General features: G+C 40.6%; 3 protein-coding genes across 5 annotated transcripts; 2 read left to right on the forward strand and 1 right to left on the reverse strand.

Annotated features, from left to right (window-relative positions):
• Positions 1-4563: 4563 nt before the first annotated feature.
• On the reverse strand, positions 4564-24021 carry CDNF (cerebral dopamine neurotrophic factor). Of its 2 annotated transcripts, none has more exons than XM_054503176.2 (4): positions 23816-24021; positions 13986-14113; positions 11695-11836; positions 4564-6352 (listed from the first exon to the last, which is right to left on the reverse strand). In XM_054503176.2, exons 3-4 carry the CDS (start codon positions 11771-11773, stop codon positions 6174-6176), a joined length of 258 nt encoding a protein of 85 aa, XP_054359151.1. In that variant the 5' UTR covers positions 11774-11836; positions 13986-14113; positions 23816-24021; the 3' UTR covers positions 4564-6173. The 2 variants fall into 2 exon arrangements, with proteins under 2 accessions (XP_054359151.1, XP_054359150.1); XM_054503175.2 differs by having other exon boundaries at positions 23652-23846.
• A 48-nt stretch (positions 24022-24069) lies between these two features.
• HSPA14 (heat shock protein family A (Hsp70) member 14) lies at positions 24070-57526 on the forward strand. Its single transcript, XM_054503172.1, has 14 exons — positions 24070-24280; positions 25731-25811; positions 25892-25974; positions 34428-34476; positions 34609-34714; positions 35535-35625; positions 37031-37135; positions 38200-38361; positions 39952-40107; positions 41679-41781; positions 52880-53092; positions 53537-53710; positions 56397-56467; positions 57313-57526. Exons 1-14 carry the CDS (start codon positions 24224-24226, stop codon positions 57389-57391), a joined length of 1530 nt encoding a protein of 509 aa, XP_054359147.1. The 5' UTR covers positions 24070-24223; the 3' UTR covers positions 57392-57526.
• Positions 25771-32812, forward strand: MSANTD7 (Myb/SANT DNA binding domain containing 7). 2 transcript variants are annotated; one of them, XM_063669598.1, is made up of 3 exons: positions 25771-25811; positions 25892-25974; positions 29187-32812. In XM_063669598.1, exon 3 carries the CDS (start codon positions 29267-29269, stop codon positions 29708-29710), a length of 444 nt encoding a protein of 147 aa, XP_063525668.1. In that variant the 5' UTR covers positions 25771-25811; positions 25892-25974; positions 29187-29266; the 3' UTR covers positions 29711-32812. The 2 variants fall into 2 exon arrangements, with proteins under 2 accessions (XP_063525668.1, XP_054359149.1); XM_054503174.1 differs by lacking the exons at positions 25771-25811; positions 25892-25974 and adding an exon at positions 27950-28662.
• Positions 57527-60948: the final 3422 nt, after the last annotated feature.

The raw sequence follows: 60948 nt of genomic DNA on the forward strand, positions 1-60948 counted from the left end.
AGGCAGGCGAATCACTTGCAGTCAGGAGTTCAAGACCCAGTCTGGCCAACTTGGTGAAACCCCGTCTCTACTAAAAATACAAAAGTTAGCCAGGCTTGATGGTGTGTGCCTGTAATCCCAGCTACTCGGGAGGCTAAGGCACAAGAATCGCTTGAACCTAGGAGACGGAGATTGCAGTGAGCTGAGAGCATGCCACTTCACTCCACCCTGGGCAACAGAGTGAGACTGTCTCAAAAAAAAAAAAAAAAAAGCATGCATGTATTTGTTCATTATAGCACTTTTCACAATAGCAAAGACATGGAATCAACCTAAATGCCCAGCAATGGTAGACTGGATAAAGAAAATATGGTACATATACATCATGGAATACTACACAGCCATAAAAAGAACAAGATCATGTCTTTTGCAGGAACATGAATGGAGCTAGCTGGAGGCCATTATCCTTAGCAAACTAATGCAAGAACAGAAAACCAAATACTGCATGTTCTTACTAATAAGTGAGAGCTAAATAATGAGAACACATGGACACAAAGAAGGGAACAACAAACATGAGGGCCTATTGGAGGGTGGAGGCTGGGAGGAGGGAGAGAATCAGGAAAAAATAACTAGGTACTAGGCTTAATACCTGAGTGACAAAAGAATCTGTACAACAAACCCTTATGGCACAAGTTTACCCATGTAACAAACCTGCACATGTACTCCCAAACCTAAAAGTTAAAAATAAATTTTTTTAAAAAAAACCTTTTTAATAAAAAAGCTCTGGTCAATGGTATATAAGCAGAGTGTTAAGTGGGATGTGAGGGTGGGAGTGGAGGTAGGTAGAGGGAGGGAGGCTCCCTTAAAGAAGTAGGCTCAGGGCCAGGTGCGGTGGCTCATGCCTGTAATCCTAGCACTTTGGGAGGCCAAGGTGGGTGGATCAACTGAGGTCAGGAGTTCAAGATCAGCCTGGCCAACATGGTGAAACCCCATCTCTACTAAAAATAAAAAAAATTAGCCCTGGATGGTGGCAGGTGCCTGTAATCCCAGCTACTCGGGAGGCTGAGGCACAAGAACTGCTTGAACTGGGAAAGCGTAGGTTGTAGTGAGCCAAGATCATGCCACTGCACTCCAGCCTGGGCAATGGAGCGAGACTCTGTCTCAAAAAAAAAAAAAAAAGAAGAAGAAGAAGAACAAGAACAAGTAGTAGCCTGGCGCAGTGGCTCCTGCTTGTAATCCCAGCACTTTGGGAGGCCAAGGCAGGCAGATCACGAGGTGAGGAGATCGAGACCATCCTGGCCAACATGGTGAAACCCCGTCTCTACTGAAAATACAAAAATTAACTGGGTGTGGTGACGTGCGCTTCTAATCCCAGCTACTCAGGAGGCTGAGGCAGGAGGAGCGCTTGAACCTGGGAGGTGGAGGTTGCAGTGAGCTGAGATCGTGCCATTGCACTCCAGCCTGTGCCACAGAGCCAGACTCCATCTCGAAAAAAAAAAAAAAAAAAGGAAGTGGGCTTAGGTTAGAGGCAAGTTCTTTCATGCCTTCTCCCTTCTGAAATAGTAAATTGCAGCATTCAACTAGGCCAATGGACTAGAAGTGAAACCCACCACTAGGACAGGAAGCAGAAAGTTCAAGTTGAGTCCCTAATAACTGTGGAGCTGCCATATTTACCCTGGACTGGCTACTTCTGGACTTCTTTTACATGGGAGAATAAATTCTTGTACTTTTCTGTTTCGTTTTGTTGTTGCTGCTGTTATTGTTACATTCAACTCTATCAAAAACATAACTGATCAAGACTGGTGTGAAAGTCATGAGAATCAGAATGGGGTCACAAATGGTAAGAAAACCCTGAAAACAGAGCTGTGGGAGGCCATGAAAAGAGGGTTCTCAGGCTTGTATGCCTGATAACATAAACAATCACAAAAGACTGCAAAAATCATAATCCTCCACAAAAGCCATCACAACTTCACACAAGAAAATTCTGCAAGGGCATCAACCCAGAGACTATCTGTCCAAACTCAGACTAGCATCACTCTTGTGATTGATCTTTGTGATCAAGGATAATTATTTCAAAACAATTATGCAATCCTCCTCTTTTTTTTTTTGTGAGACAGAGTCTTGCTCCGTCACCCAGGCTGGAGTGGAGTGGCATGATCTCAGCTCACTGCAACCTCCATCTCAAGGGTTCAAGCGATTCTCTTGCCTCAGTCTCCCCCAATAGCTGAGATTACAGGCATGCACCACCATGCCCAGCTAATTTTTTTGTATTTTTAGTAGAGACGGGGTTTCACCATGGTAGCCAGGCTGGTCTGGAACACCCTGACTTCAGGTGATCCACCCGCCTTGGCCTCCCAAAGTGCTGGGATTACAGGTGTGAACCATCACACCCAGCCCCTCATTTTTATCTTTAAAAACCTTTGTCTTCCTTTACCTCCCTTGAATACGCATAGTTTACTAAGGCTTGCATATTCCCATTGCAATGCTCTATTCCCAAACAAACATCTTTTTTTAGAGAGCCTTTCTCTGTTTACTATTTAGGTTGATACTGGCAAACAGAAAACAGTATGTATCAATTGCAGGATCCTTGACCTAGGCCTTTGCTACTCAAAGCATGGTCCTGGAAAGGTAGTGTGGACATCACCTGGTAGCTCATTAGCAATGCAGAATCTCAGGCCCCACCCCAGACCCACTGAATCAGAACCCCTACTTTAACAAGACTGCCTCTATGCCCAGTTTTTGTTTGTTTTTACTTTTCAGCTATTTATTTTTTATTTCAATAGCTTTTGGGGTACAAGTGGTTTTTGGTTACGGGGATGAATTGTATAGTGGTGAAGTTTGAGATTTTGGCTCACCTGTCACCCAGGTAGCATACATTGTACCCAATATGTAGTTTTTTATCCCTCACCTTCCTCCCACTCCCCCTGCTTCTGAATCGCCAATGGCCATTATACCTCTCTTTATGTCTCTGCTTACCCTATAGCTTAGCTCCCACTTATAAGTGAGAACATAGAGGTTTGTACATACAAGTTTAGTCTTCCATTCCTGAGTTACTTCACTTAGAATAATAGCCTCCAGTTCCATCCAAGTTGCTGCAAAAGAATGATTTTGTTCTTTTTGATGGCTGAGTAGTATTCCATACTGTATTATGTTTGTTATGCCTGATAACACATTTTCTTTTTTTTTCTTTTTTTTCTTTTTTTTTGAGACAGAGTCTTGCGCTGTTGCCCAGGCTGCAGTGCAGTGGCGCCATCTCAGCTCACTGCAAGCTCCACCTCCCAGGTTAACGCCATTCTCTTGCCTCAGCCTCCCGAGTAGCTGGGACTACAGGCGCCCGCCACCACGCCCAGCTAATTTTTTGTATTTTTAGTAGAGACGGGGTTTCACCATCTTAGCCAGGATGGTCTCGATCTCCTGACCTCGTGATCTGCCCGCCTCGGCCTCCCAAAGTGCTGGGATTACAGGCGTGAGCCACTGCGCCCGGCCAAACACATTTTCTTTATCCACTTACCAGTTGATGGGCACTTAGGTTGGTTCCATATCTTTGCAATTGTGAATTGTGCTGTGATAAACACCATATGTGCAGTTTGAGAAGCACTGATGTAAATTCTCTTTAAAAACAACAACAACAACAACAACAACAAAAACAGACTAGACCGGACACAGTGGCTCATGCCTGTAATCCCAGCACTTTGGGAGGACGAGGCAGGTGGATCGCTTGAGGTCAGGAGTTTGAGACCACCCTGGCCAACATAGTGAAACCCCATCTCTACCAAAAATACAAAAATTAGCCAGGTGTGGTGGTGCGTGCCTGTAATCCCAGCTACTGGGGAGGCTAAGGCAGGAGAGTCACTTGCACCTGGGAGTCGAAGGTTGCAGTGAACTGAGATAGCGCCACTGCATACCAGCCTGGGTGACAGAGTGAGACTCTGTCCAAAAAAAAAAGAAAAAAAAAAAAAAACAGACTAAACACCATGGATATAAATGACTGGCTGAGCACCGTTTCTATTACCTCAATTTGTATCCTGAAGAAAAGACATAGAAATGCGACCCGATTTTGAGGTCAGACACCAAACATAATGTTTTCATACAACACATTTCTTGATAGGTTCAAAATGCAAAAATAAAAACAAATATAAAGGTTATAAGAAGTTTAAAAAAGAAAACTCTGGAGAGGCCAGGCATGGTGGCTCATGCCTGTAATCCCAGCACTTTGGGAGGCTGAGGCAGGTGGATCGCTTGAGGCCAGGAGTTCAAGACCAGCCTGGCCAACATGGCAAAACCCCGTCTCTACTAAAAATACAAAAAAATTAGCCGGGCATAGTGGTGGGCGCCTGTAATCCCAGCTACTTGGAAGGGTGAGGCAGAAGAATCACTTGAACCCGAGAGGCTGAGTTTGCAGTAAGCTAAGATTGTGCCACTGCATTCCAGCCTGGGCAACAGAGCAAGACTGTCTCAAAGAAACAAAAACAACCAAAAACTAACTTTGGTTTTTTTGAAGATATAATTCAAAATAAAGTAGATGCTTTACAAATGATAATCGAGCTGCCAAAATTCAGAAACAATAATTACTTTGACTATTCATTATACCACAGCTTTTTTATTCTCACCTTTCAGTTACATCATATATATATTTCCTTAGGAACCACTAACTCTCTGACGTATCAGCTTCCCAGCTGAAAATTCATTTACCTCTGCAGCATTTAGAATTAAAAATTATGTTTTTGATGTATATTTTCAGTCTGAAAATGTCTCTTCCACTCCCTGAAAACAACCCCAGCCAGTAAATGCAATTCTTTGAACGAACAAGGTGAGCTTTTTTGTTTGTTTTTTCACATATTTCTGGCAGGGTCTTTCTCTGTTGCCCAGGCTGGAGTGCAGTGGCAGGATCACAGCTCACTACAGACTCCACCTCCTGGGCTCAAGTAGTCCTCCCACCTCAGCCTCCCGAGTAGCTGGGACTACAGGTACACACTATCATGCGCAGCTAATTTTAAAATTTTTGGTGGAGACGGAACCTCACTCTGTTGCTCAGGCTGATCTCTAACTCCTAGGCTTAGGCAATCCTCCCGCCTCAGCCTCCTAAAGTGCTGGGATTACAGGTGTGAGCCACTGTGCCTGGCAAACAAGGTGTGTTGAATTAATTAATTTTAGTTAATTTCCAAATAATTTTTCTACAGCGGTTTTTAAGGATATTATGTACATACAATAAAATGCCCAGATCTTAATTTTTCTACCAGATGACAATCTTATTAACCCATGTAATCCCCATGCGAATCAAGATATAGGACATTCCCATCACTCCAGAAAGTTCCAAGGAAATGTTTTTTCAGTATTCCCCAGCTGTACCTGCCACACAGAGGCGGCCACTTCTACTGTGGGTTTCTTATTCTTATGTGGCCAGAAAATGGAACCAAAGATGATTTTACAACTGAAAGCTGATAAAGTAGCATTAAGAATGGTAAAGTTCCCAGTTGCCTATGAGTGTTTTTAATATGCTTTAATCTTCTATCAAAAACTTGTCTGATATGTGACTGTAAGGAATGAAAAAGACCTTGAGCTTGGTTCAATTAACAATGTAAATGTTGATATAATTGCCAAACATTGGCTATACTTATATGGTTTCTTGATCTCTCTATTTTCTTTAAGTAGGTTTAAGTGGGTTTTCTTCCAATGGGAAAAACGAGTACTCCTGCCTGACCATTTCTGATACCAAAGAGAGCTATAATGTAGAGTGAAAACAGAAAATTTACTTTAAGAAAACTTTTGATTCTGTATTTGGGATTGAAGTTGTGCATTAGATAAGCTGACTGTTCTGTCTTTTGTTGTAGTCCAATATATTTTAAAATTGCATCCAGAGAGGAGTCTCTGAATGCCTTCTTCTTTCTTGGAATCAATTTACTCCATCAATTTGTCAGTAGGTCACTTTTAGGAGACAGGCAATGAAAACTGGCATAGTCATTCCAAGAAACTTATGAGAAAGGAACTTTTAGCTTTTGGTACATCGCAAATGTAAGTTATCAGTAGTATTAGTTTTACTCATAAACCCACGTAACAAAATTCTGAGGAATAATACCAACACAAAAAGCGTGAGACCAAATATGATGCATTCCCAGTTATCCTTAATCAACATGTCCATATCCTAGAGAGTCATTTTTCTCTCTAATTACAAGTCACAAATGTGCTGGCGTTGGAGATCAGAGCTCTGTTTTGGGGTCTGTCGCTGCATACTTGGGGGCCAGCTCTTGGATGAGATTCACATAATCAGTTTTTTCTGCACAGGCCCTGCACTCCTCCCCCCAGCTATGCAGGATCTGCTTCAGCTCTGCCACTCTCATCTTCCGCAGGTCAACTGATGCCAAGTCCAGTGTTTTTTCTAAATGGCAAAAAGGAAAAAAGCCAATTACAGAACAAATGGAAAAAAAATCCCTATGAATCACTTCAAAAGGCATAGAGTTTGCTTATCTTGGTGCTGACTACCCTATGATCCAAGGCAGGGAACAATTCCAGTTTCCATGGAAACCAAGACACACCCAAGGAAAATGTGGTACAGCGGCCCTCTCTATCAGTGGGTTCTGCATCTGCAGATTCAACCAACAGCAGATCAAAAACATTCTAAACAAATTAAAGATAACACTACAACAATTAAAAAATACAAACAGGGCTGGGCATGGTGGCTCACGCCTGTAATCTCAGCACTTTGGGAGGCTGAGGCGGGCAGATTGCCTGAGGTCAGGAATTCGAGACCAGCCTGCCCAACATGGTGAAACCCCATCTCTACTAAAAAAACAAACAAAAAATTAGCCGGGCATGGTGGTGGCATGCCTGTAATCCCAGCTACTTGGGAGGCTGAGGCGGAAGAATTTCTGGAACTTGGGAGATGGAGGTTGCAGTGAGCCGAGATCACGCCACTGCACTCCAGCCTGGGAAACAGATTGAGACTCTGTCTCAAAAAAAAAAAAAAAAAAAAAAAAACTACAAACAATACAGTATAAGAACTATTTACAATGATATGGTTTGGATTTGTGCCTCCACCCAAATCTCACGTGGAATTGTAATCCCGCTGTTGGAGAAGGAGCCTATTGGGAGGTGATTGGATCATGGGGGTGGACTTCACCCTAGCTTTTCTCACGATAGTGAGTGAGTTCGTGAGGGATCTGGTTGTTTCAAAGTGTAGCACCTCCCCCTTTGCGCTCTTCCTCCTGCTGCAGTCATGTAAGACATGCCTCTTCCTCTTTGCCTTCTGCCATGATTGTAAGTTTCCTGAGGCCTCCCCAGCCATGCTTCCTGTACAGCCTGTGGAGCCGTGAGCCAATTAAACCTCTTTTCTTTATAAATTACCCAGTCTTAGATAGTTCTTTTTCTTTTTTTATTTTTTTTTGAGACGGAGTCTCGCTTAGCCGCCCAGGCTGGAGTGCAGTGGCATGATCTCTGCTCACTGCAACCACCATCTCCCTGGTTCAAGCGATTCTCCTGTCTCAGCCCCCCAAGTAGCTGGGATTACAGGCACCCACCATCATGCCTGGCTAATTTTTGTATTTTAGTAGAGACTGGTTTCACCATGTTGGCCAAGCTGGTCTTGAACTTCTCACCTCAGCTGATCCACCCGCCACGGCCTCCCAAAGTGCTGGGATTACAGGCGTGAGCCACCGCGCCTGGCCAATAGTTCCTCACAGCAATGCGGGAACAGACTAATACAAATAGCATTTTCATTGTATTAAGTATTGTAAGTAATCTAGAGATGATTTAGAGTATATAGGAGGGAAGATGCGCATGGGTTATATGCAAACACTTAAGCATCAGGATTTTAGTGTCCAAGTATGGTCCCAGAACCCCTCCTGCACAGGTACTGAAGGACAACGGTGTATACAAAGTTATTGGGATAATTTATGTTTTTAATTTGACTTTCTTTCCAAAAGATTATACTTGCTTCAAAACTAAGGGCCTATGTAGTTCCACAATGTTTACTACCATTTGTAGCATTCTCAAGATCAGTATTCCTAAAACAAATAGCACTGTATCCAAATTGCTGCTGTTAAGGTAACAAGAAGGAAACTCTTGTATAAAAGGCAATCAGTTCCTTTGGGATGGCCTTGATTCGTGACCAACTTGAAAGCCATAGATTGTAATTAACCAGTAAAAAGTTATGGTTCACTTTTTCTAGGAAGATGTATCTTCGGCAAAGCAAATGAGCATATACACATGACAAAGCACTATTGGGTTTTAAATAAAAATGTAAAGAAATGCAAACACGTGAATAAAATTAGGAATATTCTCGCTGAACCTTAATTGTTTGGGATCTCTGTTTTGAAACTCACCTGATGCCCAGCCCCTACTGGGATCAGGTTGCTAAATTATCACAGCATGTACAGCCCTTTGTGTTATTCCCACGTCTCCAATGCTAGGGCTTTGGTGCCAGCCAACCTGGCTTCTAAAATTCTTGCCAATGATACTTGTCACCAACATCTAACCTCCTCTAGCAAGACTACTATTTCCCTGTTTATAGATTATGTGCAGAAAATATCAAGAACTCAGCTACTTCTCAATTGCTGAAAAGATTGAAAAAAAGCCCAAAATAGAAAAAATTATAAGCTCATCTGTAATATACCAATAATTATAATTTTCCTATCAGAAAGAGGTACTTTTCCTCTTTCAAAAGAAAGTCTAGACGGGCATGGGGGCACACACTTGTAATCCCAGCAACTCAGGAGGCTGAGGCAGGAGAATCTCTTGAATCCAGGAGGCTGAGGTTGCAGTAAGCAGAGATCATGCCACTGCACTCCAGCATGGGCAACAGAGCGAGACTGTCAAAAAAAAAGTGTCTTTTGCCCCTCCCCGCTTGTCTGGTGTTCACTTTGATAATGAATACAACACTTAAGTTTATTTATTAAACAACTAGTGGCAGCCTAGAATTTTTTCAGCTTGACTTCTCTTGAAAGTTCTTTCTCTTTTTTACCTCTGAGTAGTAGAACACAACATTTAAAAACATTAAAAACCTAATATTTGTCAAATTATTTGTCAAAACCTTCCGGTAACTCTGTTCTAATTTAAAAGCTGGATGTTAAAAGACTTTTGTATTTGGAGGGTCAGCTATACACTGTGCTCCAGAGAACCCTTAAATTTTTATAATGATTCCCTATCCTTTTTAAACACAAAGCAAGCAAATGAAAACATTTCTTTCAGGTCAAAAACCAAATGGCACCTTCCTAATTGAAAACATACTCCAACTCCACATTATCTTGCTTGTTAATTTCATGGCTGATTTGACAGAATACTTTTTAAAGTAGAAACTTGTATAGCCCAAATTATTAATCTCCCACAGCACAAAGGTCCCTATTTAATCTTATCTTTCCTGCTAACAATAGCTGGGGAGGATAATTAAGAACTATTAGTCTATTCAAGATAAGAGGCTGAAGGAGAAAAATACTTTTTTTTTTTGTAAATGTCAGTAGTTTCTTTGAGTTTTTCTAGGGAACTTGGTATCTGGCATTAATTTTAAAAAGAGGAAAACCTCTGTGACGCCCCAAAACTCCAAAGTAAAGTTCCACACAAAGATTAAAACTAGTTTATAGCTCCCCAAGGGCCTCTAGTGGCCAGCATCGCCAAAACATTAGGTAGTCATTTCATCTCAATAATATCTGATTTGTTTTTCTATTGTTTAAGGAGCCCTGTAAGATCCCTTGGATATAGGAGAAGGTATTCACAACAAAATTGTTGAATTAAAAAAATCAAAAGAGGTTTGTGATATCAGCTTTTATTTATTTTTATTTTATCTATTTATTTTTCAGACGGGGTTTCACTCTGTCACTCAGGCTGGAGTACAGTGAAAAAAATCACAGCTCACCAGAGCCTTGACCTCCCAGGCTCAGGTGATCCTCCCACCTCAGTCTCCTGAGTAGTTAGGACTACAGGCGCTCAACACCACACCTGGCTAATTTTTGTACTTTTGTAGAGACAGAGTTTCACCATGTTGCCCAGGTTGGTCTTGAACTCCTGGGCTCAAAAGATCCTCCTTTCTTCGCCTCCCAAAGTGCTGAGGTTACAAGTGTGAGCTGCCGCGCCCGGCCAAGTTTGTGAATATTGTTTATATGGACTCAGTGATTTCTGCACCTATTTCATGGCTTGGAAGCCAATAAAAAAGGGATGCCTACTCTAATAACTACCCTGGAAGTTAGGGCTTGTGCTTTGCAAGTTGAGAAATAGGTTGTCTTTGGTAACTTTCAACCTTAAACCTACTTAAAGCTAGCCATGTGGCTATGGTACATAGGACTATTACACGGCTGTGTTGAAAAATAAGACTAAAATAACTTAGAGGTGGATGCTAATTACTTAGGTAGTTAACAGTACTACACTGGGTATGTAATGTATGCAAAACAATGACTTAAGCAAAAGGAATGAGTGGGATTTCAGGTGTCAAGGATAGGCTGAGGAAGGAATTCCCCATCCTTTTATGATACCCACTCAATCTACCCAAATGTCTAGCCCAGATACAAATCATGATAAAAGATCTATCCATGTGAAATGTATGTGGCCAAGGATAACGTTTTAAAATAGGACATCTCCTGGCCGGGCATGGTGGCTTATGCCTGTAATCCCATCACTTTGAGAGGCCAAGGCAGGTGGATCACCTGAGGTCAGGAGTTCAAGACCAGCCTGGCCAGCATGGTGAAACCTCGTCTCTAATAAAAATACAAAAATTATCCAGGCATGGTGGTGCGTGCCTGTAATCCCAGCTACTCAGGAGGCTGAGGCAGGAGAATCGCTTGAACCCACGAGGCAGAGGTTGCAGTGAGCCAAGATCGCACCACTGTATTCCAGCCTGGGCGACAGAGTGAGACTTCATCTCAAAAAAAAAAAGGACGTCTCCTTTCTTTTCTTGCTGTCTGTTTTGGGCACCCTCTGATAAGCTATTTTACCAGGAAAAACCTGATTTGATGTGAATAACTAATTTCCTAAAATTTAAAGCTGGCAGAACAGTAGCTCTGCCTAGGAAGGAAGTCATAGTCATCTTTACATCTTCAAAGTCCTTGTATCATCTTTGAATAGGTACCAATTTTATTTTAATAGATTACCAAGATCTAAATCACCAGGAGTAGCTGCTCTCTTTATATGTTGAGATTTTCCTTGACATACATATCTGGCATCGCCTTGGTGTGTTAGGAGTCTAAACTCTGTGATTTCAGTGGCAATTTTTTTTTTTTTTTTTTTTAAAGACAGAGTCTCGCTGTATCACCCAGGCTGGAGTGCAGTGGCGGGATCTCGGCTCATTGCAACCTCTGCCTCCCGGGTTCAAGCGATTCTCCTGCTTCAGCCTCCCGAGTAGGTGGGACTACAGCCACCCGCCACCACGCCCAGCTAATTTTTTTTGTATTTTTTTAGTAGAGACAGGGTTTCACCATATTGGCCAGGCTGGTCTTGAACTCCTGACCTTGCGATCCGCCCGTCTCGGCCTCCCAAAGTGCTGGGATGAAAGGCCTGAGCCACTGCGCCAGGTCTCATTGGCAATTTTAACCTAATGCTGATTATGCCTGTACTATTTATTTGTCTTCCCTCAACGAAACTCAAATGCCCATAGGTACCATTCATCAGCCCAGCAACTTATTGATGAGTGGTGAATTTCTTTCCTTTTAACAATGAATTTTTAGAAGACATGGCCCCAACGTTAGAAGTTTGGGAATCCATTGGACCTACTGGGAAAAACATGGGGCTGTGTTATACCATATTTCAGCTCACAGATCTGGCTATCCAACTTCTTCAGCTTCTCACAAATCTTCATTGCAGGCATATGCACACTCATTGGGCGCGTGACTTCACTTAGGATCTTTGTGGCTGCGTCTTTTGTGGCTCCTAGATAATAGCACTGAAGGAAAATGAAGAGAATTGAGTGTTCCAAACAATGAAAACAGCAAGGAATACAGTATCAAGAAGTAAGAAAGAGGTAGGGTGGACATGGTGGCTCACGCCTGTAATCCCAGCACTTTGGGAAGTTGAGGAGGGCAGATCATTTGAGGTCAGGAGTTCAAGACCAGCCTGGCCAACATGGTGAAATGCCATCTCTACTAAAACTACAAAAAGTAGCCAGGTGTGCTTGCTTGAACCAAGGACGCGGAGGTTGCAGTGAGCCGAGATCGTGCCAGGCACTCCAGCCTGGGGGACAGAGTAAGACTCCATCTCAAAAAAAAGAAGGAGGAGGAGAAGGAGAAGGAGAAGAAGCAGAAGAAGCAGCAGCAGGAGGAGGAGAAGCAGGAGGAGATGAGGAAGAGGAAGAAGAAAGAAGAAAGAAGAAGAGGAAGAAGAAGAAGAAAGAAGAAGACGACGACGACGACGATGAAGACGAAGAAGAAGAAGAAGAAGAAAGAAGAAGACGACGACGATGACGACGATGAAGACGAAGAAGAAGAAGAAGAAGAAAGAGGTTAACCTGCTGACTAAGCCACCAGGAAACAAGTGACTCCATTCTCGTGATCATCCTAACCAGATGTGCCCTACAAGTCACATGGCGTTAAAAGACTAATGAGAAGAGCTGACACTAAGTGTTTTCTCTGTGCCAGGTGCTGCTGTCAGTGCTTTAAAGGTATTAACTTATTTATGCTTCACAACAATCCTGTGAAATAAGTACTATTATTATCTGTATTTTATACCCAAGCCAACTGAAGTTCCCCCCATCTAGCAATAGAAGAGACAGAATTATAAAACCCAGCACTTTGGCTCTAGAGCCCATGTCTTTTCCCATCAGGCAATTCTGACATTCAAGTTCCCTGACTTCAGAATTTTACATTTAAAAATATAAACGTTGGCTGGGCACAGTGGCTCACACCTGTAATCCCAGCACTTTGGGAAGCCAAGGTGGGTGAATCACTTGAGCTCAGGAGTTTGAGATCAGCCTGGGCTACAAGGCCAAACCCCGTCTCTACAAAAAAAAAAAAAAAAAAAAAAAAAAAATTCCAAAAATTAACTGGGCATGGTGGCGTGTGCCTTAGTCCCAGATACTTGGGAGGCTGAGGTGGAAGGATCACTTGAACCTGGGAGGTTGAAGTTCCAGTGAGCAAAGATCACTGGGACTCCAGCCTGGGCGACAGAGGGAGACGCTGTCTCAAAAAAATATAGATAGACCTTAATGATACGGATAAATGGCATGAGCTTTACAACATGGCCATAGTGAACAGCCAACATGCAGATGTAACTGACAATCTGACAATCTTAGGTAAAAAGGAATTGGCCCCAAATTGTCTTAAGTGATATAAAACAGTATATTGAAACAAGCCATATGTGTATACCCAGGAAACACCATATTAATGCGATTAGAAGAAAATATAAATACTTCATTAATTATGTATAAATAATAATGTAAAATATTTTGATAAGTTTGATTAATTGTCTTGGTAAGAAACAGAAAGCCCACCCACTCTTAGGATGCTAAATTCTTATTGGGAATTCAGTTTCATAATTTCATTTAAGAAAACATAGAATTGGGCTGGGCATGGTAGCTCATTTTTGTAATCCCAGCACTTTGGGAGGCTGAGGGGGGGGGTGGATCACCTGAGGTCAGGAGTTCGAGACCACCCTGGCCAACATGGTGAATCCCTGTCTCTACTAAAAATACATAATTAGCAGGGTGTGGTGGTGCACACCTGTAATCCTAGCTACTCGGGAGGCTGAGGCACAAGAATGCTTTGAACCCAGGAGGCAGAGGTTGCAGTGAGCTGAGATGGTGATACTGCACTCTAGCCTGGGCAACAGAGCAAGACTCTGTCTCAAAAAAAGAAAAAAGAAAACATAAAATTGGTTGTCTGTGGTGTACTCAGAAAGTAAAGTAACACTGGAAACATTCTGGATGAAAACATGCAGAACTACATGTCACTGGAAGATGGATTTCTGCTTGCTGCGTGCTCTACAATGGACATACTTAAGGCAAAACATATAAGTAGAGGACATCACGTCTAAGAAATGAAACTATTAGCAGTATTCTTCAAGAACATGGGGAAAATGAAAGGTGAAATTTACCATACCAGGCGGTTTTCTTTTCCTTTGGTGTCCAAGCAAAAGCTGATCAATTCTTTCTCTATCGTGTCCAGCGAAAAGTTAACTCCTCTGTCTATCAATGTCTTGTAGAATCGGTTCAAGAATTCTTTACATACTGGAAGGAACAAATAAATATGTCTGCATGCACAACTTAACCACTACCACACCTATGCGTATGAGCCACTAACCACATTTAAAAGTCTATATGGGGCCGGGCATGGTGGCTCACGCCTGTAATCCTAGCACTTTGGGAGGCAGAAGTGCTACGCTGAGGTGGGCAGATCACAAGGTCAGGAGATCGAGACCATCCCGGCCAACATGGTGAAATCCCATCTCTACTAAAATACAAAAAATTACCCAGGCATGGTGGCGCGTGCCTGTAGTTCCAGCTACTCAGGAGACTGAGGCAGGAGAATCACTTGAACCCAGCAGGTGGAGGTTCCAGTGAGCCGAGATCTTACCACTGCACTCCAGCCTGGTGACAGAGCAAGACTCCGTCTCACACACACATACACACACACAAAAAAGTCCATATGATTCAATGCTTCATGACAGTGGATTCCAATGCTAAGTAAGAATGATTTGGGGGCCAGGCATGGTGGCTCACACCTATAATCCCAGCACTTTGGGAGGCAGAAGCAGAAAGATCACTTGAGCCCAGGAGTTTGAAGCCAGTCTGGACAACACAGTGAGACCCTGTCTCTACTAAAAAAAAAACAAAAAACAAAAACAAAAACACAGGCATGGTGGTGCATGCCTGTCATCTCAGCTACTCGAGAGGCTGAGGTGGGAGGGTCACTTAAGCCCAGCAGATGGAGGCTGCAGTGAGCTATGATCAAGCCACTGCACTCCAGCCTGGGTGACAGAGTGAGACACTGTCTCAAGAAAATAAAAAATATAAATAAAAAGAATGATTTCAGGCCTGTTGCTATTAGCTTAGTATTGGGCCTAAATGCAGTGGACACGTTGTATCAGCTTATTGAATCAATCAATCATTGGAACGAAGTTCTACCTAAAATGATAACTTTTCCACAAAATTTGGCTAACCCTAAAATAAAATATACCCATCTATAGGCTATCATCTTGGGACAGCATAATTGTAAGCACAGAGAAAAACCTGAATAAGAATCCTGAATGAAGCCCCTTGGTGATCTGCATAAGTCTTTATTTCCATCGTTATGAGCCTAAAGTGAAACCAGGCTGGGCACGGTGGATCACACCTGTAATCCCAACACTTTGCGAGGCCAAGGTGAGAGGATCTCTTGAGGCCAGGAGTTTGAGACCAGCCTGGGCAACACAGTGAGACTGTCTCTGCACACACCTGTGGTCCCAGCTACTGAGGAGGCTAAAATGGGAGGCTTGTTAAGTCATTTCTTTTAGTTCCTTATATCTTGAAGATATTTTCAAGCTTGTTTTTTTTATATCTTTAAACACACTAAACTTAATTATGATCTGTGTCTGAAAATTTCAATATCTGAAGTCTTCAGAGTTTTTTTGTGTGTTTGTTTTGGTTTTTTTAAGACGAAGTCTCACTCTGTCGCCCAGGCTTAAGTGCAATGGTGCAATCTCAACTCTCTGCAACCTCTGCCTCCCTGGCTCAAGTGATTCTCCTGCCTCAGCCCCCCAAGTAGCTGGGATTACAGGTGCCCGCCACCACACCCGGCTAATTTTTATATTTTCAGTAGATACAAGGTTTCACCATGTTGGCCAGGCTGGTCTCAAACTCCTGACCTCAAGTGATCCGCCCATCTCGGCCTCCCAAAGTGCTGGGATTACAGGCGTGAGCCACTGCATCAGGCCCAGAGTACGTTTCTATTTGTTGTTGTTTCTATAGGTTCTTGTTCCTGATGCCTTGTTTCTTTGTGTGCTTGTTTATTTTGCACGACATGATACTCATAAGCCTCAAAACTTATTTGTGAAGATTGTTTGAAGCCTGAGATGAAGGAGCATTATTTCCAGTAAAGATTTGTATTTGTATTTCTCAGGGCCTAAGGGCAACTAGCCAGGCACTGCTTTAAACTAAATATATAGCTTGAAGTTTTTGGGCCCCTGATGTGAATTTTGGCTGCAAACACAAGTGAGGGACGTTTTGTTGTTATCATTTCTCAGAGATATTTATTTTTTCTTTTTTCTACTTTGCTCAGTGTCAAGGTAAATTTCCTTATAGTCCCCTATGGGTAGCGATGGGTTAGGTTTAATGTTCTATGTTTCTTCAAACATAAAAAAACATAACTTCTATGCCTGATTATTCCAATACCTGAAGCCACTGCGGGGTGTGCCTCTTCTGTTTTTTGTTCCAGCTGGCTATCACTTACGTGCCCTTCTTCCCTAGGGGTTCATGACTTTTCTAAGTGGGAGCTCTATTTCTTAGAACTTTAACTGTATGAATTCTTTGAGGACTAGGTTGAATGTGGGTTCCTGTAAGTAAGACTTACATGTGCTGGCTGGGCGTGGTGGCTTATGCCTGTAATCCCAGCACTTTGGGAGGCCGAGGTGAGTGGATCACCTGAGGTCAGGAGTTCGAGACCAGCCTGGCCAACATGATGAAACCCCGTCTCTACTAAAAATACAAAAATTAGCCAGGAATGGTGGCGGGTGACTGTAATCCCAGCTACTTGGGAGGCTGAGGCAGGAGAAATGCTTGAACCCGGGAGGTGGAAGTTGCAGTGAGCCGAGATCGTACCATTATACTCCAGTCTGGGCGACAAGAGTGAAACTCCGTCTCAAAAAACATTTGCTGATTCCTGAGGGTATGATCTACTTAAAATCACTTTCAACTAGATTATCAGTTCAAGATGTTTCAGATCATCCTAGTAGTGTGAACGGGGCCTTCAACCCCTACCTATGTGCACGAGCTTGTAATTATGAGTTATCAAGGACCAGTTTTGTTTTTCCTTTTACTCAGTAAAAAAGTTAAAGTTAAACCATTTCTTTTAGTCTCTAAAGATGGAAATAGGTTGTAGTTATTTTCAGTTCACCCTTTAAAATGAAGGCCTAGGTCTTTGGGGCCCTGAATTAGTTGGGAGAGGATCTGCTCTCACTCTCCTAACTTGGAAATGCCTGGGACTTGTGTTCATTTAGCCAAAACCATGAAAACTTTAGTTCAGATCACCTGGCTAACAAATTCTCCAAGGTAAAGCCAGCTTCAGTGCCCCCTTCAACCCCCTGGACTCCCACTTCCACTCTGTGGTTGGCTTCTGGGTATGCCTTCCCAACTCATACTTTACAATATTTTCACATTTTTATTTTATCCAGTATTTTCAGTCGCTTTTAGATGACCAGCCAATCATGTCATCTTTTAGAGCTTAAAGTCATATATATATATACACATACACATATATATACTATACATACATATATATAAAATACATATATACACATATATAATACATATATATATACACACACACATATATATATATTTTTTTTTTTTTCAAGATGGAGTCTCGCTCTGTTGCCTAGGCTAGAGTGCAGTGGTGAGATCTCGGCTCACTGCAACCTCCACCTTCTGGGGTTCAAGCAATTCTCCTGCCTCAGCCTCCTGAGTAGCTGGGACTACTGGCGTGTGCCACCACGCCCAGCTACGTTTTTGTATTTTTAGTAGAGATGGGGTTTCACCATGTTGGCCAGGATGGTCTCGATCTCCTCACCTGGTGATCTGCCCACCTCAGCCTCCCAAAGTGCTGGGATTACAGGTGTGAGCCACCGTGCCTAGCCCATATATTTTTATTTCTAATGCTATCAACACGAACAGAATACTAAACATAATAGCCAGTTATTCACGTTTTTAACAAATATTTATTAAGCGACTAGTAAGTGCAAAACAGTATTCTAGGTTCCTAAGATTCAGTAATGAAGAAAACAAAGAACTTGCCCTTGAGAGTTACATCCGATAGAAGAAGTAAAGGTATAGGTAGCAAAGAAGAAAAATAAAAATGGTAAGGAGGATGGAGGGTGACAAGGTAATAGTATGATTCTTAATGGATTGGTTAGGAAAGATCTCTTAGATAAAGTGATATTCAAGCAGACACCTGAAGGAAGTGGAAGAACAATTTAAGTGGATGACTCGAGGAAGAACTCCGCAGGCAGAATGAACAGCAAGTACCAAGGCTCAAATGTAGGAGTGTCCTTGGTGGCTTCAAGGAACAGCCAGAAGGCCAGTGTGGCTGAAGTAGAGGGAGCAAGAGGGAGGTGTGTAGCAAATGAGATCAAATAGGCAGCAGCATGCTGGGGCATCCAGGGCCTTTCAAGCTTGGTAAGGTCTCTGGATGTCACTCTGAGAAGGGAAGCCATTTAAAGTTTTGAGTAGAGAAGAGTTATGGTCCGACATGATTCATAAAGGATGTCTCTGAAGGCTGTCTGAAGAATGGATTACAAGGAAGCAGAAAAGAAAGCAGGGAGACCAGCTGACCAGTTTAGAGGTTCTCAAAATAGTTGCATCTCTTAGACCAGGGCAGTAGCTACAGCAGTCATGAGAAGTGGTTACACTCTGGACCTATCTTGAAGGAAGAGCCAAAAGAATTTGCTAATGAGCCAGATGTAATGTGTCAGAGTTGGGGAGAGAGAGAGGAATCAAAGATAATCCCAATACTTTTGGCCAAGAAATTGGAACCGTGGAGTTGCCATCTGCTGAAATGAGGAAGACTGCAGGAGAAGCAAGTTTATGGTGACAAGCAGGAATCCAATCTTTCTTTTTTTTTATTGAGACAGAATCTTGGTTTGTTGCCCAGGCTGGACTGCAGTGGCGCCATTTCGGCTCACTGCAACCTCCAACTCCCGGATTCAAGTGATTCTTGTGCCTCAGCCTCCTGAGTAGCTGGGATTACAGGCGCATGTCACCACACCTAGCTAATTTTTGTATTTTTAGTAGAGATGGGGTTTCGTTATGTTTGCCAGGCTGGTCTCTAACTCCTGGCCTTAGGTGATCTGCCTGCCTCAGCCTCCCAAAGTGCTGGATTACAGGCATGAGCCACCATGCCTGGCCAGAATCCAGTCTTGACATATGAAGTTCAAGATGCTTCTAGACATCTGTGATGGTTAATTTTCTGTAGCAATGATGAAATTAACACTTAAATTGATGAACTCTGGGTAAGGCAGACTGGCCTTCATAATGTGGGTGGGCCTTACTTAACTAGTTGAGGGCCTGAACAGAATGAAATAGACCAGCCTTCCTGACCAAGAGGGAATTCTCCAGCAGACTCCCTTTAGACTTCATTCGTACCACAGGCTCTCCTGGGTCTCCAGCCTGCTTGCCCACACTGCAGAATTTGGACTTCTCAGCCTTCAGAATCTTGTGAGCCAATTCCTTACAATAAATCTCTTTTTATATAGATAAATATTATAGATATTAAGAAGATATATAGATAGAGATTATATGTTCTGTTTGGTCCTATTGGTTTTATTTCTCCGGAGAACCTCGACTAATATAACATCCAACTGGAAACAGTGAGAAGGCAGCTAGATATAGAAATGTGAAGATCAGGTATAAGATCTAGGATGACTATATAAATCTGGAAGCCATCAACATTCAAAAGGTGTTTTTGAGATGAGAACACAAAGTAAGGAGAGACGGAAAAGAGACACAGTCCTGGGTCTCAGCCTTGTGAAATCCCAATGTTTAGCAATTGGGAAGATGGAAAACAACCAGAAAAAGACTGAAAGGAGCAGCCAGTGAAGTAGGATAAGAACAAAGACTGAGTATTATTCCACAAGGCAAGTGAACACAGTGTTAAAAGGAATGTGTAATGGATCTGCTGTGTTAAATGTGAAAAATGAGATCCCTCTCAATTTTTGCTGTATTTTGCTGAGTTTAATTAGCAAATATATCCAGTATGCAAAGCAGAAAACTGCTGTAATGATTAATGCTACAAGTCAGCAGAAACTATCATCAGGCCAGGCACGGGGGTTCACACTTGTAATCCCAGCACTTTAGGAGGCCAAGGCTGGTGGATCACTTGAGCTCAGGGGTTCAAGACCAGCCTGGGCAACATAGTGAAACTTCATCTCTACTAAAAATACAAAAAATTCGCTGGGTGTAGTGACAAGCACGTGTAGTCCAGCTACTCAGGAGGCTGAGGAGGGAGGATCACTTGAGCCCAGAAGACAGAGGTTGCAGTGAGCTGAGACTGTTCCACTGTACTCCAACCTGGGTGACAAAAAAAAAAAAGAAAAAAGAAAAAGAAACTATCATCAAAGTCTCCTAGTAACCTCTAATTCTTGTCTCCTACAAAAGAAACTCCCAGTATTTCAGTGCCTCATCGCTCTTGTGGTATTTCCCACAGTATACCTTCATATGATTTCTATACCTCAACTATCACTCTGCCAATGTATCATCTAGGTGATGAAAGTTAGGAATACTAACTTGTCCTTTTCAAGATCTACATTTGACTCACTACAAGATACCCAAAATTTTATCACAGCACATTTGCATACATTTCTTCAACAAACTGAGCGCCTACCATATGCCATGCACTATGGTAGCTGCTGGAAATGAGGTGGTGAGAAACACTGCCTTGACTTTCAGAGGAGACCAAAACAATATGAGAAGTGTATTAGATACTGTGGGAAAACAAAGGAGCGGCACCTGGAGGAAACTGGGAAACCGCTGAAAGATACTAAATAAGGAAGTAATATGATAGCCCTGCCAGGGGACTAGACAGGAGGGAGACAGGTAGCAGGAAGAATGCTGTTTTGACAATGTGGAGAGGAAAACTGGTGAAGGTCTGTAAGGAAGTCCTAGACTTGAGTAAGGAGAAAGGAGCAGGACCAGTCAGGAGGTAGACTCAAAGATGCAGTGATTGGTTTGCTGTAAGGGATAAGGGGGAAAGAGAAGTCTAGAATCTAGGCTAGTTGACCAGGTAGTCGTCCCATGCTGTCACCGAAAGCATGACAGTAACAGGTTTAGGGGAGTGAGAAGGGAAGGAGATAATGACTTTGGTTTTTTGACTGTGTTGATGTTGATGTACATCATATCTAAGAGGGCATGTTCACTAGTCAAATGGATGCAAGGTCTGACACTCTAGAAAGGTCAGTGGATATAAGGTTAGAGATTTATTAGACTGGAGGTAGGTTGGTTTGGGTTGCCAAGAAGAGTGTGTAGACTTGAGAAGAGAGAAGAACAGAGGGCAGAACCCTGGAAAATTCTAAGCCATGGCTAGAGGATCAGAAGCCCACAAAGACACACTGGACAAGTGGGCATACAGCCAGGAAGGAAAAAAGCAGGATCATGACCATGAAGAGAAGGCAGTTTCTGAAAGGGAAAGATGTCAGTGGTGTCACACACCACAAAGAAGTAAAGGTAAGAAAGGAAACTCATTTTCTGGACTTACATGAAGAGAATAACCTCACCATAAATGCCCTAACAAATTAGTAACTTCTTAAGTTTTCTGGGATGTCTTTATTGCTAAAATAACCTCAGATAGCCATACTTCTTTTATTTACGTTGTGCTTTTATGTTTATTAAAGATAGTTTTATAAGTGAATCTACAATTATTTTAAAATAAAAAGTCGTTTAAAATAGTCCCATAATATAATCCTTTAAAAGAGATTTGGAAATATTTATGTTTTTCCAGTAAACCTCACATTACCTAATGTAGGACTCACAAACTTGAATACCTACTTCCAGGCAAGGAAAAAGAAGAGTTAAGCAATTTGAATCGGGGGCGGAGTAGGGGCGGCAAACAACTCAAAACCCAAGTCCTTTCTAAAAAGAGCAGCCAATAGCCAATTCTACTATATGGCCATAAGCCCAATCTTGCCAGGTCATCTGGTTTTTTGAGAAAAGCCAGAAATATGAATTTTTACATAAAATTTCCCAATTTTAAAATGTACCCAGTGAATTTAATTTTTTTCAAAATAGTTTGTAAATGTAACAAAACATATCAATAGGTCTGAGACAGCTCAGGAAACATTCAGTTTTTTTACCTTCGCTCTAGAGTGTATATAATATGGCATTTTAATCTTATACACTGAGAAGAAATTAAGTTGTAAATAAGAAAGGAGGCTGAGGAGGGAGGATCACTCATAAGCAGTAATAGAGCTGGATGCAGAATCTAGTTCTTTTAGTTACCAAACTGTTACATCCTTCCTCTGCGATTACACAGTTTCTTTACCTAACGAATGAAATATATACACAGGTTAGTCAGACATACAAGTTAATAATCACAGCATGCTGTAATAAATTTAGGACAGACAGCATAAGCTTCCCATTTAATTAATCCAGATGCTGTCTGTCTTGAAATGTTTATAAGCGGGAGCCCCAGATGAGTCATCAAATCAATTGTCTTTGCCTCACAAAGTCTGCTTTAAAATACAGGACACAATTATAGCACGGTTTGGAGCAAAATTATAACTTAGCTAAACAAATATCTTTATATCGAGTAATAACATCATGTAGGTATTTTAAATTTCTGGAGAAAAGTTTAATTATTGCAGAGCTGATAGAAAGCTAGGCTCCAATTATTAAGACTTTAAGGACTGGGTGCTGTGGCTCAGGCCTGTAATCCCAGCACTTTGGGAGGCTGAGGCGGGCCGATCACCTGAGGCCAGGAGTTCAAGACCAGTCTGGCCAACATGGTGAAACTGCATCTCTACTAAAAATATAAAAATCAGTCAGGCGTGGTGGTGGTGCCTTTAGTACCAGCTACTTGGGAGGCTGAGGCAGGAGAATCGCTGGAACCCGATGGTGGAGGCTGCAGTGAGCCAAGATTGTGCCACTGTACTCCAGCCTGGGCAACACAGTGAGACTCTGTCTCAAAAAAACAAAAACAAAAACAAAAACAAAACAAAAAAACAAAAACACAACTTTAGTACGACTATACCCATCCATTCACTCAACATATATGATGAACCTACAATTTCCTGTTCACTAGGGATATATTTTCCAGCTCAGGGCATATACATTTAAACTAATTATTTTCAGTAAAACATGGAGTGAGCGCTACAGGAGTCCAGAAGGAAGGGGCTAGCGTAGCCACTTACCTTCTTTGCCTTTGCTAACAGATCTCTAAAGTGAAGTACGCTGATTTTGCAAAAACCAAAGTCTCAGAGCTAGGGGACTTGGCGGGATACAGACTCACATATTCTGACTGCGAGTTCACAGCTGAGATACCGTGAACAAAAAGGAATCACTCTTTTGTATTCCTCTCTTTCCCAAGGAGTCAGTGTACTCCTTTGCAAAGCAACTTTCACCTACAGAGTCCTAACAAATATTAGCTATGTCCTCTGATTTAAGCCACTCAACTCAATGCCATGTTTTGTTTTCCTTTTGGGAGTCACCAACTAGCTTGGACTTGAAAGACGTCTTCTGTGCAAGGGGAGGCAAATCTTGCGGTTGGAAGCAGCAGAATCAATCTGGCGCCCGTATCACCTGAATCTAGCATTCTTTGCACAAACTCTAATCCAAATACAAACCCACCAGCTTTTACTGCTGAAGTTTAATATTCACAGCAAAACCACAACGTGGCCTCACGTTGCCACCAGGCCCGGCTTGAGCTTTTACTCGAGCTGGGCTTGGACGATCTAAAACGACGGACAGGGCCTGCATTTTCTGGACGAAATGTTATTTATAGCCAGGGCCAGGAGAAGCCAAAGCCGACAGCTGCTGCGCCGCAGCGCGGGGCCGCCGCCATGCAAGCAGGTGTCACACCGCTCACCTTCACAGTCGGCCCCCGGCCGCCCCCCGGCCTCCTGGCCCTGCGTCAGCACCGGGTGAGAGACCCAAAGCCCGGCGCAAAACGCCACCACAGCAACTGGGCTCGCGCACCACATGCTGGACCAGCAGCTTCAATCGCCTCTGCCACCCGCGCCCACCGCCTACCAAGCTGCCGAAGCGAGCTGAGTAGAATTCCAGGTTGGAAAGAATCTGCCAGTAGTTGCCAGGACAAATGACGCAACTGAACTGAGAGTTTCCATTGGCTCTCAAGGAAGGGACAGGAAGGGGGCGGAGTGTAGGAGCCTTTTCCCGTCCCTCCCCGGTTGCGCGTGCGCACTGTGCAGTTCCGCGGGGCGCGGAGAGACGCGCTGAAACTACTCGCGGACTGCGCGTGAAGTAAGGCGGCACCTTCACGCTGATTGGCGGCGACGCGGGAGGCTGTCGCGGCCGACCGGACGCAGGGGGCGGGCGGGAACGTGAAGCTCCGCGGTGCCTGATGGGGCCGTTGGGCGGCCGGTAGCTGTTGCTGTAGGGGGACACCCTCATTCCTGCCGCTGCCGTCCCTGCTGCCTCATGGCGGCCATCGGAGTTCATCTGGGCTGCACCTCAGCCTGTGTGGCAGTCTATAAGGTGAGGGGCTGCGGAGCTGGGCTAGGGCTTCATGACGGCCACCCGGTTCTCTGGCGCTGGGTCATCCACAGGCTTGAGAGCGGCGTGTCGCCGGCCTAGGGATGTCGTGGAGTGGCGTTGCCGCGAGGACACTCCGGGACGAAGGGGCGGGTGGGCCCGGCCTCGCGCCTGGCGATTCCTCCGGAAAGTCCTCTACTCCGCGGCGGAGGCTCGCGGCGATGTAGACGCGCGGGGTCCCAGGGGCGTCATGGCGGCGGGATGCCCGGAGGGGTCCCAGGGACGACGTAGCTGCAGGGTGCCCGGGGGGTCCCGGAGACGGCGGGGCCGCTGGGTGTCCCGGGGGGTCCCGGGGACGGCGGGGCTGCGAGCATTTTGGGGGACGTCACGGGGACATCCTGGCCTCTGGATGCCGAAAGGGGTCTCGCTGACGTCAGGGCCTCAGGATTCCCGCGGGTGGGAGGTCCTGGGAAAGTTGTGGCCGCGAGGTACTTGGAGGCGGTGGTCTCTGGGACAGCAGGGCCGCAGGACGCGCTGAGCTGGGCCCGAACGTCTAGGTCCCGGAGGGGCAGGGAAGCTGCAGTCCAGCTAGAGCTGATGGTCCCGCAAAGCTGCCTGGCTGTGAAGCCAGTTGATTGTGCGTGCTCTACAGAGGTGGCCTTTCTGGAAGTGAGAGGTTGACAGGACTTGCGGCCTTTCTCTAATCAGTGGGGAGGCAGAAGGAACGATAATCATGAACTCCGTTGCCACTTGTCCCGCGTTTAAATGTCAAGTGAATTGTTAGGAAATGCCAAAGGGAATAATACTACTTCATTTGTAGAAATGGGAAGAATGGGGCCCAGCGCGGTGGCTTACGCCTGCAATCCCAGCACTTTGGGAAGCCGAGGCAGGCGGATCACGTGAGGTCAGGAGTTCGAGACCAGCTTGGCCAACATGGTGAAACCCCGCCTCTACTAAAAATACTAAAAATTAGCCGGGCACGCCTGTAATCCCAGCTGCTTAGGAGGCTGAGGCCTGAGAATGGCTTAAACCCGGGAGGCGGAAGTTGCAGTGAGCCGAGATCTGCCACTGCAGTCTGCACTCCAGCCTGGGCCACAGAGCAAGACTCCGTGTCCAAAAAAAAAAAAAAAAAAAAGAAATGGTAATGGTAAGAAAGAAGAGAGGTAGGAAAGGTAACGTAATAATAGCCTTCGTTTTGTGTGTAGAAAGGTTGTTATTACTTTTGATTCAATTGTTGACTTTGCAGAGCAGACTGAAAACATGAGGCAGTTCCTCATGGAATTACAGGCTTTCTATGAAAACGAGGAAATTAAATGGTAATTAAATTTTTAAGTTTAAAATATTGAGAGAGCAGTTTTTCTTTCCACACAGATGGCAAAGTAACACTGGTGCACAAATGCACACGTCTGAATACGTCTAATGAGACTATGTATTTCGTGTTTTTTTTCTCTAGGATGGCCGGGCTGGTGTGGTTGCAAATGATGCCGGTGACCGAGTTACTCCAGCTGTTGTTGCTTACTCAGAAAATGAAGAGGTACTAGTCCCCCCATTTTTGCCCTTCTGAAATATTTTAAAATTACGTACATTGTAATATATATATATATATTTTTTCAGATTGTTGGATTGGCAGCAAAACAAAGCAGAATAAGAAATATTTCAAATACAGTAATGAAAGTAAAGCAGATCCTGGGCAGAAGGTATGGAATCAAATGATACTTTTAAATGTGGTAATAGAAACATGTTCATACATTCTAAGCATAATGTGAAATGAAACTAGAAACAGCATAGTTTGTTTCTTCATTGCTTTTTATGACTGAGTCATTACAGAGAGTACCCCCAGTAGGCTGTGTCTTTTGATGATTAGTGTTGGGTCTTCTCTGGTATGGGATTCACTCAGATGTTAGTTTCTTGCTGACAGGTCAATTTGGTAATTTGTGTCAGAGGTGGTAATTTGGATTGTTCACATTTTCAGATTTTTTTTAACTGAGAGGATTTCAAAGATTTTGTGGGAATTTGAAGACTTATTGACAGTGTGGTTGAATTTTGCTGAATCTATTATAATGGTTCATAATTTATGTAGACACTATTGATTTTCTTCCTCAGGATCTTTTGTGACACTTTCTGTGAACTAACTTTTCCACTTGACCTATAAATTTAATCATTAGAGTAACAGCTAAATTAACGTCTTATGTAAGAATCAGATTAATCATCTGTTGTAACTTTAATTAGAAGATTAAAAGAGGCTTGCTTCCCCAGACAACTGTCTCCTCAAATTATAGATTGCTATAATAATTAGGGGTTTTCATTTTCACTACTGTAGTAATACTTGATAGAGTGTTTTTAAATTTTCAAAGTGCTTTCACATCTATTATTTTATTTAATCCTCTCAACATCCTTGTAAAATTGGCAAGGCAAATACTATCATTCCCCATTTATAGATGAGAAAATCAAGGTGCAAAGAAATTGTGGCATTGTCTTAGGGGGTAAACTGGATAAGACTGCAGATCAGGTCTCCTCACCCTCTGCCCCAGGTTCTTTTCTTTCAACTTTGTTTAGTTAGAATTTAAGTAAAAATGTCCTTGTGTTGATTTAGAATTGGATATTATAGATTAAATTTATGTAGGTATCTCTTACCTGTTTATCTTATTTTCTGTCTCTTAGCTGTGTTCAATTAAATTGAACTTGATATTAATCTTTTTCCTTAGGATACTTATGCACTAAGCCAAAAACTATAGTTGTTTGGAGAGAATTCAATATTTGGTGACAATAAATATATCCCCATATCCTTTTACTTATTGACAAAACTTAGTACTGAGCATATTAAATGTAAGTTGGTGTCAAATATTTTCAGATCATAAAGTCTAGAAAAAAGAATCGTAGATGGGTCTTGAAGCCCGAATCACTGAGCAGCCAACAATATGATTTTTTTAATTAAACTTTTTATTTAGAGAGAATTGTGGTTTCCCATGCTGCTGTGTAAGAAATAATACAGAGACATCAAACACATTACCGGATTCACCACCTCTCCCTGTGGTTACATCTTGCAAAATTATAGTACAGTGTCACAACCAAGATGCTCACATCGATATAGTCCAGATACAGAACATTTCCATAGATCTCTCCCCTGGTAGCCAACAATATGATACTGTTTGTTTTATGCTGCTGTTTGGGGGCAGATGGTTAGAGTAATTATGTGGCTTTCTTCTGCCATATTGTGCAAAAAAAAATTTGTATTAGCAGAGCAACTTAAACTCACTTTTCTGGCCCACAGTGACAGTCAGATGGGTAACACAGAGCCACAGCGTGCTGTGATTAGTGAAGACTGAGCATCTTTCAGATTGCTATACCATGGTCATGCTTGGACTCCTTTAGAGTTAGCTGCCTCGTGGTCCAGGTGATTTTCCCTCCCAGCCCATCTACTCACCAGACAAGGGTGATTTTTACAGATCCATTGTTGTACCAACTCTCGGCCATGAAAGCATTTGGCCTTTTTGTTACCAAGCCATTAGGTTCTTGGTGCAGTGTCTACCCTGGGTGAACTCCCAAAGTTGAGCTGTCTCAGTCTTGGCCTCATGCCTGTTTATGACCTACTCACAGGTAGCACCACTTAACTTGCTGCCAAAATTATCCTTACACCCTTCCTGTAACTCTCATTCCCCTGTGGCCTTCTAGCCAGAAATGCGGTCCTTGGACCTGGCTTCTCAGCAATTATCCCTGAGAGGGAAGATCCTGGAGATATCCTGAGAGCACACAGAGCTTCCCCACACCTTCAGACTTGCACCTTGCTCTCCAGAAGCTGCCTAGCCCTCCTTTCCAACCCACAATGGCCAGTGCCAATAGCAGTGCGGGCATCCGGTGGTCCAGACAGGAGACACGAACTCTTCTCTCCATACTAGGCGAGGCAGAGTATATTCAGCGCCTCCAGACTGTGCATCACAATGCAGATGTCTATCAGGCTGTGTCTAAGCGAATGCAGCAGGAGGGCTTCCGCCGCACCGAACGTCAGTGCCGCTCCAAGTTTAAAGTTCTGAAGGCATTATATTTAAAGGCCTATGTTGCCCATGCCACAAGTATGGGTGAGCCACCACACTGTCCATTTTATGATACGTTGGATCAGCTTCTCCGAAATCAGATAGTGACTGACCCAGACAACTTAATGGAGGATGCTGCTTGGGCCAAGCACTGTGATCAGAACTTAGTGGCCTCTGACGCCCCAGGGGAAGAGGGAACCGGCATTCTAAAATCAAAAAGGACTCAGGCAGCTGATCATCAGCCTATCTTGAAAACAGTTAAGGAATCAGATGAGGATTGTCAGCTAAGAATCAGTGACCGGATACGAGAAACCAGTGACCTCGAGGACTCCTGGGATGAATCCTCGGGTGCAGGTAACTCCCAAGCATGTGAAGGATTTGGGTCCCAGAGTCACGTGGCTCTAAACGTTTAGCTGTGTCTGTTTGGATAGTGTCCTCTTCAGCATAGTTCCTGTTTCTGCCTCATTCTGCCTCACGCACCTTTTTAAAAACCTGATAGTAAGCTAAAGGGTTCCAGGTTTTCAAAAGCTATGCCCCTGGCAACATAAGATATTAGAACTCTTTAAACCTAGAAGTGCTCTCTAGAACCAAACTAGTTCTGGCATTATTAATAATGGGTAGTCAGGAAATTGTAGGTCTAGAGTAGGTTGGTTGGCTATGTACAAAGGGGTTCAGGAAGGCAAGGGAGAAGTTTTAGAGGTGAAATTAAACAGGTCACAATTGTCCAGATTAAGGAAATGGATTCTTCCCAGTCCCTGGGGGAAAGAGGCTTTCCAGGAACAACCATAGTTTTATAATTTGTCTCAGCTCTGCTGCTGGCTCCAAGCATTCCCTTAGCAGGAATGTTCTCTTTGCAACATTGTTGCTTTGTTTTTCAGGGTGCTCTCAAGGGACCCCCAGCTACAGCAGCTCCCACAGCCTTTACAGAGGTGCAGTTGCTCCCTGTCAGAGCAGCCCCATGGCCAGACTGGGTGTGTCCGGGGAGCCCAGCCCCTGCACCAGCACCAGCCGCAGCACTCCTGGAGTAGCCTCCACACCGCAGACTCCAGTCTCCTCTTCGAGAGCTGGTTTTCTTTCTGGTGGGGATAGGCCCTTGACCAGTGAGCCCCCTCCAAGGTGGGCAAGGCGAAGAAGGCGGTCAGTGGCCAGGACTATCGCAGCCGAGTTGGCAGAAAACAGGCGATTGGCACGAGAACTCTCAAAGCGGGAGGAAGAAAAACTGGACAGGCTGATTGCTATTGGTGAGGAGGCCAGTGCTCAGCAAGACACTGCGAATGAGCTCCGCAGGGATGCTGTCATCGCAGTCAGACGTTTGGCAACAGCAGTGGAAGAGGCAACTGGTGCTTTTCAGCTAGGCCTTGAAAAATTGCTTCAGAGGTTGATTTCGAATACCAAAAGCTAGGAACCAATTACAAAAGGCTCTGTTTCCTAAACTGGTAGAAGTCTAGTTCCCAAACCTGCGTTCTGAATCCCTGGCTCCTTTTCTGTGTCCTCAGAAAAAAACATGAATGAACCATAAATATCCAGATAGTAAGAATATTATTGCTAGTTCATTTTCCCAAGATTCTCCACCAAATGGAAGACCTTTCAGAAATGCCAGGGGTGGCCTAATAGAAAACGATGGAGCCACTTTCTAGACAGCTGGTTCATCCTAGCTTTGTCACATATGTGAAGCAGTTTACCTCCCTCCAGTGGTTTCCTCATCCGTAAAATGGGGATCAGTAATAACTCCTGCCCTGCCTACCTCACAGGGTTGTTGTGAGGATCACATGGTTCATAGATGTGAAACGGTTTAAAAGTTTAAAAGCACTATACACATTTAAGTTATTAATTCATATGGCCTTGGCTGAGGTAAGGCACATTAGTTTACAAGATACGGAAGTATGGATATATACTGTGACTTCATTGCTTGAATCTTTCCTTTGCTTGTCTAACTTGACTGCTTCAATGGAGTTTGAAATCTTAATTTTTAAAATCCCTGTGTGGCTCATTAAACTAGTATAAGCACAACCTGTATTTGTACCTTAATCTCTTACATTTCCACTGCTGTGTCTGACATATCTACTAGTAAGCACTGTTTTGTCAAACCGTCTTTCTCTCCTTCATTTTACTGGTTCTTAGTCTCCTATCAATATAAGGAAATAAGAAGTGCCAGGGAGCCACCATTGTGTGTTATGGTTTATATTGATAATCTTCAATATAAAATACTGGCCATTTTATAAAATATTAGATGTATGTAAATTCTTTGCATTTCATATTATTTGGGCCCCTTTATGTTCCTAAATTACATCTTTAAGTTTCGGTTGCCATTGGAACATTGTGGAAACAATTCAGATTATATCAGTTTCCAATCTGCCTTTTAGCTGATTTCATTCTTTTCTGTTATTTTTTTGTCTAGTATGTTATACAGGGCAAGCCCTAGAAAAGTTTCCTTTTGAGGAGCTTTCCAGGATTCCTTTTCCTCAGATGGTGTAGACAGAAGTTTATGTAGTTAATGGCATCTGGTGGAAGAGATGCCTCTTTAACTTTGGGAACAGTAGAGGATGGTGTGGATAAAGATTGCCTGCAATAGATGACTCCTTTTAAGCACTAGCCGTGAACAGATGAGCCTCCTCCACAGCCCAGACACACGCTGTGGTAGAGATGAAGGTGATAAGCCACACTTCTGATTTACTCTAGAAGGGAAGACATTACTCTCTGTCATTAAACTAACTTAAAGCTTTTAGTGATTTACTTAGTACTTTTAGGAATACAAATAGGAATCTTTGGGATTTAAAAAGTTTTCTGATAATCTAGAAGTTGGAAAAAAGGCAAAGAGTGGGCATGTTGGGGGAGGTTTTATTTTCTATCTTGCAGGCTCGAGTGCTTAGCTAAATGCTGGAAATGCACATAGGTGGAGAAATGGTCAGAGCAGCAGTGGGAACCATGAGTAGACGGCAAGCGAGCTGCTCTGCCAAGCCAGGGGTGGAGGTGTGAGGTGGCTGGTGTGGTAGAATATGCTGGAATCTAGTTAGAATTCCTGGATTCGAATCCTGTCACAGTTTGTTTCATCAGACAAATCACTTGCCCTTTTCTATTATTATTATTTTTATTTTTTTGAGAAAAAGTCTCACTGTTTTGCCCAGGCTGGAGTGCAGTGGCGCAATCTTGGCTCACTGCAACCTCTGCCTCCCAGGTTCAAGCAATTCTCCTGCCTCAGCCTCCCGAGTAGCCGGGATTACAGGTGCATGCCAACATGCCCAGCTCATTTTTGTATTTTTAGTAGAGACGGCGTTTCACCATGTTGGCCAGGCTGGTCTTGAACTCCTGACCTCAGGTGATCCACCTGCCTCGGCCTCCCGAAGTGCTGAGATTACAGGCGTGAGCCACCGTGCCCAGCCAATTCATGCCTCAATTTCTTCATCTCCAGATTGAGGGATTTGTACTAGATTTTTTTTTTTCCTAGTACCTTCCAGCTCTAAAAAAATTTGAAATAGCATAATAAAAGGCAAAATGAAAAAAATTTTAATTGTAATATTTTTCTGTCACAGCAGCATATGTATATTTGAAATACTGGTAACAATTTTAAGGTAGCATTCTGTGGTATTAATATTTATTAATATGCTCATGAACCTCTAAGCGTCACACCAGACATACACAGACTCTTTGCTTTAAAAGAGCATATATTTAAGGCATTGAAATGGATATAGCTATATTCATTTTCAATTGTCTTAGGCTATTATATGGAAAGATATGTGTCAATTATAGGTAGGTAGGTAGATTTTCTGGAAACACAGAAGTACTTGACGGAGAGTTAGGCCTGTATTCTATAAATCTATTAATGGTAGCAAAGTGCATAAGAGGGATTTCTTTGAGATGAAAGGAGTGCTGAAGAAGAGCATTGGAATTAATATTTGGATGTGGTATTGTGAAATTCAATGGGTAAAGTAACCCTAATGCAGGAATAAAAGTCAAGGGAAAGGTCTTGAATAAATACACAGAAAAATAAGCTAAAAATATTAAGGGGAGGGAAATTGGAATACAGGGAGACAGCGTGCAAGAAAGCAAGCCAGGAATCTGCCTATGTGGTAGACCCAACCATTACTACTTGAACCCCCTTAGAAAAGCTTTTCCAGCATTCCATAACTCAGGTTCCTCATTTATAAAGTGGGAAACTCATAATTGTCCTACCTACCTCACAGGGGTGTTGTGAGGATCAAAGGAACAGATGAATGTATAAGCACTTTCAGACGTGTAAGGCACTGTCATGTAACAAGTGGGGGAAAGACTGCAGCACATTAGTGCTGGTGTGTGCCAAGCCTGTGGGCTGCTGACCGTAAGGGATATTCAAGTAGGAGGAGGAAGAGAAGATGGCATTGCTAATAAAGGTTGTGATACACAACCATAGGATTAACTGCCTCCTCAAGTCCATCATGTAAAGAAGGTGCTATGTATACCAACTTCCCACCACCTTTGTTTTTCTGTTCAGTAATCCCGGTGCGGACAAATAAAGTTTTCACTTGTATGTGGTTGTGGGTCAGTCCACTATGTGATGATGTCTGTGGTCCTTTGTTGCCTCCATTCTCTGCTTTGCTTTCTCCTCTGCTAAGGGTCTTGCCTGTCTGCGGCCCTCGGAGCTATATGTGCTTTCTGTCTTCAGAGGAGAGCGGCCCTCTTTATACAGCAGTTGAGAAATAATTTTCCATTTCTAAGAGTTCTATACATTCTGTAAAATATCCTTCCTGGCAAATTCTCTTGTCTGGGTGGTAGACGATCTACGCATAACAGTATAAATTGTTCTGGTTGACTTAAATTCTAAAGAAAACAGAACTAGTAAGTGTCATGCTGAAATTCTAATCTCGGTGCAAAACCCGCTATGAGCACACTTTATCTTTTTTTCCTGCTCTTAAAGTGTTTGGGATATAGTTAATATTAAATACTGAGTTTAGGAAAAGGAAGAAGCAAAGAGTTTAATGGAAAGAATACTAAACTTCTTTAGTTTATTATTCTTTATGCCAGCCAGTTATGCCATTAATTAGCTGTGTGACTTTGGGCAAGCTACTTATCTCTTGTCCTATTGATATTTTAGGTGATCGAGAAGGAAGTATGAGGAACCTGCAAGTATTCCAGAGTTCTAAGCCATATTAGTCCATTTTAAACCCCGTTTGTCTGCCGCTTAACAAGTTAAGGTCTCCAGATGCTGTGTAACCCTTCAGCAATTAGCCACTATTAATTTTCAACTTCTCTTGTTAAACAAATAGAATAGTCACAGCTCCTTGGAAGAAGGGTTTAATGGAAGGATACTAGTCTATTTTATCGTAATATCTAGATGACATTAAGCCAAGAATCAGAGATTTCTATCCCTGCTCAAGGGACAGAAGAACTCTGATCATTTACAAGATGAGTCGGAGGCAGCCTGCTAAAGTAGGAATAATAGTAGCGTGATAGAGAAGACGTGGGCTCACGTACCGATTCTGCCTCTTGTTAGCTTATAAGTTATTGTCCCTCTCTGAAGCTCTTTATCTCTAAAATAATACCTGCCAAACACACCCCACTTAGGTTTTGTGAGGATAACATGAGATAATGTACGTGAAAACATTTTGTAGTCTGCTTAAGTTGCTTATATCTGTTCATATATGCATATTCATAGTACTCTGCACCTTTCTGTAAACAACATTCATAGTTTTGCTCAACCTTTTGGTTTCTGGAGTTGGTGTGTGTTCAGAAACCAAGCAACGAAGATGGTCTTAGCTACTTTGGTTTGCCTTTAATTTGCAACTTTCTCATCTCAGTGGTTGGGTCTTCAGAATCATAGGTGTGAAACTATGATATAAAATCATGGATATTATGAAAAGTCACCTCAAAATATATAGCACCTATTAATAGCACAGCCAGAACAAGAAAGCTATTTATTTTCAAATGCAAAGATCAGTACTTTAGTAGAATTACTATAACCCTTGTACATACTCCATTTCTATCTTCTGTAATATTTGAAGGCTTTTAGTATTAAGCAGCTTAATAACTTTGTTAATATTTTAGTATTTGTTCAGTGATATTGAGAAATACAGTCTTCTCTAAACTTTATATATCTACAATACTGATTTTAATACTTAGCTATCTTTATCTTTCTTTATGGACAGCTCCAATGATCCACAAGCTCAGAAATACATCGCGGAAAGTAAATGTTTAGTGAGTATGGTTCTGTTATTGCTTCCCTGTTACAAAGAGTAATTACCAAAGTCATAACATGGAATGTTGATTTGAAACTTTGCATATTTATTAAAAATTATTTATTTAGCATAATTATAATTTATTTTATAGGTCATTGAAAAAAATGGGAAATTACGATATGAAATAGATACTGGAGAAGAAACAAAATTTGTTAACCCAGAAGATGTTGCCAGACTGATATTTAGTAAAATGAAAGGTATTTAGTAAAAGATACATAATAGTTACCTTTAATGATCTTTTGAAAGTTGACCTTAAAAAAAAAGTCAGAGGTATTTTTAGATCTTGGGAGAGCAGAGTGATTGAACAGATAAGTAAGGACATATAAACTGTCGACCTGGTTGGGGTACTAACTGGCTATGTGCCCGTGGTTAAATGACTTGCCTTACCTGACTGTGATTTCCCTATAAGTCATATAAATGAATTAGGACAAATAAGAGTTTTCCAAACATATTTAGTGGCCAAGTAAGCTTGGTGAATAGTGGCACTTCAAGATTGACAGTATACTTTGAACAATAATTTAGGCAGACTAAGTAGGTCTGATTTTATCAGCAGTTCAGACAGAGGCTCTGAGCTGAGTGGTATTCTGTCGAACAATTTGGGACATTCTGGAATAGATTGTTTATAAGGCTCCCTTCAGCCCTGTAATGATGTTAAGAACTTGGGGGATGGAAGGCAGTCTTTAAATGTAGAGAACTAACATTATGACATTGTGTCTTCACATGGATGCGTTAGGAGCTTATTCTCCATGGAGTCAGTCTAATTTAGAAGATGGTTGATACTGAAGCCTAAGAGCCAGGCTGTTTGGAAAGCTAATTCTGTGTCCAAAAGATATCACCAAAACCACAAGAAGTGCTGCATGATTTCAGAGCGCAGAGAAGAAAATTGACACGGGGGGGGGCAAGCAAGTGTATTGGGAAATATGTTAAGTGAGATCTTTGTCATAAATTAATAAACCTCAGAAAGGATCACTTGTCATTTTTTTCTGTCATCAGAATTTTATATTTTTTAATATGCAGAAACAGCACATTCTGTATTGGGCTCAGATGCAAATGATGTAGTTATTACTGTCCCGTTTGATTTTGGAGAAAAGCAAAAAAATGCTCTTGGGTAAGTATATGGGGTTTATCTTACTGGCTTAATTAAAGGAAATACAGAATCACTATATAGTAAAAGGTAACATTGTATTTTAAAGTACCTTAGGCAATAAAATTGTATTTGTAAATAATTTAGTAAGGTAATGATCATTTATATATTTGATGAAATGCCAAGAGGCCAGGTGTGGTGGCTCATGCCTGTAATCCCAGCACTTTGGGACACTGGGTGGGGGGCGGGGGGGTGGACCACCTGAGGTCAGGAGTTCGAGACCCACCTAGCCAACATGGCAAAACCCTGTCTCTATTAAAATACAAAAATTAGCTGGACATGGTGGTGGCGCCTATAATCCCAGCTATTCGGGAGGCTGAGGCATAAGAATCGCCTGAACCTATGAAGTGGAGGTTGCAGTGAGCCACAGTCGCGCCACTCCACTCCAGATTAGGTGACAGTGAGACTTCGTCTCAGAAAAAAAAAAAAAAAAAAAAGCCAAGAGAACATAAAATTAAATATGGTGTACCCTCAGTTGTTTCGATCGGAAACATTTTAAATTACCAGGTTAAATTGACATTTATGAATCTCTTTGCCTTAATTTTCTGTAATTAAGGTTTATGTGGGAATTACATGTGCAGTTTTAGAAAATATTTGTGCTTATTTCTTCACCTTAGATCTTAACATCTAAACAGAAAAGTTATAGTTTTTACAGGTCATGCAAATGTATTGGTGTGCTTTTATGCCTTTGCTATGCAGGATAGAGTTTCACACAAGGTTCTGGGCATTGAAGTTGCCTCTGAGGCAGAGAATTGCCTTACGTACTTTTAAAAACTGAACACTAGATTAAAGAAATTGGAAATTTTCAAGTGTTCTATAAATTTGTCTTTCTGCAGTTTTTGCATAGGCATTTTTTTCATTCAGTAAATGTGTATTGATTACTGTTTAAGCCACACTGTATTGAAGGTTGAGTAAATAGAGATAAATAAGACATGGTTTCTGATGTCACAGAATTAACAAGATGATTATGTTAAAGTGTGGCAAGTACTTTGAATGGGGAAGTTCTGGATAGCATGAAGACAGGACACCTGTCCTAGACTCCGAGAGCCCCAAAAGACTCTCATCTTTTGAACAACTTTTTTTTAAACATGGACATTTTTGAGAGCTTTCTTTTTCTTTTTCAGTACATGTGCTTTTTGCTTTCTTTGTCAAGAATATGGCTCTGAACATTACAATTTTAAACAGAAAGTGATCTCTTATAGTCATTCATTTCTTGTTTTCTATATTCTTGCTTCTAAATATCATTATACTTCATGTTCTACTTATGAAATTTTAGTAGCTTTTGTATAAAATCTTTAGCAGAGCATTTCTAAAAATGTAGAATTGAACATGTGATAAATTAAATTCATTGAAAGCAAATTGTTCACAGAGAAGCAGCTAGAGCTGCTGGATTTAATGTTTTGCGATTAATTCACGAACCGTCTGCAGCTCTTCTTGCTTATGGAATTGGACAAGACTCCCCTACTGGAAAAAGGTAAAGATCATATTTGCAGTTTTAGGTTTTTTGAGTGCAGAAAACATTTTAGCTTATAGCGATTATATCAGTAAAGATTATTAGGTAATGCAGTGGTTCCCAACCTTTCTGGATGGAAAAACAGAGTCTCGCCTAGAGTTTTTCAAATAGTTGAGAAAGATGTCCTAGGAAAGCACAGAAAGAAGGTAATGGGAGAGAAGATTGAGCTTTTATGCTCTTGTCGTATTGCCCTCATTTTGTGCCTTTTTTGAGGGAAGATTTGAAAATTCGAGGCCTGGCCAGTTTCCAACTCAAGCTACGACACTGCTGATATTTCTGCCAATTCCAGTTATTAGACAAGTTTGCAGATAATAGGTACTATTATATACATTTGACAGGGTAGGAGATGGGAAATTTAGCATGAGGTTTTGAGACTTCTTCTAATGGTGAAATACTAGAACATACTTATCCCTAATATAGCTGTCAATATGTCTTAATAGAAAGGATAGTCGTTCAACTTTAGAGAAGTTAATTCAGATGCAGTGTTAATTTTACGTAATTGTTTCACCTCATTATTTGTATCTCCTAGTTAAGTAAATAAATATGTGTACATCACGAGGAAATTATTTTTAGATAAATGTAAGAATATCAAATGATGAGTTTTAATACATGGGGAATCGGGAATTAGCTCCTAATTTTGCATACGTAATATATCCACAGAACATGCAATTGCAGTAGTAACTTGCATAATATTAACACATAGAATTTCTATGTTCAGTTCTCTTAAAATTCACTATAATCACGAATCTCTTGATTTACTTTGAAAAGTTCGTGTTTTGAACTCCTTACTCAGAAGAATACAGTTGTATCCACATGACTAAGTAAAAAAGAACTTTGATTTGGATGCAGAACATCTCGGATCTAGGCTTGATTTGCCAAAAAGTGACTATAGACAACTTAGTTATTCACCTGAGATTTTCTATTTCCTCATTTGTAAATTAAAGGGATTAAACTAAGTGACTTCTAATATCCAACTTAGTTTTAAAATGTTATTCCCTGATGACTTACTTTATCTTCTCTTGAAGCAATATTTTGGTGTTTAAGCTTGGAGGAACATCCTTATCTCTCAGCATCATGGAAGTTAACAGTGGAATATATCGGGTTCTTTCAACAAACACTGATGATAACATCGGTGGTGCACATTTCACAGAAACCTTAGCACAGTATCTAGCTTCTGAGTTCCAGAGGTGAGTATTAATGGCCTGAATAATACCTTCTGATTGAGGTTTTCCTTCACATATTTTAATTTTTTTTCCTAATTTATTTTAAGTTATCCTGCTGCAAAGGAGGATGTGGTTTTTTCATTGCTTGGAAACTGGATATTTTCATATCTAGAGTTATAATGTCCTGTCCAGGCAATTCAAAGAAGCAGAGGCCAGGCTGCCTAGTGGAGTGTGCTTGGATTTTTCACTTAGTGTAAAGAGACCGTCAGATACTGAACTGCATGAACTTGGATTTTAATTCTTCATGTATTGCTCTTCTGTCTGGATAAAGGAGTGTATAGGCACTGAGGCTTCATTGCCTTCTGAACAGTTGTTAAAAGTTTGGCTTTGGTGAAGATTGCATTACGTTATCTTCATATTCCAGTGAGTTATTGTCTTATGGAGTATTTATCTTAATTACTCATCTGCTGCTAGGAATATTTCAGTCTTGTTACTGGATATAATTACTCTAAAATTCTAACACTTTTGGATGTTACAAAAGTCAGATATGTAAAGGTTATACTTTGGGTACTGCAGCTCTAAAAAAAAAAAAAAAAGTGTAATTGAAATGGTATTTTAGCCAGTTTGACTAACCTAATTGGTTGAAGAAGTCTTGAAAAAGTCATAATGTCTCACTTGTTTGATAAAGACCTATACTGCTTTTTGTTATAAAGATGTTGTTTAAACGAAGTCATTGATCACTACTTAGTAAGTAGTTTTAAACATGAACTCATATTGGAGATAGTGGAATGTAATTTTACATATTTTATTGTATGTGTCAAATTTTTTTGAAGAAACACTTGTGGGTTGTTTTTTCTTTTTAATGCTTGACAAATAATTTTATGCCATTAAACAGTGATTGTGCTGTGATTATAAAGGGTAAAATAGGAGACTTTGACGCAGTTACATAAATCTCCTTTAACCTCTGTGTCTCACCTGGAAAAGGGTGATATCTACTCTACTTTCTTCAGAGTACAGCCTATTATTACAATTATATAATGCAGCAGTTCATGGTTACATAATGTAGCAATTCAGAGTATTAAGGAAATTGGTAATTCATTTTTCTTGAAGTGACCCCTTTAATTGCACAGAGTGTTTTAGGAAAGTTTAGAGGGATTAGAAGAGAAATACTAAAATCTGGAATAAAATATGGTTTCACTAATTTATTTTATTTATTTATTTATTTTGAGACAGAGTTTTGCTCTTGTCGCCCAGGTTGGAGTGCAGTGGTGCAATCTCAGCTCACTGCAATCTCCGCCTCCCAGATTCAAGCAATTCTTCTGCCTCAGCCTCCCAAGTAGCTGGGATTACAGGCATGCACTACCACACCCAGCTAATTTTGTATTTTTAGTAGAGATGGGATTTCACCATGTTGGCCGTGGTTTATCTTGAACTCCTGACCTCAGGTGATCTACCCGTCTCAGCCTCTCAAAATTGGGATTACACGCGTGAGCCACCGCACCTGGCCTGATTCACTAATTTATTATTGTTTTAATAAGGATTATCCAGATTTTAGTTACAATGTTGTAAATGGCCCAGTAATTTTAAACCCCAAAGGCTATGTTTTTAATTTAGATCCTTCAAATATGATGTGAGAGGAAATGCGCGAGCCATGATGAAATTGATGAACAGTGCTGAAGTAGCAAAACATTCTTTGTCAACCTTGGGAAGTGCCAACTGTTTTCTTGACTCATTATATGAAGGACAAGATTTTGATTGCAATGTGTCCAGGTAAAACTGAAGTTCAAAAAACTTTTTAAAAAAATTCCAAGAACATGTTTGTTTAGGTATAATTTTCTTATTTTTTTGAATTATTAATTCAAATTTTTTTGTTTGTTTGAGATTTATCAACCATCTATAATGTCTTCACTTTTGGGGTCCTATTTTTGTCAGACTAAATAGCTGTTACCAGAGTAATTACTTAAGTTCTGATTGCTTGCCCTGTTATTTTATGGCTACAATTAGGAGTGTGCGAAGGCATCCTAGAACCTTCAACCTAGATCCTACAAGTGATAAAGTACAAAGGGAGGATGTGCTGTAGTCTTTGTGTTGCATATTTGCTAATGATAATGATACGGCCTATTCAAACCTCTCAACAACATAATAGGTGACTTTGAAGCATAGTGAAAATTTCCAAGACTGCAGTATATATTTTTTTAGGATTCTAGTGACTGTATTTGTTTAAATTCTCTTTTCATCTGTTTAGTTTAGCTTCTTCACTTTCTCTGGGCCTTCATGAAGACTCTAGATCTGCACTGCCCAATAAAAGAGCCACTAGCCACCTGTGGCTGCTTAAATTTAACTTAATTAGGATAACATTAAAATGCAGTTTCTCAGTAGCACTAGCTGCAGTTCGAATGTTCAGTAGTCATGTGGCTAGTGACTGGTAGAAAGGTCTGTTGGACAGCTATACTCCAGATCTTTGAAGAAAGAGTTCAGGCTACAACTCAAAAGATAGAAAAGGCATTGCATTGAATTAGAATCTCTTTTTGGACAGAGTATGTGTATTTTTCTAGTTCCAGAATTCCTTAGGGTTAAGTTTGTCCAAGTCCTCGGTATATATTTGCTTTATTAATCAGTAATTAAGAAGGAAATGAAATTTATAATTTTTCATTAGGGAAATTTTGCCTTTGTCACAAAGATTTCAACCATAAAAGTATGCTTTAATATCTATAAGGATTATAGATATTAATAGATAACAGTATTTTTTAAGCCACTCATCTGCATTTAAGAAGTTCCGTATGAAGATTAGGGAGTACATTTTTCGTGACCATAAATTTTTCTTAAAACTTTGTTATCTGCCAGCATTCAAGTTTCTCAGGGAGTACTGAGGGGCTAAACTTATGTACAACATGGTCTCAAACTGTCAAGGAAAATTATTAGAAATAATTTTTAAAACTTTAACATATAAAAATGGCAGAAACTTTCAAATGATGGTTTGATTAGAGTCAGTAGGTTTATTGTTGGGAATGCTATATGGGTATGTGTTTTTAGATTTGTTATTTTTTGGAAGCTTATAAGTAGACCATAAGCAAGATGGGCTTTCACTTGAATTTGATATTATTTTCATACATATGTAGGTGAATGACCTAGACCCTCCTGTCTCCATGATGTTGCACCACTCTTACTTAATACCTTATTCTTATGGTAAACCTGTCATTCAGAGAACTATCATATTAAGTTTTGGCATTACTCTTCACAAGAAAAAGAAAACTGATATTTGTTTGATTGTACTGAGCCCTGTTTTGTCTTTCTCTTGTCTCTGTGTCTGTGTGTTTCTGTGTGTGTGTATGTGTGTACAGAGCAAGATTTGAACTTCTTTGTTCTCCACTTTTTAATAAGTGTATAGAAGCAATCAGAGGACTCTTAGATCAAAGTGGATTTACAGCAGATGATATCAACAAGGTAATGCTTTTACATTTTTCTTAATTATTTTAGGTGTAGTTTCAGACTTGGAATTTAGGAAATAGCTCTGGGTACTGAAAGAATATTTTTATGCATTTAAGTATTTTCTTAGATTGTGTTAATGAATAAGGAAAAATTGATGAAATTTTGATAAATGGCTCTGGTGAACTCATTTGTATATATTCAGTTTCCTAGCAAAACAGAGTAATTCCTTTCCAGTATATTTTTTATCTGTAAGCATAGACAGAAAGATATTTGAATACTTACTATGTGCCAGGCACTGTTTCCAAGAGTTTTACACATATTAACTTGTTGAATACTCAAAATAACTCTGAGGTAGGCACTATTATTTATCCCCAAGGTAAGCACTATTATTTATCCTAGTTTTGTAAGTGAAGGCACCAAAGTACAGAGATTAAGTAGCTTCCTGAAGATCACACGGTAAGTAGTAGAGCCAAGATTTAATCCAGTATCGTTCCTGTGTCTACTCATAATTAGTATACCAGGCTGCTTCCCGTTCCTTGCTTAGGAACATATTTTTAGACTTTCAAAAAAATTCAAATGTTTAGTATTTTCTTTTTTTTTTCCCCAAAATTATTTCTCTTCATTGAACATACTCTTTTTATACATTTAAAATGAGCCAGGTGTGGTGGCTCAAGCCTGTAATGCCAACACTTTGGGAGGCCAAGGAGGGAGGACTGCTTGAGCCCAAGAGTTCAAGACTAGCCTTGGCAACATAGTGAGACCCTGTCTCTACAAAAAAAAAAAAAAAATTAGCCGGGCGTGATGGTGTGCGTCTGTGGTCTCAGCTTCTTGAGAGGCTGAGGTGAGAATATCGCTTGGGCCCAGGGGGTCAGGGCTGCAGTGAGCCATGATTCGTCCCACTGCACTCCAGCCTGGGGACAGAGCAAGACCCCACTCAAAAATAAAATAAAAATAAAATGTATATGATTTTTAAAATTTTCATTATTGAAGTAGTAAGTATTCATGTAAGAAAATTCAAAATACCAAAAGGCAGCTGTATTTCTAACTCGTATAATTTGTATGCATAGGTTTGTTTGCTAGCTATAGTTTTGTGAGTTTTTTTAATAACAGTTCTAATTCTGTATGTACGGTTTTGAATTTTGCCTTATTTATATAATATAACCAATTTCCCCCCATATTACTATAGTCTTTTTAAACATAATTTGAAATAGATTGCTAATGTCCTAAAAAAGGAAACGCACTGTCAGTTTTTCACTGTGGTCCTGTTGTAGACACATAGGTTGGGTTTTTTCCTCCCCTGTAAGAGAATGATGCCTGTCTTTATACAGAGACGTTTATCATATTTAGGATTATTCCTTAGAGTAGATTGCCAAAGTAAAATACTAGGTCAAGAATAAAAATAGCTTAAGACTATTTATACCTCAAGTTACTTTCCAAAAGAATTGAATTAACTAATATTCCCATCAGCAATATATAAAAGTATACACTTTACTGTAGCCTTGTTGACACTGAGTTATAGCATTTAAAGATGAATTTCCAATTGCCTGTTGAAAAAAAGATCTTTTCACTTTATATTTCATTGGTTACTAGAGGATTTTTTTAAATGTTTATTTAATTTTGTGTCTCCTTGTGTGTAAATTTTCATCTCATATTATTTGCCTATTTAATCATTTAAATCTTTTTTTTAAACTTGTGCAAATATTTTACATAATCGGAATATTAGCCACCATGCACAGCAGTCTTCCTTTGAGGCATTTACTTCGCTGTTTAGTTTTGGTCCTGCTAGGGAGGAGGGTGTTTGACTTACTCTTGATCTTTGACTGTTTCCTCCAGCTGCTTTGCTTGGATGTATGGCAAATATGAAACATACGTTTCTTTTAACTTGTCTATACTTTGACAGTTTTATGTTTTTAGTTTTTTTGATGTCTGCTATGTTGTGACAAATTTTTTTTGCAGTTTAGTTCAATAAGTATATATTTTGTTTTTGTTTTAACACAGTGTGGCAGGCATTTTGCTAGGTGTTTGAAGGCTGGGAGGTGGATTGTGAAGAATGAGGCATGTCGTATGATGGTAGTAAAACAGTGGTGGAAGGTGCATGGGCTTGGAGACAGACCCACCTAAACATGAAGCCTCATGGTTCTAATAGTTCTAGACTGGGCAAAATGCTTCATTTCCTGAGCCTTACTTTCTCTTGTTATGAGAGTGATAATACTTACCTTAGAAGTAAGTATTGTAAGTATAACTTACTCTATAGGATTGCTACAAGGGTTAAATGAAATGTCTGTGGCACAGCCTGTTGCATATCGTGACAAATAAGCATCAGTTTCCTTTCTTAACCAACCGGTCATGAAGCCCTCTCATTTCATTATCTCTCATAGTCCAATTCTCAGTTGCTTGAGTTGAGGCGGAATAGTTTTAGGTTTGAAAATTTTGTTAGAGATTCCCTCTCCAGATGTTTCTAAGACACAGGCTTTTGAGAACTTAATAATATGAAATTGTCTTCTTAGTGTGTTGACCTTGGTACAGTAAGAAAACACCCTCAACTCTCAGCAGTTTTCTGCAACCCTTAGGTTACAGGTGGGCAGCTGCAGGTGGCTGCAGGTCCACTGCTGGGGCTCTTTTCCACTTCTGTTCTAGGACCCAGGCCACAGGAGCAGCTGCCTGGGCCTTCGATTAGATAGGTGCGTGTCAGTGCATTCACATTCAGTGTCACAGTGGGTATGACAGTGGGGCAGAGAGATATACCCCACCTACCAAGTTGTGGGAGTGAGTGGGATGGGTAGTCCTGTTACGGGGAACGGGGAGTGAATGATAGGGATTTACATGTATTAAAACATTTAATCCTCACACAAGCTCCAGGAAGTAGGCGCTTCTATCTCCTTTTTCAGATGAGGAAACTAAGAGGTTTCCAGAGAGTTGAAGTAATTTGTCCTGCAGTCATGAGGCTGGCACTTACATGGTGAGGCAAGGACCGGAACTCAGGCTGCCTGTCTCTATCACCTGTGCTCTTCATGCTTGTGACCATTGCCTTCTCATTTTAGTACGTGGGGTTCTAGTATGAGGAGAGTTTGGCTTTTTTTGGAAGAAATTCTCTCATCTCTTGCTTGAGGGGGACAGGTTTCTGGCCTGAGAGCAGAGAGCCTCAGGGTTCCTACTCTTGAATGTGCAGACTTTTCCCTTCTTCCCCCTTGTTTTCAGCACCATGCCCCACCCTGGTTTGTGCTGTATCTTTGTATCTAAGTTCTATCACTATGTGTTGACGACCTCCCTCCCTGATGTGGGAGAAGGTGCAGGTGGCCACCTGTTTAGGTGAGGGAGCACCTGGGGGTGGAGGCAGGTGCAGCCACTCCACATGTGTACTTTCCAGCCCTTGTGTTTTCACTTCTGTGCTTCACCCTCACTTTCTGTGGTGTTTGGTACCTGGAATCCTATGCATCAGACCACCCTGCCTCTTTTCGGCTATCTCAAAATTGATCTGATTTACCTCTTTCCAGCTTCCAAAATTTGTTGAAATCTCAAACTCAAGATTTCTCTTCCATTTATTTTGCCTTTCTATCTTTACCTTCTTAAATCGTTTTGCTGTCAGCTTAGTGGGCTTTTGTGAAAGGGAGCTTAGATAAATGGATGTGGTTAATCCTTGTGATTTAGCCAAGTTCCTGGGTTCCGTAGCTGCAGTTTTAATAGCTCCATAGTATTTCATTGCATTGATGTACTGTCCTTCATAACAGCCATTCTGTATGTTGGATGTGTATGTTATACAACAGTAACTTGGTGGATGTCCTCAATTTCCTTAGGATAAAATTCAGGAGTAAATCCTAGATTTTAAGACTTTTAGTATTTGTTAAATTGCTCACCAAAAAGTAATTTACTTTCTGAGTAGATGTAAACCTTAATTGTTAACATTGCAATTTTAAAGTTCTCTTTGTTTACAGTTCTTTTTTCAGAGAGCTTTAGAATTATTTTTTTCAACTTACATAAAGTCTCATTTTTTGACACAGTTGCATTGTCTATAAAATAACTTGGGATGATGTAATAACTTATAGTATTTAGTTTCCTAATCACAAAGTTGGTATCTATTCAAATCTTCTTTAATACTTCCTTGTTTTCTTAATATTTACTGTTAAATTATTGCTGAGTGCTATGGGATTATTGCTCTAGATACCTGGTGATTTTGCTTATTTATCTTACATTTTGTCACTTTGTAAACTCTTTGGATTACTGATTTTTAATGGAGTCTTCTGAATTTCCTAGGCATTCATTCAAACTTATTTACTGATTAACCCACAAATAATTATTGAGCACACCTATTCTACACTAGGCAGATTCTAGACACTTGGGATACAGTAGTAGCTATGGCAAAGTCTTTGCCTTCATAGAACGAACAATATAGTGAGGATATACAGGTAATATGAAACAGATAAAATAATGCCCAATTGTGATAAATCTTATGAAGAAAATCAAGCAGGATAAGGGCCTAGCTAGTGACAGAGGGTGATTTTTCAGGTCAGAGTCCCCTCTGAGGAGGTGGCTTTTGATCAGAGTCCTGAATGAAGTGAAGTGATAGAACAAGCCATGTGAATATCTACCAGTGTCCCAAGCAGAGGAACAGCTGGTAAGAGTGTGAGTGGTGCCTGAGGAGCAGCAGGGGGGGTAACACAGGCCGAACTGAGTGAGCCAGGGAGATGGTGGACACAGGTGAGCTTGGCAAGGAAACTAGGGCCCAGACCCCCAGAAGGAGTGCTCAGGCCTCAGTGTGAAGAGTTCACTGTAGATCAATGTAGGGGTCTGGATTTGGGGAGAGGGGTCTGGGCTGGAGACATGATTGTCCACACAGGTACTCTTTAAAGCCATGAAACTGGACAGCTCTACCCACGGGGGAGGCAGAGCCACAATACAGAAGAGATCCCAGGACGGGATCTTGGGACAGTTGCAAGCCAGAAGGGCATCTGGCATAGGAGATTCCAGAGCAGCCAGTGAGAAGGAAGAGAACCAGGAAGACAGGCAAAAACATGTCTTTAAGGAAGGGAGAGAGCAGCTGCCCTGTGATGCCAGAGGTCTAGTAGGGTGAGGCTTAACCTCCTTGAGGATTGACCCTTGGACTTGGCAATGTGGAATGGCTGGTCGGAGCAATTGTAGGGGAGCTGTGGAGATAAATGCCTTACTGGAGCAGGTTTAATATTGAATGGATGGTGAGGTGTTGGAGACAAGTATAGACAACTCTCAAGTTGTGTTACAAGGGCAATAGGAAAATGGGGTGGTTGAGGGTGCTGGGAGAAGATATATCTGTAAGTGGGGAGACATTTCTCTAAGATGTGTCCCTTTTGTTTGAGACTCTGTCCAAAAAAAAATGTAAGTTCTGATCATAGCAATCAAATATAAAACAAACAGAAGCCCAGGCTGGAATGCTGTGGCTCAGTGTCACATCACTGCAACCCCTGTCTCCCAGGCTCAAGCGACCCTCCTGCCTCAGCCTCCTGAGTAGCTGGGACTACGGGTGTGTGCCTTTTTGTATTTTTTGTAGAGACGGGATCTCTGTATGTTGCCTAGGCTGGTCTCAAACTCCTGGGCTCAAGCAGTCCACCCATCTCAGCCTCTGAAAGTGCTAGGATTACAGGCATGAGCCACTGTGCCTGGCCAGAACTTAAATATTTTTGTGAATGCTGGATTCCTTCTTTTGTTCCTTTTATTAGGGGAATACTATGAGACATTTACCAACAAACATTGATTACTGGTAACTGGTTTGAAATAGATTTTATCAGCCAGGCTCAGTAGCTCACGCCTGTAACCCCAGCACATTGGGAGGCCAAGGTGGGCGGATCACAAGGTCAAGAGATCTAGACCATCATGGCCAACATGGTGAAACACCATCTCTACTAAAACTACACGAATTAGCTGGGCGTGGTGGTGCATGCCTGTAGTCCCAGCTACTTGGAAGGCTGAGGCAGGAGAATCGCTTGAACCTGGGAGGTGGAGGTTGCAGTGAGCCGAGATCACGCCATTGCACTCCAGCCTGGCAACAGAGTGAGACTCCGTCTCAAAAAAAAAAAAGAAATAGATTTTTTTTTTTTTTTTTTTTTTTTTGAGACAGTCTAGCTCTGTCATCCAGGCTGGAGTGCAGTGGCACGATCTCGGCTCACTGCAAGCTCTGCCTGTCGGGTTCACGCCATTCTCCTGCCTCAGCCCCCCCAGTAGCTGGGACTAGCAGGCGCCTGCCACCACACCCGGCTAATTTTTTTGTATTTTTAGTAGAGATGGGGTTTCACCGTGTTAGCCAGGATGGTCTCAATCTCCTGACCTCGTGATCCGCCTGCCTCGGCCTCCCAAAGTGGTGGGATGACAGGCATGAGCCACAGCACCCAGCCCCAAGAAATAGATTTTATCATATTGAGAAAGCTCTTTCTTTTCTTTTTTTTTTTGAGACGAAGTCTCGTTCTGTCGCCCAGGTTGGAGTGCAGTGACACGATCTCGGCTCACTGCAAGCTCCGCCTCCCAGGTTCACGCTATTCTCCTGCCTCAGCCTCTTGAGTAGCTGGGACTACAGGCGCCCGCCACCACGCCTGGCTGATTTTTTTGTATTTTTAGTAGAGACGGGGTTTCACTGTGTTATCCAGGATGGTCTCAATCTCCTGACCTTGTGATCCGCCCACCTCGGCCTCCCAAAGTACTGGGATTACAGGCGTGAGCCACTGTGCCCGGCCTTCTTTCTTTTATTTCTTTCTTTCTTGACAGGTTCTCACTCTGTCATCTGTCATCCAGGCTGGAGTGTAGTGGTACAATCATGGCTCACTGCAGCCTCGAACTCCCAGGCTCAGGTGATCCTCCTACATCAGCCTCCCAAGTAGCTAGGACCACAGGCACATGCCACCATGCCACCACACCCACCTGGATAATTTTTGTATTTTTTGTGAAGATGGAGTTTCACCATGTCGCCCAGGCTAGTCTTGAACTCCTAGCCTCAAGAGATCCGCCCACCTCAGCCTCCCAAAGTGCTGGGATTACAGGTGTGAGCCACTGCGCTTGGGCTTTTCTATTTTTAAAGGAGTTTTAATATGAAGTGGGTGTTGTATTTTTGCATATGTATTTTTGGACACCAGTGAGATGATCTTATGGGGTTGTTTATGTGTATCTTAAAGCTATATAATGAATTAATAATTTCCTAATATGGAACTATCATTGTGTACCTGGGATATATCTTACTTGGTTATGAGGAGGTATTCTTTTTTTTCTGTAATAATTTATAATTTTTATATTATTTATGCTAACTGAGCATGAAAGATTAGATGGACCATTTCAGACTTCTCTACCTGACCTATATCGTCTGAACAAACTGACTTCTTTTAACATAAACACTGAAAAGGGTAGCAGTCCTAGTTTTTGGTGGCATTGGTCTAAAGGAGTGCCTTAGCTACTTGGCTCCAACTCATCCTCTCATCTCTGGATGAGGAGCTGTCAGTGGCCTCTTCAGGACCACTGATTATCAGTAGGTCCCAAGTCATCTCTATGGGGAATCAGAGGCATATGATTATCAGGCATCATCTGAACAAGGTGTCTATCATAGACTGAGTGTAACAATCCTGTCCCCTAACCCAGGCTTAGTCCTTTTCTAATGTTTCCTCTCCCCACCTCCCTTCTTGTGTCCACAGAGCATGACTTACTCTTAATAACCTCTTCTAAGGTTGTGACATTATAAGCAGAGGCAGCTGTGTCTGCTGCTTCTCCCTCCCCTCGTCTTCTTTTTTGCCTTCTCTGCCTCTCTCACTCTTACCCTCTTTAACAACTCCTGAGATGCACTCAAAGAAATAGGGAGTTTAATCCATTTTGACTCAGGTGCTTGAACTTACTTAGAAGGCCTTAGAGATGAGACATCTCAGGAAGTAATTAAGGTCAATTGGAGTTACAGGGGTGGGCCCTGATCTGATAGAATTATTGTTGTCATGAGAAGAAAGCTGGCTTTTACCACCCTCCCTCCCCCTCCCACCAAAATGTACCAAAAAAGAGGTCGTGTAAGGACACAGTGAGATGGTGGCCACCTACAAGCCACGAAAAGAGACCTCAGAATGGTCTATGTTGCTGACACCTTAATCTTGGATTTCCCAAAAAGAAGTTGGCTGGGTGTGGTGACACACCCCTGTAGTCCCAGCTACTCGGGAGACTGAAGCAGGAGGATCACTGGAGCATGGCTGGAGCCCAGGAATTTGAGGCTGCAGTGAGCTATGACTGTACCACTGCAACTCCAGCCGGGGTGACAGGGCAAGACTCTGTCTCCAAAAAAAAAAAAAAAGTCAATATTTTCCAAGGTTGTTTTTCTATTTTATTTTATTTGTTTTTTGCATAGCACCACTTATATTTTTTTTTATTTTTATTATACTTTAAGTTCTAGGGTACATGTGCACAATGTGCAGGTTTGTTACATATGTATACATGTGCCATGTTGGTGTGCTCCACCCATTAACTCATCATTTACATTAGGCATATCTCCTAATGCTATCCCTCCCCCCTCCCCCCACCCCACAACAGGCCCCGGTGTGTGATGTTCCCCTTCCTGTGTCCAAGTGTTCTCATTGTTCAATTCCCACCTGTGAGTGAGAACATGCGGTGTTTGGTTTTTTGTCCTTGCAATAGTTTGCTGAGAATGATGGTTTCTAGCTTCGTCCCACAAAGGAAATGAACTCATCATTTTTTATGGCTGCATAGTATTCCATCGTGTATATGTGGCACATTTTCTTAATCCAGTCTATCATTGTCGGACATTTGGGTTGGTTCCAAGTCTTTGCTATTGTGAATAGTACCGCAATGAACATACGTGTGTATATGTCTTTATGGCAGCATGACTTATAATCCTTTGGGTATATATGCAGTAATGGGATGGCTGAGTCAAATGATATTTCTAGTTCTAAATCCCTGAGGAATCGCCACACTGTCTTCCACAATGGTTGAACTAGTTTACAGTCCCACCAACAGTGTAAAAGTGTTCCTATTTCTCCACATCCTCTCCAGCACCTGTTGTTTCCTGACTTTTTAATGATCACCATTCTAACTGGTATGAGATGATATCTCCTTGTGGTTTGGATTTGCATTTCTCTGATGGCCAGTGATGATGAGCATTTTTTCATGTGTCTGTTGGCTGCATAAGTGTCTTCTTTTGAGAAGTGTCTGTTCATATCCTTTGCCCACTTGTTGATGAGGATGTTTGTTTTTTTCTTGCAAATTTGTTTGAGTTCTTTGTAGATTGTGGATATTAGCCCTTTGTCAGATGAGTGGATTGCAAAAATTTTCTCCCATTCTGTAGGTTGCCTGTTCACTCTGATGGTAGTTTCTTTTGCTGTGCAGAAGCTCTTTAGTTTAATTAGATCCCATTTGTCAATTTTGGCTTTTGTTGCCATTGCTTTTGGTGTTTTAGACATGAAGTCCTTGCCCATGCCTATGTCCTGAATGGTATTGCCTAGGTTTTCTTCTAGGGTTTTTATGGTTTTAGGTCTAACATTTAAGTCTTTAATCCATCTTGAATTAATTTTTGTATAAGGTGTAAGGAAGAGATCCAGTTTCAGCTTTCTACCTATGGCTAGCCAAGTTTTCCCAGCACCATTTGTTAAATAGGGAATCCTTTCCCCATTTCTTGTTTTTGTCAGGTTTGTCAAAGATCAGATAGTTGTAGATGTGTGGTATTATTTCTGAGGGCTCTGTTCTGTTCCATTGGTCTATATCTCTGTTTTGGTACCAGTACCATGCTGTTTTGGTTACTGTAGCCTTGTAGTATAGTTTGAAGTCAGGTAGCGTGATGCCTCCAGCTTTGTTCTTTTGGCTTAGGATTGACTTGGCAATGCAGGCTATTTTTTGGTTCCATATGAACTTTAAAGTAGTTTTTTCCAATTCTGTGAAGAAAGTCATTGGTAGCTTGATGGGGATGGCATTGAATCTATAAATTACCCTGGGCAGTATGGCCATTTTCACGATATTGATTCTTCCTATCCATGAGCATAGAATGTTCTTCCATTTGTTTCTATCCTCTTTTATTTTGTTGAGCAGTGGTTTGTAGCCCTCCTTGAAGAGGTCCTTCACATCCCTTGTAAGTTGGATTCCTAGGTATACCACTTGCTATTTATTAATAAAGCTTTTTTGATGTTGAATATGAGAAATTTGAAAAGGCATATTCTGCATTTTCGTTCTCCTGGTATTTACCTGGGATCATAAAATTTTAGAGAAGATTGCTCTTTTTACTTACCTCCAAACAGATCTTTTGAAGATCTTTGCCAAGGAAAACCTAGTTTTTTAACAAAATATCCTACAGCTGATGTTCCTCATGCTCATACCTGAAGATTAATAGGGTATCCCTCATTACTTCATACTGAATGTGAAAGAAGCCTAGCTTTCATCAGGTGGTCTGCTGCCTCAGTGAGTGGTGAGATCATCCATAAAGACTGTGAAATAGGAAGTGGCTATTGATTTCCCTTCTTAGGTTATATATTAATTCAATATTCTGAAGCCCATGGAATCATAAGTGTTCAATGGATGAATCAATGAGCAACTTAAGGGATTTACAATTTAAGGGTACAATTTTATATGAAATTCTTCAGAAAGATTTAATCAGATGGTACCAGCCGCTTAAAATGCAGTTTTATAAATCAGCTCTTTTTCCTCAAGAAATTTAATATTCTTCCATGGTAAAGGCAAAGAAGTTTATGGCATAGTTTTCACTAAGAGAGAATAGCAATATTTGTCACAAAAATGCTTTAAGATTCAAACTTCTTCAAAAAAACTTGGACAGTACAAAATATTGATATATTTTCTATTCAAGTGACTATTTGTGGTTAAGCCTCTTCTGCACAGTATTATGAACCACATATGTAGCTCTACTGTATTTTGTAATAAATGGTGAGATTTCCTCATTTTAAATTTTGTTGTGAGTAAAGAATATGTTAAATATCTATAATATGTTAAATTAAATATATGTTTGTGTATTTATAGGTTAAGTATAACATAACATGTTAATATATAGGGCTTTTTTTGTATTTTATCTTTACATACGATGAAGATGACTCAGTCTATTACACTTAATTTTGAGACACAGCATTCTTCTAAAAGTAAACAACTGAAAATTATTTTTATTCTCTAGGTTGTCCTTTGCGGAGGGTCTTCTCGAATCCCAAAGCTACAGCAACTGATTAAAGATATTTTCCCAGCTGTTGAGCTTCTCAATTCTATCCCTCCTGATGAAGTGATCCCTATTGGTGCAGCAATAGAAGCAGGAATTCTTATTGGGAAAGAAAACCTGTTGGTGGAAGACTCTCTTATGATAGAGTGTTCAGCCAGAGATATTTTAGTTAAGGTATGTTTAGCTTTTCTATACTAGTTAAGGTATGTTTAGCTTTTCTATACTTTACATAAAAATAGTAAATTAATTGCCATAAGTTTTTATACATACCATGATGTTACAATAAAACCTTGTACACTGGCAGAGATTTTAAATTTAGATTTACAATCCTACTTTTAAGGAATGTCTTATATTCTTTTAGTTAATATTTCTCTAACTTCTTAGTTTTTTAGAAAAATAAAAGTTAGGTATAATAATCATAAGCTAATATAGATAGAGGTATGTTTCAATATATTTTTAAATAAAGTGAAGTAGGATTAAGGATTATTTCTATTTTCTTCTCTTTGCCTAGTGTCCTGTTTATCAATAAGGAATATATATCTCATTTGTAATGGGAAGATTTTTTTCAATTGTAAAGATAAATACCAAACAGTATGCACCTTGTTTCCTGCTAACTAGGGTGTGGACGAATCAGGAGCCAGTAGATTCACAGTGCTGTTTCCATCAGGGACTCCTTTGCCAGCTCGAAGACAACACACATTGCAAGCCCCTGGAAGCATATCTTCAGTGTGCCTTGAACTCTATGAGTCTGATGGGAAGAACTCTGCCAAAGAGGAAACCAAGTTTGCACAGGTGAGTACATAAAGTTAGACACATTAAACTGTTCAACTTTGCTTTCTGGATTAGATTCAGTTTAATATCTTAATACAAAATGTGTATATATATATAAAGGACACCTAATACATTTTATGAAGGATTTTATGAAGGCTCATTTCTGAAAATGAACATCTGTGTACTCATTTTTGAAAGAGGGAAGAAATAGGCAGTTTTAATTTGAAAGAGTTCTGGGTATTTAGACTGCTTCTCTGTTGTGCTCTTGGCTTACCTTGGTAGTTAGGTAAGTGGAATGGGAGAATTATATTTTTTGGTTCATGCTGAATGCACATTATTGTGTACATTTTATAGATGATTAAGAAGTTGGCCTGTGATAGCAAATACCCTTTATTTTCTTGGTCAAGCTAGGGTTTCTCCTCAGGTTGGTTTCATTTCTGAGCCCACGACATGGTCTTCCCATTGTGCCATGCTGCCTCTGAGACAAGATAGGTTTGCTTTTTTAAAATACTGCGTGCATATCTTATACTATGTGACCCTCTGTATGCTTTACAAAGAGTGAGGTAGAGCCATGTTGTTTACTTAGAAACATGTCTGAGAAATGCAGTTGCATTAAAACATACAAACACACACACAGACTGCAGAACAGTATTTGTATTACAATGCCATTTGTATCTAAATAAAAAGTCTGGGAGCATGAGTGTGTGTGAGGAGGTGGTGTTTGAGTAGGGGTGCATTTTCAGATATCCAGACATTTATACAGAAAATATCTATAGGTACTTAAACCATATTCCAGAAACTTCACAGTAGGTAAATAAGTTTGAAGGTACCAAGAGGGGTTTTTTGACTTTTGACCCTTTATACTGAATTTTTTACAAACAGCACAGGACATGAGCATGAATTACTTTTATAGTAAAAATTAAATATAGGTAACAAAAAATAATATGCTGTTTTTTTGTTTTTTTTTTTTTTGAGACGGAGTCTCGCTCTGTCACCCAGGCTGGAGTGCAGTGGCACGATCTCGGCTCATTGCAAGCTCCGCCTCCCAGGTTCACGCCATTTTCCTGCCTCAGTCTCCTGAGTAGCTGGGACTACAGGCGCCCACCACCACGCTCATCTAATTTTTTGTATTTTTAGTAGAGACGAGGTTTCACTGTGTTAGCCAGTATGGTCTCGATCTCATGACCTCATGATCCGCCTGCCTCAGCCTCCCAAAGCAGTACTGTTTTTTAAAAAATATATGCACATTCAGAGAAGTCCAGAAGCAGACTAAAAATGCCTAGGTTTTTTGAGAAGACAGGGTGTTTATTAGTAATGAGATATCGTGTGTGTACGTGTACGTGTGTGTGTGTGTGTGTGTGTGTGTGTGTAAAGAGATACATATCTTTAGCTCACATATTTATTTTAATTTTTTTTTTTTTAAGACAGCATCTTGCTGTGTCACCCAGACCAGGGTGCAGTGGCATAATTTCAGCTCACTGCAATCTCCACCTCCCGGGTTCAACTGATCCTCCTGCCTCAGCCTCTTAAGTAGCTGGGACTACAGGCATGCACCACCACGCCTAGCTAATATTTGTATTTTTAGTAGAGACAGTTTCACTATGTTGACCAGGCTGGTCTCAAACTCCTGACCTCAGGTGATCTGCCTGCCTCAGCCTCCCAAACTGCTGGGATTACAGGCATGAGCCACTACGCCTGGCCACATATTTATTTTCTAATTCCAGCAAAAGAGTAATGAAAACACACACATGCATAACATGCCTGGGCTGCACCTCAGACTTACCAACTTGGAATCTATTGGTAAAGTTTTAAAAGCGCTTCCACATGAATTGGTTTGTGTGTGTCTAAGAACCTTCCCATGCACCAGGTTTTTGAACTCAGATGGCAGTCCTAGTATTTCCTTAGCTCTTCTCTCACACTCCCGTTACCTTTTTCTTCACATCCTCTCTGAGACTCCATAGCTGCTGCCACTATATCCTAACTTAAAGATGCCAGGAGGAGCGTTAGCCGCGTAACACTGAATTTGGAAGAGAATCTTTCAGAGTTCCCATCCGTTCTAACCTTATTTTACAAATGAGTAAAACAAGGTACTTAGTAACTTACCTAAGGTTATTAAACTAGAGCTTGGCAAAGCCTAAAGTCACTGCAGAACTCCAAATCTGGTTTCTTGATATACCATTCTTTAGGAAACTGAGGAATTTTATAGTAAATTCATTACCATCTCCTACTTACAAATATAATCTTAGTTGTACAAAAGAGTTTGCCATGTTTTTAAAAAAAGTAGGTGATTTTCCAAGTGTATTTAAAATGCTTGATTTTTTTTTTCAAGTATATATAGAAAGCTTGCCAAATTATAATTTGTGTGTTACTGGGAATGGCTTACTTACCAAAAAAGAAAAGTAGCCTTTATTTTCCAAGACTAATAGTACATCTTAGAAACAATGATTTTAATCTAGGACATGACATTTAGAAGGGACAAATGCATTAGTTATCTTATATGCCCTCCTTCTGGAGGAGACATTTCAAGTTAACAAAGCTTCACTCCTATTCTCTGAATTCTGATTCAGTGGTAGGAGAATTGAAAACTGCCCTATTTTAAAAAGGTTTGTTTCAGTGATAAATAAGCTTTGGTCCTTGCAGTAATTGATACATCAGTTCATTTATGTCAAAATGCTGAATTCTTTTCCTATTGTTCTTGCATAAACAGGTTGTACTCCAGGATTTAGATAAAAAGGAAAATGGATTACGTGATATATTAGCTGTTCTTACTATGAAAAGGTAAAAAAATTAAACTTCTGTTGTTTAATTTGTATCAATTTGATACTTGACCATTTTTTGAGTTTATTGATTTTTTTATTCATTGTCATTCTAGAAAAAACATTAAAAACCTACGGAGGTTTTTATCAGTGAATTACATTTTTTGCCCCCAAAATTAAGTATATCTCAAGTCATTTGCATCTTGAATATTTTAGGAACTCTTTATTTTGGCTATCATCAACCTAAGAAACTGATCTGTGCTCATTTGAGATGTAATTTATCAATTTCTAGTATAATTTTCTATGGTTTATATAACTGTTACTATTTGCCCTATGAAAGGGTAAGTTTCTTTATTGCTGCAGAAAATCTGTAAGAAAAAAAATTTACTAATTAAATTCAGCTATTGCCATTTTCCTAACCACAAGCTATCCATATCACTACGTATTACAAGTAGATCCTTTCCAAATTAAACTTAAAAGACAACTTACTCCATAAACGATACTTAGCAAGAATATAGAATTCATCAGGGTGAGTTTGCCTTGGCCTAAGCTTAAAAATAGCATGGTGCATCTGGAACTTATATAAAGTCTTAAACCTAAGATGTTTGTCATCATGGGTTTTCAAGAAATATAACCATGATCTTAGTGGTCTGGAAGGAAGTTCCTAAGAACAACTAGCTAAATATAACATATGACACTTACTAAATTTACAGACACTGAGATTGTGTTTATTCTTTACATTAATACCCTTCTTTTGAAAATTAAAATTAACCCTTGTTTACTGAAAGCCCTCAAGTAAGTTGTTACAGACTTTATGTTTTTATAAAATGAGCTTATGCAATGTTCTTTAATTTTTTGTCTGTTTAGGGATGGATCTTTACATGTGACATGCACAGATCAAGAAACTGGAAAATGTGAAGCAATCTCTATTGAGGTAGCATCTTAGTGTTTTAGAGAAATCAAGAAGTTTTAAAAACAAGAATATCAACATTTGGTTTTGTGTATAAGTGGTGTTTGTATTAAAATACTTATTCAATGAACTGTATAAACTATGTTTTATTAAACTACAATATATCAGTAAGTGTTGCAACCCTTCTTTGTTTTTGATGTACAGTAACCTCTTATTACTGGGAAATATAAGGAAGTTTTTTTTGTCATGAAGCTGTTAAGAATTAAACTGAGTTGGTTGAAAGAATTTTCTATAACATTTAATTTTAAAAAGTCTTCTATTGATTCTTGTTAGATAACCAAGAGAACAATTAAAAGTCATTGACATTAATTGAAAAAAATTTCAGGACCATATACAAAGTAAGATGCCTTTTTTTGTTTGTTTTTGTTTTTAAAGACAGGATTTTGCACTGCCACCCAGGCTCAAGTGCAGTGGTGGGATCATATCTCACAGCAGCTTCGAACTGCTGGGCTCAAGCACTCTTCCTGCCTTAGCCTCCCATGTAGCCGGGACTACAGATGTGCATCATCACACCTGGCAAATTTTTGTTTGTTTGTTTGTTTTGGAGAGACAGGTCTTGCTATGTTGCCCAGGATGGTCTCAAACTGCTGTCTCAAGCAGTCCTCCCGCCTTAGCCCCCCAAAGTGCTGGGATTACAGGCATAAGTCACAGCCATTTTTTAAGTAAACTGATAAACTCAACAACTAGGAGAGGGGCTTTTACTTTTTACAGTTTTGTTTAGTTTATTTCTTTTCTTCCAACAAACATGTCTTTCTTTTGAAATTAAAAGATCTCTTTAGGGCTGGGCACGGTGGCTTACACCTGTAATTCCAGCACTTTGGGAGGCAGAGATGGGTGGATCACTTGAGGCCAGGAGTTCCAGACCAGCCTGGCCAATGTGGTGAAACCCCATCTCTACTAAAAATACAAAAAATTAGTTTGGCGTGGTGGTATGCGCCTGTAGTCCCAGCAACTCCGGAGGCTGAATCCCTTGAACCCAGGAGGCAGAGGTTGCAGTGAGCCAAGATCACACCACTGCACTGCAGCCTGGGCGACAGAGTGAGACTCCATCTCAAAAAAAGAAAAAAAAAATCTCTTTAGTTTGAAGAGAAGGCTAGCCACATTGTCTGTTTACCAGAGAATATTCACTAGAGACCTGAGATCCTCACTGGGTTCCAGTGAAAACTTATTCATGTTGGCTGCTATGGAGTTAGTTGGTAGTACCCTTCTAAAAGTTTTTAAAGATCCAGAAACCAAACTTAAATTTTTTCATCATTATTTTGCATCAAATTATTGACAGAACCATGAAGAGAATTCAGATATGATTTTTAGTCCACAGAGTCTTTAAATACAGAAGTAGCTTTAAAGGTGTACTCTTTGTCCTAAGTTATTAGTTATTTCTTAGGATCTTTATCCAAAGTCATAGAAAATTTGAAATAAAAGTGATTTTGGTATAAGCAATTCAGTGGTTTCGGAACATAGGAAAACACCAACTGCTGCTAGGTCTACATGCTTTCAATTATGCTTTGAAAAACTGTTTTAGGATTTTATTTTGTGGTTATTGATAGCTTTTAAAATAGATCTGGGGTGCCAAACTATGGCCAGTGAGTCAGATCTATCTCACCCCTGTTTTCGTAGATAAAATTTTATTAGAACACAGTCACACTCTAATTGTATATGTGCTGGCTGTGGTGGTTTTCACATTACAGTGGCGGAGATGAATAGTTGCACAAAGGCTGTGTAGCCCACAAAGCTTAAAATATTTACTGTCTGGCCTTCTATATAAAAAATTGACACCTAAAGTAGATTATTGAAACTTGTAGAATAAAATAACTTCTTCTAAAGTTTTCTTCCATATTTATGTAATGCTTTACTTATTGGCTCCTTTCCCCACTAGATTATTAAGCATTGTGAGAGCAGGTACTCTCAGTCTTAGTCACCATTTTGCCTCGGCCCCTACAACAGTACGTGAGCATAGTGGGTGTTCATAAGTGCTTATCAAATAAATGAATTACGTGGAAGAAAAAATAATGTCATCTTTGTATGCTACAGGACAATGGCCAGTGAGTAATACATCTTTTGTATATTTTATGGTTTGTTTAGAAACATAAGGAAGGAAAGGAATAGCACTGCTGACTTTATTGGTCAGCTTTGCATGTTTGTTTGGTTGTTTTCCCCTAGACTTATCAAATTTGAAATTGTCATCAATAAGTCCTCTACTGCCTAATGAAATTCTTCCACATTTTTTTGTACCCTCAGGTGATAAGTTTTTTCCTTGTGAATTTTTGAAAGATTTGCTGACAAAATTTTCTAGTGTTTTTTTTATTTTTCAAGGTGAAAATAGCTTTAAATTTTTTGTTTGTAAGAATGATACATAGTCAATATAAAATTCAAATTCCAAAAGAAAAAAATATAAAACATTCTTTATTCTACCATCCAGAATAGTAACTATAAAGATTTTTGGTGAGTACCTTGATAATCTTTTCATGTACATCCTAGTTATCTTTGTTATGTCATATGCATGTCATAGCAAAGATAATTGGGATGTACATGAGATACATGAAATTTAAATATATTCATGAAATGTAAATATATTTCATGAAATTTAAATATGTATATATTTAAATGTGGTGGGGAAAGTAGTCAAGTAAGTGAAGTATTACATAAATATGGAAGAAAAGTTTTGAAGAAGTCATTTGATTTTGGAAGTTTCAATAATCTACCTCAGGGGTCAAATTTTTTATATAAAAGGCCAGATAGTAAATATATACATATTTAAACTTAAACACTTTTACCACCAAAAGGTTATGTCAAATTATAGTTTTGCCTGTTTACATCTGACATTGTCTGAAGAACAGAGCCAAATATAAAAATAGGAAGAAATACCTGTGATGTGAAAGTCTTGGAACGTGTCTTAGTTTGGACTGGTATAATAAAGTACCATAGTCTGGGGGGTGGCTTGTAAACATCAGAAATATATCATAGTTCTGGAGGCTGGAAGTCAGATCGGGTGCTGGACCAGGCTGGAAGCGGGGCCGGGTTCTGATGAGGGCTCCCTTTTGGGTTGCCAGCTATCCCTATAACCTCACACGGAGGATAGAGGGCGAGAGAGCTCTGAAGGGTCCCTCTTGTAAGGGTGTTAATCCCATGCATGCAGGCTCCACCTTCATGATCTAATCACCTCCCAAAGGCCCCACCGCCCAATACCATCACTTTGAGGGTGAGGATTTCAACACTGGAATTTTTCAGAGATGCAAACGTTCAGTCCTTAACAGGAGGCCACAAAATATTCATCACAAACTGAAAGCTTTTATATGTATAAGAATTCTTAAAAGTATCCGAGCATAAAAGTTCTATGGGAAAAATCACAGCATCTAAAATGATAATGAGTGACCATGTAATATAATACTGTTATTTGCTTTAATTCATTATCTCATTTTAAAATTTTGATCTCGTCACAATTCCATGAGTAGTTGTACTATGTAGAGAGTAATATGGCATTTGTTATTTCTGTTTTCCAGATAATAGATTCACAGCAGTTAAATAAATTATCC

The sequence above is a fragment of the Pongo pygmaeus genome, chromosome 8 (assembly GCF_028885625.2).
Source record: "Pongo pygmaeus isolate AG05252 chromosome 8, NHGRI_mPonPyg2-v2.0_pri, whole genome shotgun sequence".
Lineage (NCBI taxonomy): Eukaryota > Metazoa > Chordata > Mammalia > Primates > Hominidae > Pongo > Pongo pygmaeus.

Bases quoted from the DNA above. Each gene is read 5' to 3' on its own strand.
- CDNF (XM_054503175.2), bottom strand. From the start codon at position 23,766: ATGTGGTGCGCGAGCCCAGTTGCTGTGGTGGCGTTTTGCGCCGGGCTT. The intron at 11,837-13,985 runs GTATGGTAAATT...ATTTTCCTTCAG, and splicing joins AAGGAAAAGAAAACCGCCTG to TGCTATTATCTAGGAGCCAC. The intron at 6,353-11,694 runs GTATAACACAGC...TTTGCCATTTAG, and splicing joins GATCTGTGAGCTGAAATATG to AAAAAACACTGGACTTGGCA.
- HSPA14 (XM_054503172.1), top strand. From the start codon at position 24,224: ATGGCGGCCATCGGAGTTCATCTGGGCTGCACCTCAGCCTGTGTGGCA. The intron at 25,812-25,891 runs GTACTAGTCCCC...ATATTTTTTCAG, and splicing joins CTTACTCAGAAAATGAAGAG to ATTGTTGGATTGGCAGCAAA. The intron at 34,477-34,608 runs GTGAGTATGGTT...TTTATTTTATAG, and splicing joins TCGCGGAAAGTAAATGTTTA to GTCATTGAAAAAAATGGGAA.
- MSANTD7 (XM_054503174.1), top strand. From the start codon at position 28,101: ATGGCCAGTGCCAATAGCAGTGCGGGCATCCGGTGGTCCAGACAGGAG. The intron at 28,663-29,186 runs GTAACTCCCAAG...TTTGTTTTTCAG, and splicing joins GGATGAATCCTCGGGTGCAG to GGTGCTCTCAAGGGACCCCC.